At 54.0% G+C, this 60,948-nt stretch overlaps 1 protein-coding gene and 1 long non-coding RNA gene across 4 annotated transcripts; one reads left to right on the top strand and one right to left on the bottom strand.

The window, feature by feature from the left end:
* DUSP22 (dual specificity phosphatase 22) lies at positions 4,420–52,099 on the bottom strand. Of its 3 annotated transcripts, XM_018039024.1 has the most exons (8): positions 51,636–52,099; positions 42,136–42,169; positions 37,408–37,490; positions 20,284–20,333; positions 11,962–12,036; positions 9,660–9,831; positions 8,956–9,028; positions 4,420–7,145 (listed from the first exon to the last, which is right to left on the bottom strand). In XM_018039024.1, the coding sequence occupies exons 1-8, from the start codon at positions 51,654–51,656 to the stop codon at positions 7,099–7,101; spliced, it is 555 nt and encodes a 184-aa protein (XP_017894513.1). In that variant the 5' UTR covers positions 51,657–52,099; the 3' UTR covers positions 4,420–7,098. The 3 variants fall into 3 exon arrangements, with proteins under 3 accessions (XP_017894513.1, XP_017894512.1, XP_017894514.1); XM_018039023.1 differs by lacking the exon at positions 4,420–7,145 and having other exon boundaries at positions 7,881–9,028; XM_018039025.1 differs by lacking the exons at positions 4,420–7,145; positions 37,408–37,490 and adding an exon at positions 46,665–46,710 and having other exon boundaries at positions 7,881–9,028; positions 51,636–52,078.
* LOC102180551 lies at positions 52,123–60,576 on the top strand. The gene is made up of 3 exons (XR_311035.3): positions 52,123–52,689; positions 59,307–59,395; positions 60,400–60,576. It is a non-coding gene; the product is annotated as an uncharacterized LOC102180551 (long non-coding RNA).

Below are 60,948 nucleotides of genomic sequence, written 5' to 3'. Positions count from 1 at the left end.
CTGGAGGAAGATATGGCAACCCACTCTAGTATTCTTGCCTGGAGAATCCTATGGGCAACGGAGCCTGGTGGGCTACAGTCCAAAAGGTCACAAAGAGTCGGACACTACTGAACGCAGCAGCTACTGTGCTTCTTTGGGACCAATTCTGGTGGCTTTCAAATGCCTCCTGGTCCCAATGTCGTTTAGGTAGGTAACTGTACAGAGGGGCTGCCCTTGATTATTTCAAACCTACTCTGCATGTTAGGGACCAAATTCCCCCCACGGGGCTCAGATCCCAAGTCTTTCTGAACGCGAAGTGTTAATGGCTCCGTCCTGTCCGACTCTCTGCGACCCCGTGGACTGCAGCTCACCAGGCTCCTCTGTCCATGGGACTCTGCAGGCAAGAACACTGGAGTGGGCTGCCATGCCCTCCTCCAGGGGATCTTCCCCACCCAGGAATCGAACGCAGGTCTCCCACATTGCAGGCAGATTCTTTAGTGTCTGAGCCATTTTCTGAATTTACTGAAGAAGAAAAGGACAAAACTAAGACTAGCTTATTCTCTCTCTGCCGGTGCTGTCTGTTAGTCGGAAATTCTCCATGTTCACGTCCATGTAGAAGACACTGTTAATTAAAGGATATGCATTTAAAACGACCATGTCTGAGGTTGCCATTATATTATTAGAACTATGGCACACACAGTGGTTACTGAGACTTAGACCACCCACAGAAACTGGGGAGGAGGAGTCTCAGCGCTTGCGTGGCTCCGGATTGCTGGCTCTCGGTGGTAACAGATGAACCGCGGCTGTTCGTGACTACGAGGCACGCGTCATCCGTGCTCTGTAGCCGGTGTGTCTCCCCCTCCAGCAGGAGTGGCGGGGTTGCGGCCGGGGCGCAAGGACCCCAGCTCCCGAGCCCCGGTGCTGGGGGCGGGGCGGGCACGCAGGTCGCCAGGGGCATCCGGTGACCACGCAGCCCGGAAGCGCCAGGACTGGAGCCTGGAGTTCGGGTGAGGAGTCCTGGCAGCCCCTGATGGGGACTCCGTGCAGAAGTTCCTCTGAGGGTCACACCTCGGCGCCAGGTGCCCCAGGGTGCCCATGCTCTCTCCTGGGCTCTCCCACCTGAACCTCTGCGGCCCAACAGCCCTCTGTCCGCAGGGGCTGCCCTGCCAGTCACTTCTGGCATCTGACGCTTTCTGCTCTGGGGAAGCCAAACCGGCACTGCCTGCCGCCACGCCAAGGTGCCGGGGACTGACCTGCGCCCACCACCTTGCCTGGTGGATTGGTTTTTGGGAAGGGCCTCTGGGCATCCCATGGGACATCCACCCCCACAACAGCTCTAGTCCCTGCCTCCAGCCCACCCTGCCCGTGAGTCACAGCCTCCACACGTCTGCCTCCAGGTGGCCCAGCCATGCCCGAGCCCCTGTCCCCCCCACCCCCACCCCGCATGCTCGTCACTGCCCCTCCCCCGGCTTCCATCCGCAGCCAGCAGGCCCTGCACCGGGGACCCTCTTGGCCTGCACTTGTGCTTCTAAGCGTGTTTGTTCACAGAACATTCTGGAGTGACTGCCTCCTGTCTCCAGATCAACCGAAAAGCCTCTGAAAGCAGGACTGCCAAGCTGCGCTCCTCCCCTCCCCCAGGCAGTCCCGGGCACCTGCGCAGGTGGGCACCGGGGCCTGACCGAGGCCTGACCGAGGTCCTGCCCCACCTTCATGGGGCAGGGCATGGTTCCCAGCAGACATCAGATGACTCCTGACCCCGCTGGCCTTCCCTCGGAGGGGGTCATTCGTCCAGGTGAGCCACGGGAAAGTACAGGTCGGGGCCCCACCAGGAGGCATGGACGCTTCAGGGACAGTTTCTAAAGACGAGGGCAGTGAGTCACAGGCCGGTTCCCGACACCACACTGCTGGGGCAGAGCGTGCAGGCGACCGGGCTCCTCTCTCTGGAACCCACTTTCAGCACCAGCTGCCCACACTTACACTTCTTAGAAGCCGGGGGCACGTCCTCCGTCTTGTCGCGGGGTTGCCGGCCCTCCCCTGTGGAGGGCCTGGCCAGGGGGACGGAGTCTGGCCCACAGCGAGCAGGACGCCTGCCAGGCGGCTGCGCTCCGGGTTTGGGAGTCAGGACGGGAGGCAGCCCTCCGAACTTCTTGATACCACAGGTCTCACCAGGTGCTGGCCGCTCCCCACACGGCCTCCTAAGAGCGCGCCAGCAGGGATGCCCGCGCCTCCAGGGACGCTGGTGTTCAGAAGGGAGACGACCTTGGGGCGGCTGGTCAGGCTCCAGGGCTCCAGGCTCACATGGCCACTTTCTGACCTGAGACTGGGCAACACTCAAGTTCTCTAGAATCTGGCCTCTTCATCCAAAAACTGGGGATAACAGTAAAATCCCTGTGACGAGACTGCTGAGAGGGGTGACTTCAGGGAAGCACCACACACAAGGTGCTCAGTGGCCGCTGGCCCTCCAGAGGCTGGCCACGCTGGCCTCCAGATGGGAGGCGGGGTGCACAAGGGGGTCCCTAGGGCAGCAGGGCGCCGGCCAGCCCCACCCCAGCTCTCCTGGGGCCTTCCTTCACGCCAGTCTCCCCATGGAGAGGCTCTCCACGGGAGGGAGCTGCCTCCTCGGGGCTTCCCCAGGTGTTCCAGAGACTCCAGGACCCCGCCGGCCGCTTGGTTTCCAGCCCATGCCGCACTCTCCCTGCCCTGCACCACCGCCACCCCAACTACACATCAGGACCCGCAGCTCCGAGCTCCCGGCGGTGGACGAGGCAGGAGGGGACGCTGTGCCGTGGGAAGCCAGACGCCCCCTGCGCCCCCAAGACGGAGTTGGCCTCACGCCTTCCTGCCTGCCGCCCTGTCACGGCCGCTGCGTGCTGCACACACACCGGGGGAACAGAACATCCCACAGGAGGGGCCTCTCTGGACGCCCTTCTGAGGAAGCTGGGTGCCTGCGGCCTCTTGCCGTGAAGGGCGCACCCTTTGCAAAGCAGAAGGTGGCATTTCTCTGGGGCACACGTGGAGGCCTCTTGATTCTTCTGTTCTACACAGGCTGCCATCAGTGCCCCGGGGAAACCCAGAGTGACTGGCGGAGGATGGAGCAGGCCCGCTCGCCAGGGAGCGTGGTTCCTCTTTGTGCTGGTCTTGCCGCGTCGGGGGGCGAGTGGACTCTGAGGGAAGTGCACAGCTGTGTGCACAGAGGGCCTGAGCTGGGCGCCTGCCTGGGTCCAGCTCACCAACCGCACCTGGTGTGACCCGCACTGTCTCCAGAAACCATCCTGCCACCCCGAGAGGGGCTGCTCCCCCGATTCAGCCCCCCGCTGTGCCCAGGTCTCCTAAACAGGCCTGGTACGAAGGACACCGTAAGGCTGTCCACGCATGGGCGTTCTGGCTCCCTCGCTGGTCGACAACGCCCCTCACATCCTCTCAAACTGAACCATAGGCTTTAGGAAAGGGAACCGCAGAAGGCTATCTCCTCGTAATCGACCTCACCTGGAGCCAAAATACCCCAGACCTGCAGGTGTTCAGCCGTGGATGGCGAGCCCAGCCCAGCCCTGCAGCCCTTGTCGAGGTGGGGGCCTCGGGGGTGGGAGAGAATGCTAACCCCGCTCCTGGCCGAAATGTCACAGCCCGTCACTGCAGCTGGGAGGAAATGAGAGGGCAAACGTGCCCCTGAAATGCAGCCGCACCCCTGAATTCAAGCCCCTGACAGCCCAAGGAGACCCCAGTGCATCCTCAGAAGGGACAGTGAACGTCCTCAAGCCTCAGGGACAAGTCAGAGGCTGCTGTTCTTTTTTCTCCCTTCCTTTGGGCAATGAAAAAGAAAGGGAAGAGGAACTTCCCTCCGAGGTCTCGGTGATTTCTTGTTAAGCACATCTATAAATACAGGCATGTTGAAAGCACATTCTTGATAAAATTATTAATAACTCAGTGTCGGCAGGGAGGGGTCGCCTAACATGGGATCACAGGATTTTGTGTCTGAGTGTTTCCCTGTTTTCAAGACTAGATGCTGGTGTGCAGGGCGGCAGGTCATGAACAGCTCTGATCTCCCCTTGCTGCCCAAGCCACCTGGGCTTGACACGCCCCTTGGCTTTGCACACGTGACGCCCCTGAAGGCTGAGGAGTCCTCTAAGACACAGCAGTGCACACACACAGGGGTTCACAGGCTGTCTCTAAGCAGCAGCAACAGGAGCAGCCCCACAAGTTGGAAGTGGGGGTCCCTGCTGGGACAGACCTGGGGAGCCAGCACGCCATAAATAATAAAGCCCTGCGGGGACCGTTGCCAGGAAGAAGCCTGCTTAACAAAGGTTAGAAAGGCACCCTGAGAGAGCCAGTGTGGGCAGAGGAGCATGCACCAGGGCGGCTGCCGGGGGCCAGACAGAGACCTCTGCGGCTGGAGGCTGCACAGGTGCTCCCGGGCGCTACGGCAACAGCATCTGTCAGGACCACATCAGGAGGGCAGGGTGATGTCTCAGGACCAGTTCACAAGACGCTTTACTCTTTTTCTCAGCTTTATTGAGATATATTTAACTTAGAGCATCGTGTCTGTTAAGGTGTAGAGCACACTGGCTCCCAAAAATCCGGTAATGAAAGACAACCTAGTTAGGGGGTAAAATTAGTCTTTATTAACCCAGTATTTTCTCTTTCACAATAAATTAATAAATTGGATATCTAAATTGGATGTTAATCATCACAAGTCTAGCTCCTGGGAGTCAGTTCCAGGTTCATGGACAGACTTGAGCACCTCGTCTGCAAAGCTGGGTCGCAGCGGGGGCAGCCCCGCCGACCCCTCAGGCTGGCAGCCCCATTCAGTCTGCCCTCAACGAGGTAGAGGCCACTGCGGAAGAGGCCGACCCAGAGGGCTGACCCAGAGGCCCAGCCCCGGAGCAGCTGCCCACCCTCAGCCTCCCTAAGCCCCCTGGCTCCCTTGGGCCTGTTCATCTCCACCCACAGCCCCGCCCTGGGCTGTGACGATCACCTGGACAGCCGTGATAGCGGCCCCCTGAGCAGTCCCCACCGTGGCCTGTCCACCCTCCCCCACACCCATCACAGTGCCTGCTTGCCCAGAACGCCTGGCAAGCCCCCCGCAGCGTCCACAGGACGGCGTCCACAGGCTCACAAGGCTCCATGTTGGGACCGGACCTGCAGCTCCAGGGCTCATTGAGTCGCTATATGGCAGCACCATGCAGACGGAGAGCCTGGGCCTGCGTCTGCCCCGTCACCACCGCGCATGCCACACAGTGGCTGAGCCTTCTCTCCTGCGTATGTGCTGGCCCCGCCAGACTCCCCTCCCCCGTGCAGCCACTCCCGCACCTGGGCTCCAGCCTCCGTTTCTGGGACGCCTTCCCAGGACACGACCCTCACCCTGCGCCGGGATGGCCTGTTTCCTCCCAAACGGAGCGCCAGGAGCACCTACACTAGTGCTCATGGCGGGCTTCCCAACTGTCAGCACCACCAGCCTTTGTTTCTGAGACTCAGGGAGGGTCTGTGCATCCTGCCTACCGGGATGGACAAGCATTTCTCAAGCGAACCAGCAAGAGACTGAACAAAGAGAAGCAGCCACAGTTCCGAGACCAGGCTGGACATACCTGCGTTTGGAGGAAATCACAGAAAAGAGAGCCTAAGGAAGCTGCCAGGGCCACGACCTGCTCCGCCTTGAGGCAGGTTGGGTCACCTTCCCCTTCCATGTAAACTAAATACCTGTCTGGGCTTCAATGGAGAAGGGCCTCTACCTCTAACATTTAAGTGTGGTCAACACCATCCCAGTGGAAATGTCTATGAGGTTTGGTGAGGACAGGAATTGCCTACCACCTACCACGCCCCAAACCACCCCCCTTAGAGGCTGGGGGAGCAGGCAGGAAGCTGTGCTCAGAGTGAACACGGGGCTGCCAGCTCCCCTGGGCCCTGGGCCAGCCTCACAAGCCCCTGAGACTGAGGGTTGGGGCACTGCTCCCTCCTCCCGCTCACCCTGACACTGACTCAGGACAAGAAGACCAGGCTCAGGCAAAGCGCACTAAGATCTGCAGTTTCCGGTGAGTTCCTTGGCCTCTCTGAGCCTCGAGTGAATGAAATATCTGCTCTGTGGTTTACAAGCTTCACGGGGCAGTGTGTGACCTGCAGAGCACCAGTCACTAGGCGGCTGTTGTTGGCGCCACGAGCAGCGGGGTCCCAACAGGAGCCATCCTGCCGCTGTTTCCTCACGCCCTGTGCTCAGCCCGGGTCTTCCGAGGCTCTGCCCCTGCCCTCACCCACAGGTGGGTCCCAAGGGACCCTCAGGCCTCAAGGCCCAGCAGCTACACAGGGACCACCTGTGCGTCCCCCGGGCAGGCCTGCCGAGTCAGAATTAGCATTTTTAACACCCATCATCCCACACCTATCAGGCCTGCTCCGGCACAGGGTGCTCTCTGAGCCCGTGGCAGGAGCGCGTCGGCCTTGGACACTCAGGGCAAGGGCCAAGCCTCCCTCAGCCAACGAGCCCTCAATTGCCTCCATTTAGCCAAACCTCTCCTTTAAGCAAAAATCACATTTCCTTCCACCCAACCCCCGCGCCCCCTACCCCCCGCTAGTTAGATGAGAAAACACTGGGAAACTGTCTTAAACTGCTGTCCACACCAGTTAACATTCTTGGATTGAAGCTGAGCTTGGAATGAGGGGAAGTCCCTGAGGAGCCCGGCGCACCCCCTCTCCAATGTCCCCCTGCTCACAGGGCACCCGCTGCTCAGGGAAGGGAGCCCTCGTCTCCTGGTGCCAGCACACTCCCTTCTGGAGGAGGGCAGTGGCCTTAACACAGCAGAGCAGCCCCCAAACCCGCCTCGTGGTGCCCGTGGCAGGAGCATGTGGGCTCCATACCTGGGCTGAGGATGGGGAGGTGCCTGGGGCCACACAGCCCGAGAGACAGTCCCGAGGAGCAGGGTGCGCCCGGCAGGGCCCTGAGACAGCCTGGGGGCAGCACAGCTTCCAGCAAACAAGGAATTAGGCCAAAATTGTTCTCCTGTCAAAGAGGGTGCGTAGCTCCCAGCGTGGAGCAACGAAGTGCGTGCTCGCACACGGCGTCTGGACACCTAAGCTGGACTCTGGTTGCTCTTCTTCCGGCAGCACCTAAGCTCTGGCAGTGTCTCAGGTGCGCTATGGTCTTCCGAGAAAGGGCCAGGACTTCGGAATGCCTGGGGCAGCTGTGGAGAAAGAACGCCACAGGCGGCAAGCCCTGAGACAGCATTTCAGGGGCAAGAGTGCGTCCGGGCACTCACGCTAAGCAGGCACTGAAGCACTCACGCTGATTCCTGGACACTCCTGTTCACACAGTCACATTCCTTTTTGGCTTAAGGAAAAAATTACTTTAGAGCAAACTGTCTCGGCTATTGGTGGGGAACTCGCAGCCAGGCTTCCCTTCCCCGCGGTCCAGCTGGGGTTTGCACACTTGTGGGGCCCGCAGGGCTCACTGGGCCCATTCTCTGCACACATGTAGGGGCCCAGGGGTTCATCTGGGCCTGCCCTCTGCACACGTGCGGGCCCCCAGGGCTTCATCTGGGCCTGCCCTCTGCACACGTGTGGGGCCCAGGGGTTCATCTGGGCCCACCCTTTGAAGGCAGGGAAAGCTGTTCTTACTCAGGGTTCCTTCCGTGGTGGGGTTCAGAGAAAGCTTTATAGGGAGAGGCTGAGCATGTTTTTTCGCATAGCTCTGAGTGCTTAAACCACGTGGGTCGACACAAAGGGCCACACCCAAGGCCACACTGTGGGTCTCACCCAGCACAGCCCGGCGTCAGAATCACCCACCACCAGGCGCTCCCAAAGCCCGAGTCGGAAGCTTCGAACAGCCCAGAGACGCACTCCTCTCCCTCTGGCTTCCAAAGCAACTGCGACCACACACTTTAGCACAAGGCTGCAGAGACAACTGGAAAGACGAGAAACAGCTTTTCAGAGACCATTTAATGAGGTAGCTGAGATCATCTCACATCCATGGCAGACATAGGTTGCTTAATGAGTTCACAGGCATTTAAACATATTCGTAAATGCAAACTGTGACCGTGCCTGATAACTACTCTTTCTTCCCAAATCCCAAAGGTGCATGCATGCCTTGCGAAGAGGCCCAGGAAGAGGGCGGCAGCAGGCCGGGAGGGAGGAGCTGGACGAGAGCTGAGGGCGGGCGTCTGGGGTGCTCCCCACACCACACCAGTGCAGGTGGACAGAGTCAAGTGGGACTCTGAGAAGGGCAGGGCTGAGCAGGGCTGGCAAGAGGGAGGCTTGCTTACCCCTCCACACCCCAGGACCACCCTCAGGAGGCTGCCCCCGCGGGGTAACCCCCGCAGGGGGTTTCCTCGCTGTCTGCTTGCAGGCCCAGGATGCTCTGGAGAAGAGCTTCTCCACAGTCACCTCCCGATGCCGCCCAGTGGGTCTCAGACGAGGAAAGGCCACGAGATCAGTCTGGGGAGTGTGGCCTTCATGATGATACCCCAACATGCACACCCCCGTGTCACACACATCCATGTATACACCCCCATCCATGTACACACCCCCATGTGTATACACCCCCATGTGCACACACCCCCGTGTCACACACACCTGTGTGCAAATGTGCTGTCACACCCATACCACACCCATGTCTCACACACATATCCCACACCTGTGTACACACACATCACACCCGTGTTACACACACCCTGCACACTTGTGTACACACACCTGTGTCACACACACCCCCGTGTCACACACACCGGGCTCGCCCGTGGGCATGACAGTCAGCAGAGTCTGGCAGCACAGAAGCTGGGGGAGCGGCTGGGGGCTCTCAAGAGGAGCCTGGATCCACTGGACACCCGCGTCCGGTCCTCAGGCCAGGCAGCGACGAGAGGCCGGCGGAAGGCATCAGCGGCGCTCGCTAAGTCTCCGGGGCGTAGCTGCCGTAGGCCAGCGGGGGCGGGCCCAGCAGGCCGGCCCAGCGCCGCGCGCCCGCCGGGGGCTCCGCGCGCCCCTGCTCCTTGTATTTACCCAGAATGCGCCTGGCCTCCTCGGCGTCCCGCAGCGGGCTCTCGCCGTACTCCTCCCTCAGCCACTGGCGGAACTGGGGAGGCGACAGCGGGGCGTCACCCGGCGCGGCCCGGACCCCCGCGCCCTCACAGGCCCGGACCCCCGCGCCCTCACAGGCCCGCCCGCTGCCCTCACCGGCCCGGACCCCCGCGCCCTCACAGGCCCGGACCCCCGCGCCCTCACCGGCCCGGACCCCCGCGCCCTCACAGGCCCGGACCCCCGCGCCCTCACAGGCCCGGACCCCCGCGCCCTCACCGGCCCGGACCCCCGCGCCCTCACAGGCCCGCCCGCTGCCCTCACCGGCCCGGACCCCCCCCCCCCCCCCCCCCCCCCCCCCCCCCCCCCCCCCCCCCCCCCCCCCCCCCGCCCTCACCGGCCCGGACCCCCGCGCCCTCACAGGCCCGCCCGGCGCCCTCACCAGCTGGCGCCCTCACCAGCTGGCGCCCTCACCAGCTGGCGCCCTCACCAGCTGGCGCCCTCACCAGCTGGCGCCCTCACCAGCTGGCGCCCTCACCAGCTGGCGCCCTCACCGGCCTGCCCCGCGCCCTCACTCAGCGGTGGGGGGCCTGCACGTGGCCTCAGTCAGCTCTGGGCGCCAAGGCCGCGAGAGGCTGGAGGGAGACTGTGAGCCATCCGGCCTGGGGGCGAAGGTGGAGTGCAGTTACCTGGTGGACCTGGAGCTCCTCAAACTCCTGCAGCTGCTTCTGGAAGCCCAGGTTGGGGTTGGCACACGACCGGCCTGCGCGCACGGTGTGCAGGGCGTCCTCCCAGCCAAAGTCGGTGACCGTCATGATATAGGCGACCACCAGGGTCACGCTCCTGGAGACGCCCGCCAGGCTGCAAGTTGAGAGCCATACAGTATGGCAAGGGGCAGTCAGCGGACTCATCTGGGAAGCTGCCTGTCCTCGGTTATGAGTGGGCAGCTAGCCAGTGCGTCCTCGGAAATCACTCGGAAGCATACCAGCTCTCTCTGCTTTACCACACTAGGGTCTCGGGCACTCCTCCCCCACGTGGCCTCAGTCTCGGTGGGCTGTCTACTGGCTCCAGACACTTCGTGTTATGATTCTCTTTCTCCTGACCTCCCCTTCAGATAGTCCCCGTTCCCTGGACAGAAAAGTAGCGAGAGGACATCTGGGAACTTGAAGGATCCAGGAACCCAGCAATAAGTCAGTTATAACCACAGCCATTCAGACAGCTTCACACTTTTAAAGTCTGATTTTCTTAGGTACCTCTTCCCTGGTGGCTCAGAGTAAAGAATCTGTCTGCAGTGGAAGAGACCCGGGTTTGATCCCTGGGTTGGGAAGATCCCCTAGAGGAAGAAATGGTAACCCACTCCAATATTCTTGCCTGGAAAATCTCATGGATAGAGGAGCCTTCTGGGCAACAGTTCATGAGATCGCAAAGAGTCGGACATGACTGAGTGACTAACACTTTCTTAGGCACATAGTGGTTATCACTTAAAAAACTCATTAAATACAGACGCCCTTACCCAACATTCTCTGATCTCCTCCACAGACCCAAGCAGAGTACCCGCGTGGCACACTCCACGTGCTCTGGGGGGTGGGGGTGGGGACGCTCTGCAGGTGATAATGGCCAGTTTTCTCCAGCAGGCTGAATAAGGGGGCCAATTTTAAATGTGCATGCAAATTAAGGCGGTCACAGAGAGGTTGTGCTATGTCAGACTTGGAGTGCTCAGCAACGGTTTAAGATGGGGAAGTTCAGCAAATTTCTCATTTTTAGAAAAGCTTATCTTCAGATTGACACAACCAAATGAAACACGAATTCCTAGAATATCAGCCCTGCACTTATTCAAATATAAATAACAATAAAAACCACTCTCAAGTAGTGGTTCTTCCCTTGGGCTGTATATCAGAAATACTGATAAATCTTTTAAAAAACTCACATCCTCTTGGGGTGCAGCTGGGGAGATGTTCACCCCGCAAAACAGCTCTGGCTGCACTGCAGAGTGCTGGAGCAAATGCAAGGGACCCTCACAAACCTGCCCTTTGTGTTGATTACACATCCTGCTCTTCTTAAAAGCAAAATGAAAATCCACAGTTTCAAGCGCATAAGACTGCAGAACAGCACTGTTACAACAGGCAGTCTCCCCAGTGCCCTCTGCCCGACTGGGGGTTCCATGAGGCTCCCCTGGTCCCCCGGCGGGCCCCTCAGCCCTCCGTGGGGCAGCAACACCCCCAGAGGTGGGCTGTGCGACTCTGCAGAGCCTTCCCCGCAACAGCAGCTTCCTTGGGGGAACTCAGATGACTGAGATTCCCTCGTGAACCCAGAATGAACCTCACTCAGGAGCGAGGGGGCCTGTTTGATCTGTGCTTTAATGACAGGAGCGCTGGCAGTGATGCAATGAGGGCCCGCAGGCCTCTGAGCGCTTGGCTGTGCCAGGAGGGGGGCACTGTCCTTGGGGTCTGCGCCCAGCAGCAGCCTTCACCACAGAACGTGTACACAGGTGTATGTGTTTATACCACACACATGGTGTGTGAATGCAGGCAACAGCTGCATAGACCTGCTGAATTTTAAAAGTCTGTTCAGCTCTGCTTAGAGCCAAGTACAAGCTCCAAACACATAAAAGCCCCAATCTGTAAATGGAGGAGAGATGGTTGTTCTGGTGTGACAGTAACACAATGCTAAACACCCACATATACAGCCAAAACTCTCCAGCAAGAAACAGTGCTTTGAATGGCTACTGAGCAGAGCCAAGTTCTGAAAGGATGTTGGGAGAGGCTTGCAAAGGGGCTCCTTTCTTCCAGTAACCTTGACAGTCCCTGCAAAAACCTAACTGAGAAAATGAAAATGCTAAGTGACAAGGAAGGAACAACTGTTTGGCTCTCTTTGCACAAAAGCCAACCATGGCTGACACGCAGCCGGGGTGAGGTGGGTGGGTGCTGGACATTCAGGGAGACCCTGAGCAGGGCAGAGCAGGCCCTCGCTGTCGGGCAGGGACACACGTACCAGTGAACCAGGCAGCCCTCGCCCTGGAGGCGGCACTCATGGATGAATTTAATACTTTCTTTGAAATGTCGCGTCCTGTGGGGAGGAAAAAAGAGAGAAGTGACATCTCTCTACTTTAGTCAACATATGAGGAAAAGAAAAACCCGCTGAGGGTTCTTGAAAAGGTCTTGAGTCCACAGGTCCAGATCCCAGTCACTGTCCAGGGCTTTGAATCTGACCCGCAGTGCTGAGGCTGGGAGGGGACGGCCCATCCACTGGGATTTTTGGAAGTTCTCTGCAAGGAACCCCTGAAACATGCAGGGGCCACATGGACGTTGGGGGCAGGTCCGGCCCAGCCCCACGGTCAGTCTGGGCCCCTGAACACCCAGCAGGGTGGTGATCCCCACAGTGACCTGCTCATCACCCACCAGGTGAGGGAGGTACCCACCCAGTGTGGGCTCTCCAGTTCACGTCTGACCTTTTGGGAGGAAGTCTGGACTGCCCATCCTCCAGGCTGGGGCAGAACTGCAGCCCCCAAGCCCGAGGGGTCTGACTGAACGTGTGGTGTGGAAACGTCACCTGTCTTCCCTCAGCTTTACTGGGAAGTGGGAACTGGGCTTCACAGGCCTGGACAGAGAAACACACAGCAACGGGGCTTCGCAGACTCTGAGGCCCCACGTGACCGTGAGCCTGCGATCTTTTCTCCGGACCCTTAGCTTTTATGGCTTCCCCGGAGGCTCAGACGGTAAAGAGTCCGCCTGCAGTGCAGGAGACCCAGGTTCGATCCCTGGGTTGGGAAGATCCCCTGGAGAAGGAAATGGCAACCCACTCCAGTGTTCTTGCCTGGAGAATCCCGTGGACAGAGGAGCCTGGTGGGCTACAGTCCATAGGGTCGCAAGAGTCGAACATGGCTGAGCCACTTTCACTTTTCAGCAGCCCTCTTCTCCCGCCCCGGTTCACTCCCAGCAGTGTCATCCAGACCGTGCGGTGGGTCGAGGAAAACTCTGAGGGGAACTACAGAGCCTGTGCTTTCCCAAGTCTTCTGCCTTGAAGTGGATTTTGCCCGTGGACTGAAAGCACACCAGCTACTGAGCACTGAGTGTGCAGCAGGGACTCTGCTAAGCCTGGAGAGATTCAGAGAGGAATAGAACGTGGTTCGCAGCCACACACAGGTCCGCGGTTCCATGAAGGCTGACCGGGTGAACGAATCTGAGGAACAGGGGATTCAGGCGGGGCACACAGACACAGCCAGGTGTGGACTGCAGAAGAAACTCAGCAAGCTAAGTGTCCTGGATCTGGGCAGCAGGCACAGAGGACTTCGGTGCAGGCATCTCTCACATGGCCTGAGGCTACCATGTGCGGAGGGGCCAGGGTCCCAGCCACAGACTCCAGACTCTGAGTGGAGACCCAACTAGACCACAAGGCAGGGTGAGGTGAGGGGTGTTTCTGCTGACCTCCCTGTGCACACACGCTCGCAGGGTGAGTGCACATGGCGACCTTGGGCACTAAAGCGCCACCCCTAAACCGACGTGGTGTAAGACAAGCAAGGGAAGACACTGCGGTGACCCCGACATGCAGAGACCTTGGAGCAGGGGCCGGGCAGAGGGCAGGGAGGGGTGCGGTGGCCCCAGGGACCAGGCTGCCCAGTGCTGAGCACAGTGTCCAGGGTGGGGTGCGTCCATCCTGTATCTCAGGTAAAACCCGCCTTGAGCATGAGCTCTTCTGATAGCAAGTGCTGAGGCTGGGGGCGGAGGGGGCAAGGGGGGAGGCTCATCCGTCTGCACCCTCCCAGGCTGTCAGAAGCTCCCATCTTCCAAGCAGTTCCAGCCGTAGAGAAGCAGAGGGGAGGCTGGGACTGGGCTCCAGTAGGGCTCCCTTCCTGACAAAAGGAGGGTCTCTGCCTCAGGCTTCCTGTAGGGTGCTGGGTGGCCAGCTGGTGCCCAAAGCTGTGCCAGCTGCCCTGTGACCACAGGCGACAGGCCTCAGGGTGCAACGGGGGCTCTGGGAGCTACTGCCCAGACCCGGAGCACTTGCCCTGTGCGTCTTGGGCAGGGAGCGAAGTAAATCAATGTCTTTATAACTTAAAAGACTGTCAATCCTGCTATGTACAGCCAAGCACCATCTACCTGACATCAACAAGTGCACAATTTAAGGACACTGAGCCTCTCCTGTGGCCGAGGAGTGGCTCCGCCGACCACGGCCTCCCCTGCAGACAGGCAGCTCTGACTGTAGGTCCACAGCCGGGCCGTGTGCCCAGACCCCAGGCCCATGCCTGCTATAGCTGGCTGCCGAGGGTAGGCGTCTGTCTCTCAGGCCAGCCACGCTGCAGCACCAGGGTTCCCGAGAGGACTCGCCACACTGCAGCCCACGCTCTGTGGTCCTCCGTGGGCGGGACGGGCCTCCTACCAGCAACGGAAGAGGGAGTCAGGAGACGAGACACAGTAGCCTGAGCTTGTGAAGGACATGGGTGGCCTCAGAATACACCGTGAAGGCCACGCCAGGCCAGAGACTTGTCCTGTGGACGTGTCGGCCCTGTGAGGTCACTGACGTCTTGCACAGATGACAGCTGAGCCTCCTTCCTGAACCTCTAGGGAGGGGGTGTGGTCAGCAGACTGACCTGAGCCCAGAGCAAGCATGTGAGGGGCCCCAGACGAGGAAGCGAGAGGAGGGTCCCACTGGCCTTTCTTCCGTCACCTCTGTCTGCATCAGGCGTCAAGTCCAGGAAAAGCCCACATATGGCTCCTGCCCACCACCGTGTCGGAATGAGGGCAGGAGAGTCAGGACACTGACGGAGGGCCTGCTCAGAGCCCCGCCGTGAAACCTGACTCATGGACAGGACTGGGCATGAGGCCGCGCCAGACAAGACATTCCTAGAAGCGCCTCTTCCAAGGAAAGCCAGGAGGCAGGCATTTTCGGGGCCCCCAGGGTGGGTCATTTCCGAGGAAGCTCATGACGGGAGCCAAGGCCTGGTCACTGCAGCCCCTCCCCCATCGCGGGAAATCCCCAGGGCTCAGGCCTCGCATTGCTCAACCCCAGATCAAAGCAGAAGCCCAGATGGAATCACACCCCCACAGGCGGCAGGTTCCCTATTCCTGGTCTCCACGTTGTCCCTTTACTTCTGCACGGAGATGTGGGGTGCGCTCGGTCAGGGGAGAGCCGGCAGGGTGCACCCACAGGAAGCATGCCCACGTGAGTGTGCAGCTCCATCAGCGCAGCAGACCTGTGGGCCTGGCGAGTGCTGTCCTCCGTGGGGCTGGCAAACAGCCCGGCAGTGGCCACCACCCCTGGCTCCTCCTCTGTGGTCAGTGCTGGCCCTCCTCATGGCCAGGGCATCTACCCAGAGGCCAAGAGCAAAGCCAGCAGGGTCTTCCTGACCTTCACGGGGCCGCACAGCCATGCCACGCCATGCCATGCGCATCCTCTGAACCTGAACAGTCACTTCTCACTCCAAGATGGCAGGACCTGTGGGCTGTGGCCCCCACTGAGGGGTCTGTGGCGGGAAGGACTCTGCTTGGGGGAGGTCTGGCTCAGCACCATGTGGGCAGCTGGGCTACCCCAAAGCCAGCAGAGACAGACCAGGCTGCTTCTCCTGACCCTCGTCAGAGTCCAAAAGTGTGTGTGCACAGCATGTGTACATGTGTGCATGTGTGTGTACAAGTATGTACACAAGTGTGTACAGTATGTGTATAGGAAAGCAAAGGAGAAAAAGCCCAGGAAAGGCCAGCATCCTCAGGGGTTTTTCCTCAGAAAAGATGCTGAAAACAAAGCACGTGGGTGGCGTGTTCTCCTGGGCACCGGCTCTGGAGGGTGGGCTCAGGTCAGCGAGCTCTTCTTCCTGTAGAGCCGTCCAGCCCTGGCGCCATCCCCGGGGCCCTGCACTGACCGTGCAGCTCTCACCGCAGCCGAGGTGAGCAGGACAGAGACACTTCCCCACCGGGCAGACCTCGCGGCCTTCAACGTGCTTCTGTCGAGGAGTCCCCGAGCCCTACGTTTCCTGCACCGCCGACACTTGAGCGAAGTCAGGTGAAGCACGCGTGGTGTGCATGTCAGCGTGCCAGATAAGGTCGTTTTAGAAAGAATTAAACAAAAAACCCTCTCTACCACCTACTGTCTCTTCATTTCACAAAGAACAGTTTCACCCCCAAAAAGCAAGAGACAGTCTAAGACTAAAAACTAGGTTTTTAAGTTGAATAGGTGAAATCTTACAAAGAAAGCAACACATAGTTTCTACACATTTCTCCTTTCTGCTACAAAGTCCTCAGGAGTTACGTATGTGCATTTCTGTCTGGAAATAGGACAGTACTCCAGGGCCCACCTACCTCTGATCTTGCAAAACTGCTTTTTAACATTAAAGAAAAATGTAAATGAGAGAAAAAGAGAGCTGGAAGTACAAGAGACACGAGCTAAACTAAAGAAAACACACACAAAAAGACAGGAGGTGGGACAGACAAGGAGGGTCTACTGCTGCTTATTACAAGCTCTCTGCTTCACTGACGCCTCTTCTCCCCACAAAAACCCCAAGAAATTTAGACCCTGCTTGACTCTCAAGCCTCTGTTGTCATCAAGGCTCTGCTGTGAAGATGCAAACCTGCCAGCTCCTCAAAGAAGACAAAATGATAACCCTTCTCTTATGGTGTCTAAATACAGGAACCAATTTGAAAAATATTAAAACAAGAATGAATAAGCAGCGATACTTCCAACCACTCACTCTCAAGACACGTGAACACTCCTTTCCTGAATAAGCGGGAAATGGAAGCTAATTCTTTGGAGACACTTAGGGTCTGTAAGCACTTTTACCACCTCACCTAAAGCTACAGAAATTGTGTGAGATAGACTTTTCACAGAGGAGAGAATGAGGTTACAATGACTCGCCCGAGGAAGCACACAGAGAAAGCAAAAGCAAACACTCCCAGAAGCCTCGGTTCACTCAACCACTGCACGTCGGCCACTGGCAGGAGGTGTGTGTGTCTGAGACAAAGCCTAGATGCCTCTGATTCTGCAAATCAAGCAGAACACACTGGCCTGGGTTGGGGTTGTCGCCACTGTGAGACCTTGAACTTTCATGTTTCCTGACTTTGCGAGGCAGGGTGGTTGGGGGAACCGAGCTAAAATTCTGTGTGTTAACTGTCATCTCAAACCAGGTTTCTGCAATTTAAGTTCCTGGAAGATCAGAGGGGGGTTTGTGAGGAGATGGCCAAGCCAGGAAACTGACCTTTCTGGAGCCTCTGCAGCGACTGAAAGCGGTTATTCTCCAAAGGCCATGGCCTTCTGACTGACGTGGGCAGCAAGAAGGGTTCCTCCAGGGATGCATGGGGAAAGATTTAGGGCACTAACCTTAAATCCTAGCCTAAGTTGGAAACAACTTTTAAAATCTGTTTGAATAAGCAATACAGTTTTCTAGAATGTATTTTGTCCCTGAATGTAAGAACTCTTAGGCACCAAGAAGAAACTGCTCACCTGAAGGGCCCTGGTTCTAGCCAGGTCCCAGAGCCTGAGGAGGCTTTGTGTCCTGACTGTCTACACTGGCTAGGGATATAGAAACTGAAGGCTTATGGTCAGCCTTCACAAGCTCCCCTATCTGGTAAGTAACGAGCTCAGGGAGGAGGCCACACAGTCAAGGGCTCTGCTTGTCAGTGTTCGTAGACTTTCTGCGTCGCGGACTCATGCTCACCGGTAAAGTGCAGGCTGTGCTTTCCAATGAAGCACCTGTAACAGGCAAGGAGAAACTCAAGGTGTTCCATAGGCTGTCTCTTCAGATATGAACTGCACTCGAATTCCAAGCCTCCCTTCACTATCTTCACAGAACTTCACTGAAGCAAGACGCATTTACAGAGCCATGAACACTTGTGCACCCAAAGCCTTGCTTGTGTGTAAGCTCTGCTATTATATGGACCAAAAATAAACATTTCCCCAAAGACTCACCCACATGCCTGCGAGCCTATGAGCATACTGCCGTTTCTGATGAATTATGGTCTGGACCCCCTTTTCCAACTGCAGCACACACCTGTCGACCACCCTCTCATCCAGATACAAGCAAAGAGTTAAAATAAGGCGAATCACACATCTTACAAGACCTCTGTACATGTTCAGGACAGGAGAGAACCAGTTCAAATCTTACGAGCTAGTCCTCTGGGCCCAGGTTGACTGTCGCTGGGCTGGTTTTGCCAGAAGATTTGAGCAGACCCAGGAGATGCCAGAAGTCAGGGGACAGGCTACGGCAGCCTCAGTCCCTGGCCTTCCTGGGGCACATCCTCCCGAGCACCAGAATGGCCCTTCCTGTGACTCTCAGGCCACACCAATGCACTCTGACCAAAAACACACTCTTGTTTTCAAAAGTGCTTGGAGGTCACAGAGAAGACTTCCACACATGGCCTCATCTCCACAAATGCTTAAGGCAGGCCTTTGCAGATGAGAGAACTGGGGCTCAGGGGCCTTAGAACGACCTGCCCAAGGCTGATGGAGCTGGCCTTGAACCTGAGATTTCTAATGTCTGCACAGGGCAGGGTCGGGGTCCTCACCCCTGGACATCAAGCCCAGTGCTGCCCCCTCCAAAGCACCAAAGCTGGAGAGTCCTGGCAGGCAGGGTGGTCCAAGCACAGCGGCCATCTGCCCTGAATACAAATGCCGAGGGGTGCGGCAATCAGACTCCTCCCAACAGTCAGAATGCCAGTCAGGTATTGACAAGTTCAACAGCATGTCAGAATCTCAGTTTGAGATAAGACCAGAGCAACCATTCTAAAAATAGCCACCAAAACATGGGCAGAAGATTGCTGTGGTCTCGAGAGAAAGGCAGTGGCTCACTTCCTTCCGTACACACCATGCCCTCCAACCACTTCTGTTTCTCGACACGACTAGTAACCAAGGAAGTTCTCTGATACTTCTCCTCCTCCCATATCCAGGCTACTACTGTTTTCCTAGTGACCCTCTAAAGTCTTTCCTCTGTCATCTTCAGTCTTAAAGATGGACTTTTCCTATGAAACATGGAAAGTCAGTGTGGGAACACGACCTTGGGTGGGAACGGCTGCCCCTCACCCAGGCTCCTCTGCCCCTTCCTGGTCTGACCTGCACCACCCGCCCTGCCCCAACCCCTGGTCTTCCCCACATCAGCCTATCTGACTATGCTTCCCTCTTCTCCAAACAGGTAGGATCTCACAAAATTCTGGCATAACCTGAGATGTCTCTGCTCTCCAGCAGTGGAAAACCAAGGCTGGCTGATGTTCAGCAGTGGACAACCTTCAGGGGGTACGTTTTTTACGGTCTACATTTCTGTAATATAGGACTTGTAGGCAATAGAGCTTGAGAGCCACGAAAGCTGAATGCTGACAAGCTCTTGGACTCCCCCAACCCTCAAACTACACAGGCTCTTCCTGCTGAAACACAGCTATGTGTCATCTGGAAGGGTCCTTGTGTCTGACTGAAAACAGGCAGCAAAAACGAGTTGGTCGATGGACGTTTGGGACAGCCATGACCTCAGCTCCTGAGCCTCTCAGCTGTCTGGCTCAAATCCAGGCTCAGGAAAAAGTCAACTGGCCCACATTACCTCCAGACACCAAGCAGGGTGGTGTCCCAGCTGTTACCTCGTGGGTCTGTGATCCCTGTCCCCCATCCACCCAAACCCAGCCCCACGGGCCTCACATGACCACGGGGATCTGGAAAGGAGAGCGATTATGACTCTCTCCTTGGATGGAGATGCTTCCAGCTGTGGGAAGGAGAGGGCAGGACCTTCCTAATCAGAAAAGCCTGGTCTCTCAACTCAGACAAGCTTCCCAAGTACTCTGGCCCCTGGGGTAGCCACTGGCCACGTGGGGCTGCTGGACATTTGAGACAGAGCTGGTCCAGATGGAAAGTGCTGTTAGCGTAAACAGCGCCCCAGGTTTTGAAGACTTAGTATGAATAAAATGATGTAAAATGTCTCATCCGTAAAATGCTGAGCACATGTTGCACTGGCTGTACTTTTGGGTATGCTGAGTTGAACACAACGTACTATTCAAATCGTTGTGACCTCTCTCTTTCTCACTTTTTAATGTGGTCCCTAGAAAATTTACAATTACATGTGTAGCTTGCATTTGTGGCTCACGTTCTGCTTCTATCGCACAGAATGCAACAGCCTACAGGGAAAGGTGAGCATGCTAAAGCATGGTCTGAGACACCCTTCACAAAATGAGTCCCTTACACACACACCGCCAGAGCTGCTCAGTGGAAGGGCCAGCCTCCCGGAGCTCAGGCTTGGAGGGCCTCCTGTTCGCAGCAGGGCAGCTGCCAGGCACCAAGGTTCCTCTGCTCTGTGACTGCACGTCCTTTCCCTTTAACATGTCCAAATAATACAGAAAGAAACCAACTTACAGGTTTTGAGATGGTGAATCCGCTGCTGGAATGCACAGGTATTTAACCCCCTGTGGAATGACAAAAAAATATATAAAATAAAAAGATGATACTTAGTGGAGAAACATATTTAAAGGAACTATTTACTCGGGTCAAAATATAAAAAATAAAAAGGAGAAGTTTTTCACTCATCCTTTGTTGCCAAGGAACTGGGGGGAAACTTTAATTAAGGTTCCTGGTTACTTTCCATGACCATATGCACATGAAAAGCGAAATAATCAGAGTACTTCTCAGTAAGTGTCCACTTGCTGAGTTTCAAAACTATCCCCTCCGATGACGTTCATATTCTCCATTTTTAAATGTTTCGCTGGAGACCCTGAATGGCCAGCAAGGAAGCACTGAGAACAGAATCCTCGTCATGGCGACGCGCTGTGTGTCAGTCCCAGGACAGGGAGAGCATAAGTCACTGGAGAAGCGCTTGGACCTTCACACTCTGCAAATGATTTGTTTTGCTTGTAAAAGTTTATATCCCAAATAATTTCTTTACAAGAACGACTCAGTTTGAAAAAAAAATGAACTTCATATTGTTCACTATAAAAATCTATAAAAATGTTTATGCAAATTCATGCTATAAAAATCATGCTGAACTCGAATTTTAATAAGACCTCTTCTTTGAAGGGACTTAAGGTACAGTTCCAAAACTCTACAGTGTCAGGTGAAAGTACAGAGTTCAGAAATCTCAGCAAACTTTTCAAAGCAATATGGCTCCATGAAGACTTATTAATGAATAAACCACTTTTAAACCTTTTTCTCATGATAGCCTAATCAAACAGAATATAGCCACCATGTCATAAAAAATCAATGGGGGGGACATACCAGAAACTCGAAAAGTAGCCAACCTGAGAGTACATGAAGGAGAAATACATGGAGCCGTCGTGCTGACAACCACGAGTCCCTCAGCATTTAAGCCAGACTATCATTTCTAAGTTCTCTGCACTCCTGCAGTTGGCACTGAAACTGCAGCGTCGGCTCACACGCTCAGGGGCTTTCGTGCTGTGCTAGCCAGTGCTGCCTTGTAAGGAGAACGTGGCCCTTGGTGCTGTAGACCCCACCCTCCAACACAGAAGCTACACGGACTGTCTCTCAACCTCTGCTGTTGGGGTGCAGACCTGGGACCTGGTTTCATCGTCTGACACACCTGCTTGAGGCAGATTTGGACACGGGTCACGGGAAGAGTCAGACAGGTGACGAGCACCTGTTCGGCAGGTGCAGGTGGCGGCCTGGGCAGGGAGGAACGGAAGCCCTGTCGTGATGGCGTGCTGTGAGTCAGGCCCTGGGTGGGGAGTGCCGGGTGGGCGTGGCAGCAGGTCACCACGGGCAGTTGTGCCCTGTGGCCTGCATGTTGTCCCTGGAGCTTCAGAAGACAGCCTGTCTGTCCAGCTCTTCTGAGGAGACCACAAGCCTGGACTTTTTCTTAAAAGGCCCCTTTCTGCTGACATGGCTCAGAGTGGAAACTGTTGTCTGCAACTAAGACCAGGGTTCAGTTCAGTTCAGTTCAGTCGCTCAGTCGTGTCCAACTCTTTGCAACCCCATGGGCTGCAGCATGCCAGCCTCCCTGTCCATCACCAGCTCCCGGAATTTACTCAAACTCATGTCCATCGAGTCAGTGATGCCGCTCTACCATCTCTGTCATCCGCTTCTCCTCCCACCTTCAACCTTTCCCAGCATCAGGGTCTTTTCAAATGAGTCACCAGGGTTAGGGGACACAATTCCCCTGCCTGTCTCCAACCATTAGAGAGGCCAGAAACAACATTTTTCCTGCTTATCTCTCTCTCTCACATACACACATTTTAAATTTTGAGTCAATCATTATACCTTCTAACAAAGGCCTTCTGGGTTTTAAAGAAGATGAGTTTTATTGCTACTCATCCACAGAGCCGCACATCACAGGGGGCCAAACGCCCCACAGGCGAAGGGGAAACGCAAGGTCAGCTGCAGGGAAGAACGTGAGCCACAGGCTGCCCGCCTCCCTCCAACGCCCGCTGTCTCCTGCCTCTGTCTGTCCCCTCTCCCTGGGCTCCTCTGTTCCACTGGAAAAAGCGAGGCAACTGCCTGAAGTTCTAACGCACCTCCTGACCACAGACGTCGAGAGCCCCGATTTAAAGAGAAGGAGAAGCGAAAAGGAAACGATACTGTTGGAGGCGTCATTTCACGCCTTCCCTCACCGAGGCCACACAAGCCGTGGCGTAGACGCGCTCGCTGATCAGCTCATAATCCTCCACTGAAACGACCTGCTCACTCTTTCCCTCCTGCTCCCGAGGGAGGGCTGGCTGTGGATCGGGCCCAGAAGCTTGGGAGATGCCCCCTCCCACACGAGTCCCCCGCTCCCTGCCGGCCGGTCCTCCAGGGCCTCCACTTCCCGTGCTCCTGGCGCCGCTGCTCTGAGCGGCTGGCTACCCGGCCACACGCAGAGGGTCCTGGTACCTGGCACCTAGCAACCAAGGCGACAGCTCCCGCTACATGTTCCAACCAACAGCCCCTCGATTCCAGCAGAATCCAGGGCCAGCCCAGCCCATGCATCTGGAGGAGAGAGGGAAATGGAGCAGAGGAAGAGAAGGAGGCGGCTGAACAGCTCTCGGCCCACGCTCGACGCCAGCGTGGTGTGCCGGACGCACTCCGCTTCTTCGAGGTTCCCTGACGGGGTCTCCTTCCCCTTGGTGGTACCTGAGGCACAAAGGGAAAGGGGCCGGCCCCACACAGCAGGAGAAAACCAGGCAACGTGGCCCAGGGCGCCCCCCCTCTGGCCCCACAGAGGCTGAGACTGCTCCTGGCCCCGCGGGGCCCTCAGCCGGGCCAGCTGGGATGGGCGTGTGGCTGCTACGGCATCCCGTCTGTGACGCATCTGCGGAGGCACACGCAGCCCTGGCCACAAATCTGGGGACCCTCTGCTTCAAAGAACGGCACAGAAAATAGGAAAGGTAAGTTCTTGTTCTCTCAAAGACAATGACAACAATAATAGCCTTCCCTGGAACGACGCCTGGCACACTGCAGGTCCTTACTGATGTCTGGTGAATGATGAGAACACGGTGAAGACCTGTTATAAGCAGAGCAGAAGGAAAGAAAGCTATTGTGAAATGCAAGCCTTATTCTGGTGGCCATGAGAACCAGAGCCACACCGTGCAGGGGGCACAGGTGTCAGCCTCCAGCCCGCCCTCCCCAGCCGCGCACCGTGACCTCCAGCACGAAGGGAGCAAACCATGCACATGGAGCGAAGAAAGGGGCCAAAACTGCCCCAAAGGCTCCAGTGCGCACCACCCAGGACGTCTGCTTATCCTGGCTTAGTCATTAACAAAGCACAAAGCATCTCCTTGGAGGCCAGAGTGCAGAGCATGAGGTGCCTGAAAGAAGGCTTGTGATGCCTGCACACGTGTACAGTTCAGTTAGTTACTAATTCAGAAAGCAGCCAGGGTGCCGGCAGCCTGAAGGGCCTCCGCGCTCACAACAAAGCTGGACACACTCGAGATTATCCAGTATTAGAGGACAGGGCTCTGCAAATGTTCCAGGGTGACTGGCTGAAGGGCCTCCGCGCTCACAAGAACGCTGGACACACTCGAGATTATCCAGTATTAGAGGACAGGGCTCTGCAAATGTTCCAGGGTGATTTGGAATAGACTCTTCATCTGCTTGGACCTAAACAAAGGCCCACTCTGTAGTGCTGGAGTTCGCAGAGACAGGAATAAGGGCCATGGTGTGTTTAGCTAAGCTATGGTAAGTTTAGCAAAAGAGAAAGGGCATCTTACTGTAGGGCAAAACTCTACAGCAGTCTGAGAAGCTCGTAATAGAAACAGCACCAATATTTCCATTATTATAGCATTCGTTAGGTGGCATTTCCTCCCTCATATGACCCCTATTATTTTAAAAACCCTAAAATCAATTATGTTTTTTGAAATAAAATTCTTACCAAATAAATAAAAATTCAGTATTTCCAAAAAGTGATTGGTGGAAAGGCAACTAACATTAAGCTTTTTTGGAGCTGATAAATGTCAAGTTACAGACCATCAGTGTAGAGAGCGGCCCTGAAGTGCAAAGACAGGTTTCCCTGGGCTCCATGACACTTTGAATGTCCTCACATGTCCTGAGAATGGCATCAATACTGACAAAATGGGAGCCAGAGGGAAGAAAAGGCAAAAAACGTATGTGCTGAATGTTCACAATGCAAGTGGCATCAGTTAGTGTGGCACAACGTAGGGAAATACAGGGAAGAAGGCAGAGTGAGGCGGGGTTGCCAAGGACAGCGTTTTGGATGAAGCTTCTGTGTTAGGTTTTAAAAGAAGCAGGAATTAGCACTTGAGTGAGAAGAAAGTTCAGAAAGCATTCCAGAGGCTCATCTTGAACAAAAGGTTAGAGCTTTCTAACTATATTCTCAAAAGTTCTAATACTTTTCAGTTTTCTGTTTCAACAAGCACAGTAACCACCAAGAGTAGGGTTTTCGCCTTTCTTGGGGCCTGAAACTAAAGATGATACTTAAAATGATACATAGGCAAGTACTTGAAAAGCAGGGCCAAGGGTCTGATTTCAGGACTAGTAAAGGGATCAAACTCTCGCTTGTTTCAAGTACAATTTCTAAAACTCACTGCCTTTTTCTTTCTGAAACATCATAAGTAAGAGTCTTCTGAAGAACCTTGCTGACGTTTTACTTTTCAAAGGAAAGTCAAGCCCTGCAGAGCTGTCTTCTCTCTCCCAGGAAGGCTAACGGAGACCCCTTAGAAAACACAACTCCTTTGTGCCTACCTACAACCTACGAGGAAACGTCAGTGGGAGGCGAAGGAACTCCTATGGGATGGATATGGGGAAATACAGGCAAAACTACATAATCAGAAGCCTCGCTTTCTCATTTCTCCCAGGCAGTGTCGGCAGCAGAATGGGTGTGCACGGGGTCCCCCGAAAAGACCAGGTTTCCTTCGACCGCTCGCGTGGTGGCTGCACTGCAGAGTCTGAGAAAACACGCTGAGACCCCAGGAGAGCTAGTTTCACCCAGAACGCTGAGTCCAGGGCAGAGGCAGAAAACCAGAAAGAATCCAGCTTGAACTGTCTCACACCTGATCAGAAACAAGCCCCCTAATTTAAAAAAGTCCGTCTCCTTGAGACGCGGTCTCCACTTGTTGTGCGGTATAATCTGCGTGACATAGGATCAACCCTTTTACGCGCACAGCTCACTGGCATTGCGTGTGCTCGCCCACATTCCCACCACCTGTCTCTAGAACATTTTCATCTTCCCGAAAACTTTCCCCACTAAACCCTAACTCCCACCCTGCCTCAGCCCCTCAGACCCTTCTACTTTCCCTATGAATTTGACAGCTTCTGAACTTTTATATAAACCTAAAGGTAGGTAAACCCTGAAAAAATCAGTCTGGGCACACTCTTAAAGGTCATAGGCCCAAAAGATGGCAACTGCTGACCTGAAACTGCTTACGGACAGACGGGCCAGGCTTGACAGCCCCGCAGTCTGTTACTGCTCACCCGCCCCCCTACCCTGGCAGAGTCTCACTGTGGAGAAAGCCCACGTGGATGCCCAGATCATTCATATACGTGGAAGCCAGACCCAAGTCCTGGCACGTTGACTAGTATTTCTCCTCAGTTTAAGAACTGTCCCCAGCTAGCGTTTTAAGGAGAAATAGCACAAATTATATGCGCAGAGACTGCATCTGGATACCAGCATGAAACACTGAGCAGGGGAGGTCCAGAGGGCGGGGTCCCACCACCTCTCTGTTTAGCTGCTGATACCCCAGCAAAAGTCTCGGAGAAACTACTGTAGAAAGCCACGCAGAAGGCAATCCTCCCTTAGCTGCACATACAACGTCTGAAGTCCCGGCTCTAAACTGACGATGCATTTTCTTAACGTCCCCGTTGGCCACTGATTGTTCTGCGCCGGCTAAATTTAGGAAACTCTACCACAAATAACAACTTCCAAGAACTCTGTGGTGCCCGGTGGGTGGGGAGGGGTGGGAAGGTCAGAGTGGAGAGACAAGATTTAGCCTTCAGTTTGATTTTGTGAGAGAAGATGCAAATGAGAGCCCTCCAGCACCTGTTGGCTTCTTTCAGGTTAGTCAAAAGATGACATGCATTTGACTGGCCAGGTCCACAGATGGAGAAGCCAAGTGCTCATTTTTGCTCAAACTCCTTTTGCTAAAGTGGGCACAGTCGGTGTGTCCGAGCTCCTTGGGCCTCACGGGTGGGCAATGGGGAGGCCACGCGAGCCATACCACCCAACCCTCTTCTGGGTTCTTCCTGCTGGGGGGTGTGCCTGACGTGACTCTTGAAAACGGAACAGTTTAGGCAAAATCTCGCCAAACCGAGCAATTCTACAGGGTCACCTAACAGGTGCTGACTCTACATGGCCACGCTGACGGTTGCCGTGATGAAGCTCTCTGTGGGAGTGATCAGTGGACAGTCCACTGTAAAAGATGCAAAGGCGGAGCTTCATCTAGCTGTCCATCTTGGCTGGTCAAACAGCCCGTCAGCAAAGCGAAGAAGACCCTCCCAAGCCCCATCACAACGCCATCCCCCTCCCCCCCACAGCTCGCCTAGCCCACCGCCTGGCTGCCCGTGTCTCAGGCGTCCTGTGCTCCCGAGGTCCTGTGGGTCCTTCTCTCCCTCAGGAGTCTGGGGGGCGGGATGCTTCCTCAGAAAGCCCTCCTTGCCTTGCTTCTCTGCCCCAGGCGGACTCTAGAGACTGCCCTAACTGCCGCTGGGACAGGACAGTGTTGGCGTGAGAGGATCGGGCTCCCCGCCAGGCCATCCCCGTCAAGCTGGGTCCTTGCTCGGTTCTTGCTGCAGCCTAGGTCCTCTCTCTCCAGCCATCATCAATAATGGGTCACTGAAAGAAGGGAGGGGATCCATTTCCGGATCTTAAACTCCTGCGTGCCTTGAGAGCCTGTGTCCAGGGAGCCAGCATCCTTGTGGCCGGCAGGATGCACAGCCCCAGCCAGGCAGCCCGACAGCCTCCATGTGCGTGTCCTGTGTGCTCTGAATGGCTCCACGGGACGCATGGGCCGGACCCACTAACAGCGGAAAAACGTCCCTGCAGTGGAGGCAGGCTGGGTGCTCAGGACTTTTCAGGTGTGCATTGCACTGGGGACGCAGTAGCCCCAAGCTTCAAGCCTGATGCGGGCTCCAGGAACACGCAGGCTCTGTCACTGAGGTGTGCCTGCTGAGAACCCTGCCACCCAGCCATGAGGACCGGAGCTGACACACAGGCCCACGTGCATCGGGACATAGCCTCGCCTGCCATCTGCGTGCCGCCCGTGGCTCCTGTCACGACACAGGTGAGAGGGGAGGCAGAGAGCACCCTGATGCACTCACCACTTGGCCCTTGACGGACATGTGCCGAGCCCTGCTCAGATGGAGACGCTTCCCATAGTCCCGTGACAACCGGGAGCTCGTCTCTCGTGCGGGAGGCATGGGGACACAGCGGGGTCGCCCGACTCCAAACTACCGCTCGTGCTCAGCCCCGCGTCTCACTCCCTAGAAAGAGGAGCCGAGGGGATTCCTTCCGGCACAGGACTCTTTTAAACAAGGAGATAAGATTCAATGTGTGACATGCTGAGTGGCTGGAAGTGCTGGTGAAGGAACAAGGCATGTGTTGTTGCCAGCACAGATCAGGCTGCAGAGAGGCAGCGGGGCCTGGAGGATCATGTGCCAGCCGCCTGGACTACACGAGGCCCACCATTCTCACCTTCTGCAGGAAGGACGGTGCTGGCTCCTGCCTCGGGGAGGAGCAGAGCATTTGGGATGTTGTTTGTGCCCCTTTCACAGGTAACTGAGCCCCTGAGTCCAGACTCCACCCCTCGCGATGGGACGAGACCTTCCTACAGGTTGCCGCACGTCCTCCAGCGCGTTACCGAGCCTCAGAACTTGAGCAGTTTTTCCTAAGCAGCATTCCAGGTCCCTTGGGCATGACGTCGCATCCTCCAAGTGGGATTAGACCCCCAAAAGGGTGAGCAAACACAGACCCAGAGCAGGGTGCTGTCCCCAGCCTGGCAGCTGGCCAGTCCTGTGGGGGCAGGGTCAGATCAGGACACACAAACACGGTGCCGGCCAGTACTTGAGCCCATGACTCCCGCCTCCCCTGGGCATCAGGAAGTGCGTCCTCTCTCTCTGAGGGGGGTATGTGTGGGGGTCAGAGGCCACTGAGCTCCCTGGCGCATGGGTCCCACTGCAGTGTGGGTGCCCAGCCCCCAACAGGACCGGGGGCTTCTTCACTCGGCTCTAAGGCTGATCAGCGTCCCATGCCTTCCTTGAAGGGCAGTCTTCACCAAGCCCTCCCTCCCTCCCCACCAGCTGCCACTGAAAGCAATCTGACGGCTATTTTTACTTTGACAGCTGCATCCTCTCGCAGTGGGCACAGGGGGAGAACAGTGTGGGGAGGCCAGCGGTCCCTGGGGTGGGCAGGACCTAAAGATGCCTGGTGGAAAGCACTGGTCAAGAAGCCCGAGCGAGTGCAGGGGCTGCAGCAGGAGCGTGGGGAGGGGTCAGCTCAGGCGCACGAGTTGGGAGAGCGAGTCAGGGCGTCTGTATGGATGCAGCCTGACTTCAGTCGCTTTGGGTCCATCTGTGGATCTGGGTGTGGCTTCCACCTGGAGGCTGGGGGACTGGTCTGGTTGAACAGGTAAATTCAGGCTGGACCAGGCCCATCATCGCCAGGCCCCGACTACTCTGAGAGCCAGCACATTCTGCAATGACCTTTAAATGTCTTGGCTTAAGGACCATTCCCCAGACCAGAAGGCCGAAGCTGAGGTCCGGGCTCCACTCTGCTGCCCCGGATCCCAGGCAACCACACGGGTCCGGGGAGCATCCGTCCCAGCTAGGCGAGCAACGCTGGACGGCCTCTCCTTTCTTAGGCTCCGCGGTTCCTGTAGCTGGGACAAGGTCCACAGCTGGCGCTCCAGAGGAGGAGGCTCCCACTCAGACCCAGACGCACAGCGTCCACTCTGGCAGCCAGGGCTGCAGCAGCCGCCGCCCCCTCACCACGCACTCACTCGTCTTCCCTCGGACGAGAGGGCAGAGCTGGTGGAGACACCCTGCCCAGTTACGAATGTTGAAACGACATCTGTGCTCCTTGTGGTGACAACTGAAGGGAGAGGAACAGTCTCTCCATCCAGACCTGGGGCCCGACACCAGCCTCTGCCTCGGGGCACAAGCAGGCTCCGAACCATCCCAGGAGTCAGAGCAAGAGAGGGGACGGCAGGACCTCGGCCACAGCGAGGCCAGCCTACCGTCTGGGGCCGCTGCTGCCCACAAGCTTCGGGCCAGGTGGGCCTGCTTCCCTTGCAGGCCGGGCAGACGCAGGGCCCAGGGCCAGCAGCTACCTAAGAATGAGTTAGAGGAGCACCTGCAGGTAGCAGATTTGCTTAAACCAGTCTTCAGTAAACCAGGCTACATTTAAATCAGTATTTTTCCTGTGGCTAAAAACAACAACGGCCCCCATAGAGCCGTTTAACTCTGCTTTGGGTCTTAACCAACTAACCACCTTTAACTGCTCATTCACACTTCTGACTATAGAGTTGAAAGCCCTTCTCCCAAGGAGCCTGTGACACCCCCAACGCCCACGGGCCCACCACCGGCCGCCACAACACGCGGGCTCCCTCCAGTCTGCTGCACTGAGACTGAGGCCCCACGAAGGTAAGTCCCCACGACAGGGAGTCCCCTCGGGCTGTGGCCCTCCTAAGACAAGAGCGTGCGCTCCATCAGCCTCAGGTGTGAGGGCAGCGCGCCCTCCGCCTTGTCGCCGACAGTCCTTCAGCTCTACGGACTCCCACCTCCTGGGAAGGGAGCGTTGAGTGTGTCACCTGACTTTGTTGGTGAACCTTTGCTGACTGCTTCACACAAGATGAAGCTCAGACTCCTCAGCTTGACAAATGAAACTTCCCCTGATCATCCCTGTGCCCCCTCCAGCCTGGCTCCCTGCAGACCTGCTCAGCCGAGCCCTCTGGCGTCCTAGAGCCTGCCTATGGCTGCACACCCGGGCCCCCCACAGGTGCTGCCCGGACCCCAGGTCCTGCCCCTCCCCAGCTGGCCCCCTCATCCTCCAGGGTCGCTCCATGGTGCTGGCCCGTGGCGAGGCCCGCAGGGCCCGGTAGGGAGGTGGCCCCAGCCCCTCAGCTCTGCAGTGAAGGCACGAGCCTGCATGGTTTTAGGGTCTCCAAGCCCGTCTCCTGGTGCTGGGCCGCACCTTACTTCTCACTGTGTTTTATACCCAATCCCTGCTACGAGGTATGCACTTAACCAGCATTTGCTCAAAGCGAGGAATAACGCCCAATTTAGCCAAAAAGAGAACTGAAGATGGCACCACCCTAGTCCCACCGTGCTGACCACCCTAGCCACTCGGCACCCAGCCGCCATCCACACGTGTCCTACGGCCCCAGGGCTCATTTCCCCCTTCCTGACCATTCAGGAAGGGCTGGTTCCACTCGAGACACACCTCCCCCTGAGCCGGACACACCAGTCCTGCCAGGCTGCCCCATCACCCCTCTTCACAAAGGCTTCCCAACCTCCAGCCCACGGGATGAGGCTCTTCACGAACAGACCGGCTGGCGCCCCGGCCACCTGCTCCGGCTCTTGCAGGCCGTCCTGTCACAGCGCATCCCAGCTGCCGTTCCAGCTGGAGCAGCAGGCAGAGGGCACGGTCCTCACCTCTCCTGAGCCCTTGGTTTACAAGTCCCGGCAGATCCTACCCGTCATACCCCCCAGAGGACTGGGAGGGGTCTGGCCCAGGCGCACCCCCCACCCCCGCACGAGGAGGCACAAATCTCAGAGATTTGGCACAAATCTCAGGTCTGAGCGCGCAGGGGGCGCAACAGGAGACGCTCATAAAACTGGGCCTTGAGAGGAAAGGCTAGGAAGGAGAGTGCTGTGCAAGTCTTCACTTGCATGGAGAGGCTGACTGGTAAGTGTGCGAAGTCAAGAGACCACTCACAGCTGAAGGGCAGGGGCTGCAGGGGGCCAGGCAGTTAGCACAGCGCACTCACCCAGAGACGAGAAGGCCTCTCTCCTCTCTAGAGCCAACCAACCCCTGATGCCTTCTGCCCCTCTGGCCCACCCAAGCTGGAATTCCAGCTCTAGACCTCCACTTGACACAGAAGGCCAGCAGCCAGGGACCGGCGTGGTGGGGGGCCACCTTCTTTGCACTTGACTGCCCCCACACACGGAACTCAGACACAGCTGGATTTAAGAAAGAGAGATTACTAGACAGTTTTCGATACCTACCATAATCATTTCTATTTGAGTCATTTCTATTTAAGTCTGGGGTTGGCTTCAAACAAATTTACCTCAACACATGAAACCTGCAAGCCTTCGGTGCAGGTCGTGATACTGACACTCAAGGACTCAGTGGAGAGATGGCGACGCTGTCAAGCTGAGAGCTGCCCCAGGCCCGACAGCGAGCAGCTTTCAAGGCCCTGAACCTCAGCAGCAGTGACGAGAGTGCGGCGGGTGGCAATGCCAGTGAGTGACCGAACTCATCCACGCCAGCCACTCCGAACAGGACTTCCTGACCAGGGTCCAACCTGAGTCACCAGGGGATCCGTGAGCTCCAAAAGGGCATCAACTCACTCAGCTGAAGCAGTCGAAGGGAAACACAACTGATGCTGAAAATAAGATGGACGTAGTCAGAAGGTGTGCCACGGGCTGTCCCCCCGAAGATCGGGACGTCTGAAAGAGGCACTCTGTGGGCACTGGCCACAGACGGCGAGCACGCAGCACATCTGAGGTCACACACGTACATGTGAATCCATGGGGGACACTGCTGCCAAACACAGAGCCCGTTCCAGCCACGCCTAGACATCCAAGTGCAGCCTGCCTCTCACTGGTCCAGACTCTGAGAGGTGGCCACCTGCTCATCTCCTTTCGTGATCCCTCCATCCAAAGAGATACTATGAAGACCCTCCCACTGAGGAAAATAAGCAAGAAAAAAGTGACACTCTGTGTTCCCACCCTCTTCTCTTAACTGACTCCCCTCTGTCAATCCTAGGAGTATGACACGGTCCCTGCAAACTCTTATCTGTGCCTTTACACACATATATGGCCGTGTATGCGTGCTAGGTCACTTCAGTCGTGTCCAACTCTTTGCAACCCTAGGGACTGCAGCCCGCCAGGTTCCTCTGTCCATGGGATTCTCCAGGCAAGAATACTGCAGAGGGTTTCCATGCCTTTCTCTAGGGGGTCTTCCCGACCCAGGGATCAAACCCAAGTCTCCTGCGTTGGCAGGCGGGTTCTTAGCCACTAGCACCGCCTGGGAAGCCCCGTATTTGTACATACAGCAGTGCGTTATTAATGTGTGATGTGCATAAATGGGAGCATAGTGTGGGTATTATTCCACAGCTTGCTTCTTCTGCTTAGCAGTTACCTGTGTCCTCTGCATACGTATAAGCCCCCCTCTTTTGAATGGCTGCAGAGCATTTCTTTTCTATAGCGCACCATTGGCCAGGGCCTTTCTGCTGGGTGCGAGGGCCAGCTCCAGCTTCCTGATCACAAGCAGACCCGCAGGGAGCCTCCTGCCCGCACCCGTGTGCCCGGGACGAGGCGTGTGGCATCCAGCAGGCTCACAAGCAGACCCGCAGGGAGCCTCCTGCCCGCACCCGTGTGCCCGGGACGAGGCGTGTGGCGTCCAACAGGCTCTGGCTCGTGGCAATAGTTCCCGTGACGTGAAGGTCATGAAGGACCCGAGGGGGCTCGGGGTCCTAAGAGCCAAGCTGGCAAGGTCACCAGGTTGGGAGGAGGGCAGAGCTGGCTCTGCCTAGGAAGCTTCTGAGGAAGACAAGGGGGCACAGTTCTCCCTGTGAATCGGAACGCAGGCCTGGAGCCCGGGGAGTCCTCTCAGCTTCCCACGGTCTGCCTCCAAGCCCCCGGGGCCTGAGACGAGGTCTCAGAGAACTCTGCCCCCACCTCACCTGCCTTGCTGTGGGAAGTCTTCTTTTAATTAATCACCCACTGTCTGTATATGAGACGGCACTGTCCTTGTAGGACCAGGCTTCTGATGCAGACCCAAGGCAGCCGGAAGACCACTGAGACAGACCCGTCAGAGTTACAGGAGCGTCAGCCGGTGGCGGGAGCTTAGCAACAGGCTCTTCTGGACTGCAGGCCACACCAACTGCGCGTGCCAAGCATCTGCACACCGGGCTTCCTGACAGTGGGGGTGCCCGGGGAGGCAGCCCTGCGCTACCCGACCTCTGACCTCACAGAGCGCTGTGGTGAGACTCCACTCTTCTTCCACACCCTGAAGTCAGTCACAGAACCCCAGAGACATGGCTTCTCACCTGGCGGTGAAGCTGAAAAGCACTCGGCACGGAGTCTGTCAGAAGCACTCTCAGAGCGAGAGCTGGGCTGAGTGCTGGGGAGACCGAGAAACCCAGTGCCCGCAGCGGCCTAGGACCAGCACAGGAGGACAGGGGTCAGACCGCCATTTGACGACCGCAGACGTTACAGGGAAAGGGCAGCAGGCCTGAGGCTGGTGGGTCCTGGAGTGTCCTTCTCAGACTGAGAGCTGGGCCCAGCTCTGCGGGACGGGAGGACTCGTCGGGGTCTGGGGCAAGAGGAGGGAGAGAGAGAGACGTGGCCCCAGAAGCAAGTTTCTTAAACTTCAAGTGCCCCTGCACACCTTGGATGGGCTTGTATACATCTGGGAAGGCAGCAAAGCCTCTGAGGGCGAGAAACGGAAGGGCCACCAGACAGACAGGTGGCAGGGGGCCAGCCCCTCCAGGAGCCCCTCAGGCACTCAGGACCACCGTCCACACAGACCCAGCGGCTCTGGGAGACACACACCTGTATGTACAGACACACAGACGCAGGAAGGATCAGAGCCAGCAGAAGTGGGCAGCTGCAAACAGAGCCAACAAAGTCAAACTCTGAGCCCGGACACCTCGAAAAAATGGTTTTTGTGTTAAAGAAGATATAAAACAGAATCACCAGGAATAAATGCTGGCCTATGAAAACATCCTAATCTTGAAAACAAAAACAAATGCATAAACGGTTCAAAATACAAGTCACAACTCAAAATGGGAAGAATATCCAAGCTGAACTCAAGCTCAAAATACCTATCCGGCATGCACACATGCCCTGTTGTGAATATACGTATGCAAACTATTTTTTTCTATTTAATCTGAAAATAGAAATCACTTTAAAATTGAATTCTTTGTGTCATTAGCCCAGTGAAGGAATGAGAATACTTTAAAAGTATTTTTGTTAAAAGTGGAAAATAGTTGCTTCCTGCAGGTGCTCTGGTTAAATACCAACACGAAAAATGAAACAAACTCTGAAATTCTTACATTAGAAAGACAGGCCTCTGGTTCTTTTCTCAGGGGAAGGGAGAAACCTTTCATTGCTCAATATTACTTCCTCAGCACCTACAAACAACATGGGGTTTCTGATTTGAAACAGCGCTGTCTTTGTGACAGCAGTTTTCACCACCCCCTCAAATCTGGAGCAGCCAGAAGGCGCTGAAGACACATCTCACAAAAAAGGGAAATGTTTTCAGCAGAAGCAGCTCCCCTGCCCGGCCCTCAACGTGGAGTCAGAGGAAGGGATGTTCCTCCTTCAACGTTATAGTTACGGTTTGGGCTTAATTCCTATTTGAAATTAAGCTACAAGGCAATGGCCCCTCCCCAGCTCTGCCACTTGCTGGAGGTGACGTGCTAGGCCCCGGGTCCGGTTACACCACAGCAGCCAGGACGCTGCCATTGTGCGGGCTGGGCTCCCGGGCCCTGGTGATGAGCAGGTGGTCCCGTGGAGGCAGGGCCCCGCCAGGAGGTGTGACTTGGCACTCCCCCAGCCAGAGTCTCCAGATACCTAGAGCTTCCACTAGGATGTGTCAGGACCAAAACCTCTCAGTGTTAGACAGTAACTGCCTCCCTACATCTGGCCCGCCCCAGCCCGGGTCTGCCCAGAGGAAGCTGGGGTACATCCCATAAACACTCTGGGCCTTGAAGACCCCAGACAGGGAAGGAGGTAGCGGCCCTGTCATCTCCTGTGCCCTGTCCCACCTGCCCTCGCCAGGCTGCCTCTCAGCACGGCACACGCTCTTCCCTTTGACCCCATCCCGGTCCTGCTCTCCTCCAAGGGTCAGGAAGAGCACAACGTGGAGACAGCTTCCCAGACTCGTCTCAGCCTAGAAAGACTAGGGCTTCTGGAACTGAGTCTGGAATTTAAGAGAGACGACTACATTTACGCATCAGGTAAAGGGCTCAGGGAAGGTCGAGAGTTCTCGGGACCCTGGCAGACTCCCTCTGTCCACTCCCTGAAGGCGAGCAGGCTCACCCTCATCACTGCAGTGCCCGTTTCTCCCACTTGTGCCATCAGAGAATCTATTGCTTTAATGTTTAAAATAGGGACATACTCATGAATCACTCGTGAAGTTAAAAACGAATAAAATGAGAAGGACAGTGATAAACTATGTTATGCTATAAAACAGAGGTCTAACTTGAAGCAAACACGGGATCACAGGAAAGTACTTACTGGGTGAGATAATGCCAGCACCCGAGGCCTGAAACAGGACATCTCCGGATGAAAGAGGCAGTCTCGTGGGGAAAAGGCACAGCGCCCCTTGCTTCTCACAGAGAGTAAAGAGGACACGCAGTCATGGCTGGGAAGGGGCACAGCCTGCCCAGGGCACTGACACTCTTACATCAGCAGCGTTCCGCTTACACCAGGGTGCAGTCGCACGGGCTCCCCTCGCCAGCCCTCCAGCCCTTGCTCCTGTGTGTAAAGTGGGGGGTGGGACAAGCGAGGGTGGGGCTCTTTCCTCCGAGACTTGAAGGCCAGCTCTGTGGGCAGAAGTGGCGGTAGCACAGACTCCTGGCTGGTTCCCTAGTGATGGCGGCTGTGGGCAGCGGGGTACAGCGCCACGAGGCAGCCTGGAGGGTCAGGGTAGGCAGGACGTTGATGCAGTCTATTAAAATAAAGGAAACCTAAGCCTCATCTTGTGATTGAAGAGGAAGTCAGTCACGACCAGCTTACATTTAACTTATCACCTAGGCCATCGCTTGGCCATGTGTTTAACAAACTATTGTTGATACATGGAAAATGGATACCTATTTTCAAAGGAGATGTCAGCCTCCGAAACAATGATGCTTTGTTGCTGTGGTTTCCAATAAAACCATGCTGCAGCACAAATTATAGCACCTTAACAAAACCGTGAGTCAAAGCAGCAGAGGGAACTGCGAGCTCGTATCCACAGCAAGAGCCTGTTCGGCTCCCACGGTCCTCTTACGGTGATGCCAGCTGAACTGCTTATTACTCCAAGTTCTCATCTTTTTGGACACTGACTGAAATCCGGCAGCTCTAATGGCCAGGTAAAACTGATAACTTTGAAATAAGAATATATTACCTACTCTTGTATAATATGAATTTTAGTGAAAACTGCTTGAATGATGAGCCACACGAATGTGGCTCTTCCAGAATGAGCCACACCTCCCTTCCAATACCCCACCCTGAAATAGAAACACACACACACACACATTGCACAACCATATTCACACTATTTTCTGAAAAGAGGTAGCTTGGGCTTTGTCAAGGCTAATAAACAGTGAGAGACTGTGCTCCCAGCCAACAGCTCAAACCATCCATTAGGGTAAAATTGAAGATGTTTTTGGAATCAGTGTACAGGCAGACACATCCTATTTACTTTAAAACCTGAAACACAACAACAGCTTCTTCACTGACCGTCTGCAGAGAGAAGCACTAGAAAATCTCTAGGGACAATCTGTCCTCCGAGGCGCAAATGATAGTTGAGCGCAAATGGAAAAAGAAAGCAGGAAACGAGCAGCACGAAATCTTTGGGATTCTACAACAGGAGGTAATTTTGAAAGGAATGAAAATAGGTTTTAAATGTCCTTAAAATCTAGAGGGAAACACTGCATCAGCCTGTTCTTCGGTGTTCAGCCGAGAAAGTCAAGGTAGTGACATGACAGGAGGGTGGTGAGAACAAGAAGCACCCCCTGCCGGCCCAGCCCAGCCCGAGGCCCAGGCCCAGGCGCGGCCAAGCAAGGCTCAGCGCAGCCAGGTCACGGAGCTGTCGCTGCCGAGCACACGCTGCCTGGCCAGCTCCCCCGCCCAGGGGCACCGCACGGACAGGTGCATGACCAGCGCCCTCACCTCCAGCATCGGCCTGGCGCTGTCGTGCACAGACAGGATGTGCGTCACCTTGTTCTTGCTCAATTGCTCTGCATCTCTGGCATCTGCCACAGAAGAAAGGGGGGACATTTTAGTATTTTCTACAAGTGAATTACTCCTTAAGGAAAAAACACAAAATTACTTGCATGTTTCTTTCTTAAAAATTGGTAATTGAATTGTGGTGCTTGAGGTGCTCGAGAGTCCCTTGGACTGCAAGAAGATCAACTCAATCAATCCTAAAGGAAATCAACCCTGAATGTTCACTGGAAGGACTGATGCTGAAGCTGAAGCTCCAACACTTTGGTCACCTAACACGAAGAGCCGACTCACTGGAAAAGACTCGGATACTGGGAAGGATTGAGGGCAGGAGGGGGAGAGGACAACCGAGATGACTGGATGGCGTCACTGTCTCAATGGACATAAGTTTGAGCAAACTCCAGGAGACAGTGAAGGACAGGGAAGCCTGGCTGCTGCAGTCCATGCGGTTGCAAAAGTTGGATACAACGTAGCGACTGAACAACAAAGGGAATCTAGAGTTACTGCTTTTAGGCATTCTGAAGATAACTCGGTTTATTTCTGACTGACAAGTCTTTTGATACAAAGTGGTCATACAGAACTTGGAAAGTATGTAGACTGATAAATATTATAATGATGATTATTGCTGTTTAAAGGGAATGAACCACTAAGTCATGCTGTAGCTGATGCTTATTAAGTTGCATACCCTCACCGTAGCTATTCACACGAAACATGGAAAAAGAAAGATTTTTCAAATATTTTTAATTACCTCTTAATGATTAGTAATCTAGGGTAAAATTAAATACAAAACAATCTTCTGTCTAAGATACAGGAAGCTGCCAGAGACTACCCGACTGAAATGTCCAGCAGCAGGGAACGGGCCTAGATGCAGGCGTGACGTGGTTTACAACAACTGTATCCACTTAGGCCAAACTAAAAATGGATACTTTCTGGAAAGTCCAAACAAAGTAATTCATAAGTCATCTGGCTACTAAATTATCTGCATATGAAACTAAGAAGATACCAAATTATATTCCCTTCCTATGAACCTATCCAGAGAAGAAAGCCACGCGAATCCCCTCAAGCTGGAACTCCTGCTAATCTACAGAGCAGGGTGCCACGGGAGACAAGGAGGCCCACGCCCTGGGACACGTCTTCTAAAGTGACACAGGGTGAGATGACTGAGGACCGGATGTCTGATCATTCTGTTTCTGGAGAATGTTAGCGCTGTGAGAAAGCACTCAGGATGTAGCATGAAACAGGGGAGAGGGGAGCAGGCGCCAAACTACAAGCCCGATATGGGCTCGACTTGTGAACGCAGAGAGACAGCAAGCACGGGGGCGGCTGCTGCAGGGAAGAGGCAGCGGCCATCAGAAGAGACAGAGATGCATGTTGTTTCTTCTTTATCGTTTGCGTGTGTGTGTGTTCAAAACAGATGGCGGTAAAAGCTCAACATGCCTAAGAACCTCCCGGATTTTTTAAAAAAGGCAGATTCCTGGGCTCCAACTTAGTTCAAGGTCTATAGCAAGGCCACATTCCGAGTAAGCCTTAGTGAGTAACAGTGGAAACAAAGAAGCACCGTTCTAAAAGATTCTTCAATAAGCACAGACCACTTCTAAAGTCAGGAAAATAGTCTTTAAAAGTAATATTAAAATGTTGGCTTTATTTTGACTCTCTTAATTGCTCCAACCACCTCAAACAGCCTCTCAATCCATTACATGGGGACTCATCCAGCCACCCAGCCCCCAACTACACCAAGTTGTGATCTAGGTGAGCTTTGAACTTGGCAGGAACTGCACTTATTTAGGGTCCAGAGACAGGCATCCCCCACATTTTAACTCAAATGTGATTTTCCAATCCCCACCAGCCTGTATATTTTGGACAAGTAGTGAAACGGTCAAGCTGGAGCATTAGGCTCCCAGACAAGGTGAGGCAGCCAGCAGGAGAGGCGTTCAGAGCTGCTGGGGTGGCAGGGTCTTGGGGAGGGTCTGCACTGTGGGCCAGGATCTTCCAGATTCTGACTCCACCCAGGAACGAAGTTGGAAAATCAATAATTGTTTTGTTATTGTTCAGTTGCTAAGTCATGTCCGACTCTTTGTGACCCCATGAACTACAGCACACCAGGCTTCTCTGTCCATCGCCATCTCCCTGAGTTTGCTCAAACTTATATCCATAGTAATTGTTTATATATATGTTCTTTTTTCCTTTTTTTTAAAAAACAGTATTAGTGAGATAGAACAGCAGTGGATAAACAGACACAGAGAACGGGGCCAAGGACATGAGGGGTGGGGAGGGAGAGATGTACGGAGAGAGTGAGGTGGAAACTTACCGCACCTCATGCAAAACAGATAGCCAACGGGAATCTGCTGTGTGACTCAGGAAACCCGAACAGGGGCTCTGTGACAGTCTAGAGGGGTGCGAGGGAGAGGGAGATGCAAGGGAGGTTCAGGAGGGAGGGGACACTGATGACTGATTCTTGCTGATGTATGGCCGAAAACAACAAAATTCTGTAAAGCAATTATCCTTCAATTTAAAAAATAAAGTGGGAAAAAAAGGTATTACTGAGATAATTCACCCTTTTCAAGTGTACAATTCAATGGTTTTCAGTATATTCAGAATTGTCTAACCATCACCACAACCTAGACTATTTTCATCACCCCATGAATATACACTTGTAACACAGATTAAGGTTAAGGTAAACAACAACAAAAAAAGGTGGTTTGAAGCCAAAATCACTTTGTTTTGAACCTAACCACACTTGGTGCCACAGATCAGAACCCTGCCTGCTGGGCCCCTGAGAGCACAGAAGTGGCCCCGGAGGCGCTGCTGCCCCTTCTGCTGCCCGCACTCCCGGTCCAGTCCCAGCCTTTCTGTTCTGCGGTGGCGCCATCCGCACACACACACCTTGGGAGAGCTCTTCCCAAGAGCATGTGTCTGTCCACACGTGTAAATGCACTGTCCATGACGGCATGCCCCCGGCTGTCTACAGCCACGGGCACTACGGAAAGGAGCACACGTGCAGCTGGGCCGGCCTTGGGGGCTTCAGCCCGCCCACCACATGCGCACAAGCTCTCCGTGAGCAGGGAGTCTTAGGGGAGCTCAGTCCTCTGCTGCTCAGACCAAGGCCTGCCGTCTGCAAGTGTGCTGAGACACCTGGCAGAAGTCCTAAATTTGGCTGGGTTTAATAAAACTGTAATAACAGTTTTTGATTTGTAAAAATATTCACCCAGCAATTCTACATCCAAGAATTTATCCTAAATTCCATATTGTTTCCAAACTCAAAGGCATTCCCCTCTCCCCACGAAACCATTAATAACAACTCATTAAATAACCAAAAGATGTTCATGCATTCCAGCCCAACTCGCCTACCTGCCACAAAGCACTCGCTGCTTTCTCAGAACAAAAGAGCTTACTAATTTAGCAACTCCAGGACTATTTCTAACCCTTCTAGCAGCAATGAGATGCTGTCAGTCCAGTGTGCTCGGGGAAGAGGACGTGAATATCAGGGCAGAGATGTCAGAGGCTGTTCTAAGAGTCCATGTGAACCTGAACTTGCAGATTTACACAACCAGGAAACAGACAGGAGTGTGTTCCAGTGCGTGTGTCCAGAGAGGGAGGCATGGTGAGGAGGGACTCCCCACCAGCACGGCAGGCTGGCTGCTGCCTGTGTCCGGCCCATCCATGACAGCACACCCGCCCTCCCCCCACTCACAGGCGGTGGGGCCCGCCCCTCCCCCGCCCCTCCCCGCACACTTTGCTCTGTGCCTTTCTACTCACCTTTGCAACTACAGAGCATTTTGAGACAAATAAGCTAAAAATGAAAAGTCAATAGCTAATAGCATATCAGTAAATATCAAAGAAGTTGCAGAGAAATGTGTGATAAGAATAATCGGCTAGAGATGAAACTGCCAGTTATTTTCCCCAGGTGACTAAAAAAATAGGTCTCTGAAAATGTATTACTAACTAAAAAATAAAAGTAATAAAGATGATAAACAAGTTATAATACTGCTAAATGTGCCTTTTAGCTCCTCTTTTGATACTAAAACTCCAACATGTTGTACAGTTCAATGAAGGTCAGAGGTCAAGGTGGACCCTGCAGGGCTCTCTACACCACTCTCTGAGCCATGGGCCAAGATGCTGGGGTACAAGGATAAGGCTACCGGTGGTGGTCCTGTCCAGACCAGACTGCACACACTGAGTCCACACCTCGACTCCGTCACGCATGAGAGCCTAAAGCTGAGCTTTAAAACAGCAAGCTCACCATTGGCAAAAGACACCCGTGTCTATCCACAGGTGAAGGGCAGACACAGTGTGGCTCATCCGCACACTGCTTTTCAGTCTTAACAAGGAAGGAAATCATGACGCAAGCTACTGCAACGGGAGAGCGGCGTCAAGCTCCGTGAAGTAAGCCCGTCACAGGAGGACCACACGAGCCGGCTCACGCGAGGCCCCGGAGCAGTCAGACTCAGAGACAAGCAGCGGGAGGGTGGTTTCCAAGGGCTGGCATGCAGGCCAGGAAGTAGTGTCTAGTGAGGACAGAGACTCGGCTGGAAGCGAAAGCGGCTGGGGACGGGTGACGGCTGCACAGTAGTGAGGATGTACTTACTGCCGCTGAGCTGCCGCTTAAAAAAGGTTGCAACGGCTTATTTAGTAGTTTCTTGCATGTTCTACCACAATAATGCAGCGAGAACTCACCTTTGAAGTTGCCAATATACAGGCCAGGCAGGATCTATGGGGAGACACAGACCAGACAGGAGTGTTACAGGTTTCAGGCTGATGGCATTCGACACAGAGGCTGGGCCCTCCCGAGGCCTGTGCCCACCACACCTACCTCCCAGCAGCTTCTCAGACAGACCCAAAGGTCTCCTTGTCTCCAGGCCTCACAGTGTTCACCACATTCTGAGTCCAGCCCCAAACCAGAGTCTCCATGGCCTCTCCTCCCGTCCTGCCTCCTGTTCCCCAGCCCCTCTGCTCCGGCTCCAGCACCAGGCCGCCGCCGTCTGAGGACTCGCACCTGCTGTCCCTCCCCTCCTGCTCCCCATCCTTTGGGCCTCAGCTCCAACTCACAACCTGCGGAGGCCTGACTTGAGCCCCACCCACATGTCTGGGGGGCTCCTGCTTCAGCGCCCCCATCCTCTGTGCTCCCTTCACGTGATGCTGTTGTGGGCCTCACCAGGTGGAGGGCAGTCCCCTCTGCTGGGCTGCAGACCCAGCGCCCAGCCCAGGGCTTAGCCCATGACGACCATTCAGTAGAGAGTTGCTAAATGAGTGCGCTGTCTAAACGTGCAAGTTAAGAAGAACACACATTTACTCCAAAACGTCTACTTGTTCTAAGGTTCTCAAGCCAGAATCAGATTTCTGGAAAGCCCTAGGCTCGACACAGAGATTCAGCAGATCTGAGGTGAGAATGGGTGACTGCAGGTCACAGGTACCCTCCACTTTGCAGAATACAAAGCCAACTCTGCCCTGCAATACTCTGTATGGAAACTCTGAAATTCAAATACAGACACCTCCCGGGAAGCTACACCGCCGATGTGATTTCCAAGTGCACACAGCATACTAGCCGTGGTGACACTCCACCGCAAGCCCCGTGCCCTGGCGACACCCCCATCAGTCACCCGGCTTCGCACTCCCTCCTCCCTCCGCTCCTGGTAAGAAAGCTGAGAGCAGGGGCAGTAACGTTCATCAGCTGTGTGGATTCTTTCGAGCACCTTCCTGACATCCAGCTGCTGCCAAAAAGTGACAGCGGGGACCTACTAGGACACAGGCTCAGCATCTGTGCTGGGAACCGCGGGACTAATTGGCCAAGACGGGACACTCATGAGAGTGAAAAGAGGTTCTGTTAATAATCACTCCAGACAAGAGGCAAGACCCAGAAGGGACGTGGGCACTGGGCCCTGTGGTCAGTCTGGCTGACTCAACACACTGGGAGCCAAAACTGGCTTGGAAAGCACCCCAGGGGACTCAGGGCGTCTGCTGCCGCCTGAAGTCACAGACTGAGGCAGGCAGGATTCTCCCTGGAACCAGGAAATACAGAGCTGTGTCTCAGAGGAAACCCCGGCATCCACTGCCAAGGAGATAAAGCGCTCAGCAGGTCTCTCCTGAAACAGTCTGCGGGATTCTCCTGGGAGCAAGGGTGGAACAGACAGTTCACAATTCCTGTTCTAAAATGGAAGAACAGTGCATGCTCATCCAGGAGACGGCTCAAACTGCATTCCCTGGCAGCTCTTGCCTGTGCGGGGCTTTGTCATTACCATCTCCCATCCCCCAGGGCGTGTCCTGTCTTTATGAGACATTCGAGGGCAAAACCAGCACAGTTCTTTTCACTGATGGGGACAAAGACAGCCTCCCGGACCAAGCGTTGCTCAGGCTCCTCTGAGTCTCCTCTGCAGGCCTGGTCCTTGGCCACACTTAGCAAAGAATCCTGCTGTCAAGCATCCACCCGCTCTTAGTATCAGCCAAGCTCCTCTTCCTCCACCCTTGGCATCTAACCAAGTTCCGTCAGTGATCTTCCATCCACTCACCTGCCCCTGTTGTACTGGGGGCAGAACCCCACCTTTCACTTGTAATGTCTTAAATAAAATCTTCATTGTCATTTGTAATGTGCTGAAATTATTTTTCTTTCATAACACTGACCATGAACAGCTGCCAGTTACAACAGATCACACCATAGTCGCAGAGCAGGTCTGCCTCCCCAGAGCAGCTGAATGGGCTCCCGTGGACGGACGGTTTACTGAGCTCCAGCCACACATGGACACCCTCTGGGCACTGGGGACGCAGTCTGACCAAGACAGGCTTGGCCTGCCAACGTCCCACTTTCCTTGTTGAGCCCCTCGCCCAGGGAGGAGGGGGCACCGTGGCCCCTCTAGGGTCCCCAAGGACCTTTGTGGGGCCCTGATGTCCCAGAGGAGTGGGCTGGGAGAGAGGAGGATGGGCAGCGGAACGGTGGAGATGGCCAGCCCTGCGAGAGGTGGGTCTCTCCTGGGAGCGGGCGTGGAGGAGGTGACATGGAGGGTGCAGAGACGGGCAGCCCTGCAGGTGTCCAGGGCTCTAGGTCAAATGCCACCGAGATGCTGGGTGTGCAGGGCGGTTAGAAGGAAGTATTTGTATTTACTGTATCTCAGAAACATCAAAATGAGTATGGAGGAATGCCTTCCTTGGTGCTCACCCCGATGGGGTGCTGGGGTCTGGAGGCCAGGAAGGACACGTTTCCATATAGTGCACACACACTACTCCAATTAGTTTCTTCAGAAATTCAAGGGGCCTAATTGGGGAAAAGATTTTATGACCCATTTTTCCTTCTCTTCTTTGTACTTCTACTATCTTATCTACTAAACAAAAGCAAATACGTTTCGTATTACCTTTAAACAGAAGAAACAGGGGTGTGTGATATCTCACCTCTGGGCTCTGCTACCCTCGAACCACGACTCTACGGGTGCTGAACGAACCCCATGGAGCTCTCCTCTCGATCCTCAGCACCCTGCACTCCACTACCCCCAGCCCCATCGCAGCCCTTGGCCCTTGGCTATGCGGCCAAGGACCCCAGTCTGGAACCTCATAGGCTGCAGAAGTAGCCACTGAACTTATCTATTTCATCAAATCAACCTTTGAAAGTCACATTCTTGTTGGGTCCTCTTCTAGATCAAAATGTTCGATGGCAAACCCTTTCCAAAGAAAACGGAGGCCAAACGGAAACCTTCACCGTGGCCTCCTGCCCCTGAAGGACCCCACTTCTCTTCAGTCCCCACCAAGCCAGACAGCCCAGGCTCCCCGAGCAGCTCCACCCTGGAAAGTCGCCTGCTCTGCTCCCAGCATTCTCTCTAGAGAAGGCAGAGACCCTCACTGCTTGGGGCCCTTCATCCCATAGGTCTGCTTGAGAGTTACAAACCCTGCAACCGACAGCTGTGTACTGGTTTCCGAGACTTGGAAGACCCCACTTTGGAGCCTGGTAGGCAGCACCAGCCTTCACCCCACTGGCTCTCTGCTTCAGTGGCAGCAGGCCTCCGTGGCTGCTCCGGGCTGGAGCAGAGACAGCGCAGCACCCACCAGCACCCTGCCTGGTAGTGGGGGTGCAGGGCTGGCAGAACCCACAGAGCCCGCTGGTAGTGGCAGCAGCGGCAGCACCTTGGGGCAGCTGCAGAGATGCTCTCCCCAGACCAGTCCTAGGATCTGCTCCTGGCAGAGTTGCCTGAATCTGGTTCTCCAGCCCTCCCGGCCTTCTGCCCTGTTTCACCTCAAGCAGACTCATTTGGATTCTGTTGCTTACAACTAGGCATCTGGTAGGCCTTTCAACCCAGAAAAATGCACAAATGTAAATAAACTGCACAAATCTTCAAGCAAGTCACAGGGCAGCAAAGCCCCACCCAGCTGGGAGAGCAGCCCCACCGGCACCGCAGGGACGAGCGGGAGAGTCCGCCCTCCTCTGGGCGTCCCTCCCACCTCGGTCAGCACCGGCTTCCACACCTCCCTGGAATCCCAACCAGTCTGCTCCTCTGGAAACCGTGGTGCAGGCCTTTGTCCAGCTCCCATCTGATCTACTGACATAGCTTCTTAGAGATCCCCCTACCTTTGGCTTTGTCCCCCAAAGGGTTCCTGAACCTGCCTTCAAGGTGCCAAGTTGACCGTGTGACTCCAGATTAAACTCTTCCCAGGGCTCCAAATAGCTCTGGGAAATTAGATACCTCAACAAGGGCTGTCCTTCAGGGATGGAGGTTTTGACGCCTTTAGCCTCCGCCCCACACCCCGAGGTGATGAGGCAGAGACACAAGTCAGGCTCCCCAGCTCCAGCATCTAGGTCTCATGGCAAACATCTCCATCTTCAAACACTGTCAACTGTATATTTTTGAAACCCTCAAATGTTGGGGTAAATGACTATGACCCTGTATGCTGTCTGCGTCGTATCTGTGAATACGTTTTCTCTAACCCTGAGTGGCTGCTCCATGATCAGCCGATCACTACTTAGGGAAATGTCTCTTCAGTGAATGGATGAGCAACATGAGCCAGGTGGGAGGGGCCAGGCAAAGAAGAGAGAGACAGAAAACCACTGTGGGTGAGGCCTGAGACATCCCGCTTTGCCCCTCTCTGCTCTGGGAAGGTCGAGGCTGACAACACTGTGCCAGCTGCGCCGGCTGGGGGCGTGGGACGGTTGAAGGAGATCAGCGCCCAGGGCAGAGCGCCGGCAAGGACAGAGGTCTGCCCTCACCAATATCAGGGAGGCAACTCACCTGAAACCATGCGAGCTGCTCATTTATATGCACTCAAATATTTTGACTGTAAAGAGAGGACAGAGTTGAGTGAGTAAACTTTCAACTCCATTTTCCAGACTGGGAGAGTAAATTACAGTTTCAAGCGCTGGAAATAGAAAGCAAATTGCATGCTAAGTTGCTCAGTTGTGTCTGGCTCTTTGCGACCCCACGGACTTAGCCTGCCGGGCTCCTCTGTCCATGGGGTTCTCCAGGCAAGAACATTGGAGTCGGTTGCCATGCCCTCCTCCAGGGGATCTTCCCAACCCATGGATCAAACCCAGGTCTCCTGCATTGCAGGCAGATTCTTTACCATCTGAGCCAACTGCTCAATCCCAACTTCTGTAGTTTCTTCCATACAGAGCTACAAAACACGATCCAGGAAAGCTGGAGAACTGGGCACTGACAGGGAGAGAAGCCACATTTTTGTTTTCAAGGAGAATAAAAAGCCCATAAATTTTAAATGTCTACATCAGTCAGCCTCAACTCAAACTTAAAACTCTAAATATTTGACCAGTAGATCTCCCCAATATAATTGCTGCTGGTAATCCCTAAGGACAAAGAAAGAGAAAATTAAATGAAACAATGTTCCAGCAGGCTCAGGCTCCTCCTGGCTCATGGAGGGCGAAGTGGCTGATCAGTGACATCACCGAGTTGGGACTCAAGCCAGAATTGAGCACACAGTGGGAGTGAAGTCATCACCCCATGGCGAGAAGTGAGGACAGATCGAGGAAGGTCTGTGCGTGCCATGTGAGGGTGTCCTAGGCTCTAAGGGAGCAAGTCCTTTCCCTCTGATGAGGGCGTTGGTGCCCCGTCGTCTACCTGATGGCTGCTTGTCACTCAGATCTCATTTGAGATGACTGCTCCAGGAAATGGCAACCCATGCCAGTATTCTTGCCTGGGAAATCCCACGGACAGAGGAACCTGGTGGGCTACAGTCCTGGGGTCACAGAGAGCAGGACATGACTTAGCGACTAAACAACAACAGTAATCTGTACTTCGCAGTTTGCAGAAACTGTCTTCTTGTACATTCTCATCTGTTTCTCCAAGAATCTGGGTAGTAATTGGGGGAGGCAACATTGTACTCATTTTAAAACAAATAAGGAGACTAGCTAAGCAAACCACCATCCCTACTAATCGAGGGCAATAAAGAAACTGCTGCTTAGGAACACTGAGTGACTCCTTCAAGAACACACCCACGGAACGGCAGGGTGGTGGACACCCCACATCAGGCTTTCTGACAGCTGTGCCCCCTTCTTTCACAACAGTGTACTTCTCATAGCAAGGCAATGCACTCAGGGAAGGCTCGACCTCCCACTGCCAAGAGCAAGTCTCCCATGAAAGGCTAGGGTGGCATCACTTCTACCAGGTAGGCTGCTTTCAGGGAAGACAGGGCACTGAGGAGGAAAGAGGTCCCTGAACAGGACTGATGAACTGAGCCAAACCTGGTGCTCACAAGCTTCCCCAGGAGGGCAATGCTCCAGACCACTGTTAGGTCATCGGTTCTGGCTGACAAGATAAAAGCGTGCATGCTTCTCTAGTATGATGCTTAGCCAGAGAGGTCTGATTGTTGTTCTTAATCAGTTATCATTGTACTTAAGACTAATAAGATGAGAATGAGGACTTTTCTTTACCCCAAAAGATGTTGTGGTCAGATCCTGGAGAGAGCTTGGACTCAACTAGGAATTTTCAAAGACTCCACAGAAACACATTTGCTTGCAGCAGCCTGTTGAGTTTAACCTGATCCTACTTGAGGCACTTGCCAGACTGGCCTTTAGCAGCACAGCTAGGCAGTCGGTATGAAGAAAAGAGCCAGGCTACCGGGCCTTGAGTCCAGGCTCTGCCACTCACCCAGTGGGTGACTCTGGCCTGGGCACCTGTAAATGGCTAGGGATGGAATGGCGGTCTGGGGGTTCGATGAGTTACCCTACGTGGTGAAGTTCAAAGCAGGCCTTGGCACACACCTTGGCCAGTCTTGGTTGCCTAGCCTTCCCATCTCCTCTTTATCCATATCAAACATGAAGGAAGACAGGAGATGGCTTTTTCCTATTTTACAACTAATTTGGGACTCTGGGGAGCTCTTTTCAGGTTATTTTCCAGCGTCTTTAGAAATCACTTGGATTAAACTGGCATTCTAGTTTAAAGTAAAGACTTCTACTATCATCAAAATCAGTGGCAGCTGAGTTCAAAACCCGTTCCGCCACTTCCTAGCTTTAGGACCTTAGTCATGCCACTTAATCTGAGTGACCATTTCCCAATCTGCACAGTCAGATAAGGCCTACTGACATCCTAGGGCTGCAGGCACATAATATGAGACTCAAAAAAAAGTCAACAACTGCTGCACTCTTTTCTCTGTCTGCTCATCATCTTTAACTGCACAGAATGCAAACGCCTCTTCCCCTGCCCTCCTCGAGCTGCGCAGAATGCCACGTGCACCTAGCTGGCATGGGCACAAGTTCTGCCACACAGCAGACTGGCACGCGCCGATGAGAAGCCCCTCCACAGGGACACGGGTCAGAAATAAAACCTGCTGTGTTCCAAACAGTGAGAACAGAATCTGCACTGTTTGGCTCATAAGCTCTCCTTGGCCAAGGATGACCGATTTTTGTGAAATGGGAAATAAATCTTGTGCCAGGCACCTCAGGACCCACACACACTTTGCAAATCAAGTTTTCAGTTCCAAGGGCTTGTGTTTCTAGGCTCTGAATGTTCTCAGAAAGGCATCTCTACGGCTAGCGCCTTACACCACCTCCACTGGGTCTGCAGACCAACCACTCCTTTTCTTACAGAGGAAACGAAGCCTAGTTCCAAGTTACACAATAATACACGAACACGTTCTAGTTAAGGCTTTTAACTTCTGGCTTCCAGCAGCCTACTTTGCCACTGAACAATCTTGCAGCTTTGAGCAGTTCTTCAGATCTCAGCTTAAACATCTTTACTCCACATGACCCTTGGCCTGCACTGAACACTGCTTCCAGGCTGTGCTCATCACATCTATTTCTGACTCTCTATCTTCTGGGGCCTCCACTCCTCCGGACCATGTGTTTGTTCTCTCTCTCAAATCACACACACGTGCACATGCACACACACACAGGCTCTCATGCAATACAGCAGCCATTACCCACAGTGACTCTGAGCACTTAGGACGCGGCTGATCCCAAATGAGATGTCATTTAAGCATCAAATATACACCAGACTTGAAGACTTAGTACAAAAAATATATACACAAAACAGTGATTTTATCTATTAGTTAAATGTTGAAATGACAATATTCACAATATATTTCAGTTAAATAAAATATATCATTTAACTATTTTTACTTTTTTAATGTAGCTATTGGAAAATTCTAAATTACACACATAGCTCACATTATATTTCTGTTGGGCAACTGCTGGTCTCTACTGAAGGTTTCATGAAAGACCTGTCTGTGTCATTCACCACGGCACCCTCCCTCTGCCCCCACAACTAGCACCTGGCTAACAGTGAGCACACAATAAAAACTCACTGATGTAAAGGCGTTTCTAAATCTTCACCCACGTTTCCCCTTCTCTACCTTGGAGATACTGGTTCTACTTACAATACAAGATGATTATGTTAATAACATTAATAAGAAACATACTGCTTTCTTTGAAAGGTAACAATCATGTATGAAAAAGACAGCTTTGGCTAAAAACCTGAAAATAATTTTGAACACTTAGGCAATGATCTGTATCCCTAAGTATGTTCTTTCAGTTTTAATAGAAAAATACTACAAATTAAATGCTGAAAAAGGTGGGGAGAGAACACCTCAAGTGGAGAAAACTAGGAAAAACACCAAAATAAACCTGAGGCGTAATCACAACTAATGGGAAAGCAAACAGACCCCACAGCCTCGCAGAGGACCCTTCGAGGTTCTGCTTTCACTAAAAAAAAAAAAAAAAAAAAAAATTCACGGTGCCGATGGCTTCCAGTGCTAATGGAGACATAATGCAAGTATTTATCCAAGAAAGAAACAGTCTCTTTCCAAACTTGATTACTGTCACCCGCCTTCCCCCCCAAAAGCCCTGGCAAGGTATGACCCTGGTTAACAAAATCCTCCAGTATGCGGGCCTAGCCCTTTTGTAAACTGAGTCTCAATGACACGGTGAACGTGGCAGGTAAGCAGTTAGGCAGGTACACAGGGTGCTCCCTGCGGCACCTTCCCTGCCTGCCTCGGCCGCGGACACCGAAGGAACCCGGGGCCCACGAGTCGGCCGTGGACGCCCCCGGCAGGACCCTGGGTGAGTGGGGTCCGCGGGGAGGAGAAGAGCACAGAGTCCACCCTTTGGTCCAGGCCCGCTTCAAACACCCGAGAACAGACAGCTTTCGATGAGGGCTTTTTTTAAAAAAGTTCTGTGTTCTTTTCTTAAGCCGGCAGTCGCCGTGTTTGCCCCAGGCCGCTGGGGTCCGGCCCCCCCCCCCCGCACGAGAGGCACCGGGAGGGGTCTGGGCAGGGAGGGCTGGAGGGCCGGCCGAGCAGAGGCGGGGAGCAGCCGCACGACCGCGGTAAGGCAGCTTCGAATCTGTGCCCCGCACCGGGGCAGCTACAGGCACCCCAGGATTTAGGCCTCTGTCAACTTTTCTGTCGGTAAAAAGTTATCCGCAGACGGTAAAAAACCTGGGAAGAAGGCATTACGGAAGAGGAGACGCTTATCCCCTCCTGTTTGGCAACGGCGTGGGCGGCGATGCTTCAGGAGCTGAGTTGGGGGTGCAGCGGAGGGAGAGGGGCGGGGGGGAAGCAGGCAGAAACCACAGCCCTCCCCGCTCGGCCCGGCGCGCAGGTCGAGCGCCGCCCGCCCGGAAGCGCGGCCCGGCCTCGCGGCGCTGGCACGCGGCCCCCGCCCTCTGGGCCCGGGCGCGCAGGGCGCCCCTCGCAGCGAAAGCCGCGCGCAGGGAGGCCGGGGTGGCGGCCCCGGGAGGCGCGGGGCCCGTTACCTTGTTCATCCCATTCCCCATGGCGGCCGCGCGGTCTGGCGCCCGGGGCGCGGCGGCAGGCGCAGTCCGGGCATGTGCGGCGGGCGGGGAGGAGCGCGCTCCCGCGCACCGCGGGCTGGGCTCGCGGCCGCCCGGCCGGTCCGACCGCTGCGCTGCTGCCTGCCCTCCGCCCCCGGACTCCCCGGCCGCCAGGCAGAGGCGCCAGCGCCCCTGGGGGAAGGGGTTCGCGACGTCCCCCCACCGCCCCCCAGTGAGCTGGGCGCCTGTCGCGCCGGGCCCCCGGACTTGTGGACACGACTCCTGGAGGCTGGGCCAGGGCAAAGGGAGTTGCGTCCCGGGGACGGTGGTGGGCGGGGACGGGGACAAGGCTCCTGGGTCGGAGCCCTCCGGAAGGACGGCGCCTCGGCGGCCGGGCCTGGGGCCGGGGGCCGGGGGCTCCGCGGAGGCCGGGCCAGGGCGCACGCGCGCCGCAGCCGCCGCCGCCGCCGTGCGCGTTCTGAGTCTGGGCGGGGCCGGGGGTCGCGCAGGCGCGGCCCTACCCGGCGGGGAGTGTCACGGAGGCTCCCCTGGGATCCCGGTCACCAAAACTCCCGCAGGCCTTTCCCCGGGGAGACTGGGGGCCTGTTACCAGCAGTCGCCGCCCAGCCTTGACTGCCTGGGTGAATCAGGTGCTAATCAGAGCTTTGGGCTTGGCAGCTCCCCTGTCTGGGTTTTCTGAGTGCGCCCGATTTAGGCCGGGTGGGGGGATTCCTACGGCCCTGCCCCACCCACGAAGACCGAGAAGGCTCACCCGGTGGCGAAAGGTGGGCTCGGTGACTCATCTCTGGGATGACCTCACCTCCCGACCCCAGCGGAGCAGATGTCCGGATTTGAGACCTCATACCGTGACTTTGGACGGCTAGTGCGTTCCCTTCTTCAGATTATAAACTGGCTCGAGTAGGTGCATGGGTGTGTTGATTCAAGTGCTTCTGGAAAGCCCCTTCCCTTGCTAAGCACCACGATCATGTCCACATCGTGTTTCTGCCTGGAGTGGAATACTCTCTAACACAACTGTGTAAGTATTCTGCACGCCTGCTGAACTCCTGACTTCTTCCCTGCAGACAGAACCCTCGAACCAGGGGTTCCATCTTTCCTTTTTATATCCTCAGCAATGCCCTGCACCTAGTGGATGCTTGATAATTGTTAAATGGACAGATGCAGCCCTCTGGTATGGCTGAGCTCACCCCAATGACCTCATTTCATCTGCTCCTCCTCCCTCCCAGAGTCACAGCCACAGGGACTCTCTGTGTTTCCTTGAACCTGCCACCCTTGGTTTCATGATCACTTGACCTTGTCCTTGAGCCTTCGCATGGGCTGTGCTCTCTAACCCGCTGTCTCACCTGTCACTGGCTCTTCTCTTCGAGGGCTCAGCTCAAATGCCGTCTCCTTAAAGAGGTTTTCCTAACCACCCAGTCCAAAGGAGATCCTCCAGTCCCTCTCATATTACCCTGTGCAGTTTTCTTCATAGCACTTAACATGATCAGACATTCTCATATTTATTTGCTCATTTTCCTATATCTCACTAGAAGACCCTCCAGAGGAAAAGGGCCTGTCTTTTAAGGGTCTGTTTTATTCATATGGCCAGGAACAGTGCCTGGCACAAAACAGGTGCTCAGTAAATGCTTGTTGAATAAGGTCACACGTTCCAGAGGGCAGTTGTGTCATTCTGAGGAGTGCTGACACTTTGAAAAGAGCCTGCAGACCCCATCGTAGTCATCTCCCTCCTTGTCGATGTCTTCTGGGCCACAGCAGGCGCCAGAGCCCCATGTGCAGGAAGCGCCCCCTCCGCGTGCTGCGACCATGGCCCCCGTGGGCAGGATGGCATCCAGACCAGACAGCACCCTCCCTGCCCTTTGCTTCTGGAGTGCTCCTTCCCTCCTGCCTTGACACCCTCTTTTCCCTCTGACCTCCCAATCACCTGGGCAGCTCCTCCTCTACTCTGCACCGTTCTTGTGTAGACAGCACAGCATGGTTACTGGACTGCCTGGGGAATCCCAAGACCAACCTCTGATCCTAAATCTCAGAGTGCTGTTGGGCAAGATGATAACTTTTCTGAACTGTTATTTTTTTTTCCCCCTCCTGAAAATTTACAAAGCTCCTACCCCGAAATCAATGAGTGACGTTTATTTTCCTTCTCTGCTGTGCTGTTGTCGCTTCTAGTAGTCAGATGAACGTGTGAAATCACAATTCGTAAGTCAGTGTTTTGCCCATAAATGACAGGTCCACACCCACTTTTTCTTCTGCCGTTCACTTGGAACAGTTTCTTTCTCTTATTTCTCATAAATTTATTTTTCTAGCTCAGATCAGCTGCTTAACAATCTCTCTTAAGCTCAGAACCAGCTCTGGCTGCCTCCTAATCGTCAGAAGTGGCACTCTGGCCTACATCCAGTATGGCCTACAAGACTCATATGCCCAGAGCGCATTTCAAACTCTGATTTTTGGTTAAGTAAAAGAAAGGGTGAAAGCATTAGCATCAGAAGTCAGAAGAGTCAGACAGTGTGTGTGAGTGTGTGTGTGTATGTGTGAGTGAGAGTGTGTGTGAGTGAGAGTGTGTGAGTGTGTGTGTGTGTGTGTGCATGAGTGTGTGAGTGTGAGTGTGTGTATGTGTGAGTGTGCATGTGAGTGTGTGTGTGAGAGTGTGTGTGTATGAGTGTGTGTGTGAGTGAGTGAGTGTATGAGTGTGTGTGAGTGTGTGTGAGTGTATGAGTGTGTGTATGTGTGAGTGTGTGTGTGTTAGTGTGTGAGTGCATGAATGTGTGTGTGAGTGTGTGTGTGTGTGTATGTGAGTGTGAGTGTGTGTGTGTGAATGTGTGTGTGAGTGTGTGTGTGTCAGTGTATGTGTGTGAGTGTATGTGTGTGTGTGTGAGTGTGTGTGAGTGTGTGTGTGTATGAGTGTGTGTGTATGAGTGTGTGTGAGTGTATGTGAGTGTGTGTGTGTGTATGTGAGTGTGTGTGAGTGCATGAGTGTGTGAGTGTGTGTGTGTGAGTGTATGAGTGTGTATGTGAGTGAGTGTGTGTGTGTGAGAGTGTGTGTGTGAGAGTGTGAGTGTATGTGTGTGAGTGTGTGTGTATGTGTGAGTGTATGAGTGTGAGTGTGTGTGTGTGAGTGCATGAGTGTGTGTGAGTGTGAGTGTATGTGAGTGTGTGTATGTGTGTGTATGAGTGTGAGTGAGTGTGAGTGCATGAGTGTGAGTGAGTGTGAGTGCATGAGTGTGTGTGAGTGTGTGTGTGTATGTGAGTGAGTGTGAGTGTGTGAGTGAGTGTGTTGTGAGTGCGAGTGTGTGTGTGCGCATGTGTGTGTGAGTGTGAGTGCATGTGTGTGTCTGAGTGCATGAGTGAGTGTGTGTGTGTGAGTGTGTGTATGTGTGTGAGAGTGTGTGAGTGTGTGTGAGTGCATGAGTGTGTGAGTGTGAGTGTGTGAGTGTGTGTGTGAGTGCATGAGTGTGTGAGTGAGTGTGTGTGTGTGTGAGTGTGTGTGTGTTGGGGAAGGTTTTCCATAAGAGAGTCTTCCCGTACTGCATCCACCTTCTCCTTGAACCTGACCCCACCTAGTAATCGCCATTGTCTTGCAGTTCAAGTTAAAGAAAAGGAAAAGAGAAAGTCTGGCTCATTCTGACAGGTCCTGGTTCTCTCTTTTCATTTTCGTAGACCAGAGATTTTCAGGTTCAGCTCTCATGCTGAGCTGGTGTCATGCAGTTTCCAGGCTCCTTCCTGTCTTCCTCCTCATTCCTTATAGCCCCTGATAATGGAAAGAAGGGAGAGACAAAGACGCCTAGAAGAAGCTGGCTTTTGCACATTTAAGGTAGAATTTGTTCCTTTGTGTTCTCTAATAAATTGTTGAGGCATCATAAGCCTAGTGGAATTTCATGCCACACAAGATTTTTGCTTTTACTGATCTTCCTGCTATTTCCGTGTCTCTCAGCACAGCCAGCATCACAGATTTTGGCAGCAACTCCCCAACAAAGGTTTCATGTGTGCGTAATGTGGAACGGTTACTAGTCATGTGGGCCAACCAGAACCATGCACATGTGGTTAAGGATAACCAGTTAGTGGTGAGTTCAGTGAGCAATAACTTTGAACTTTAAGGTGGGAGTGGGTAAAAGACCACAAGCAGAAGTTCAGCCATTAGAGGCAGCCGAGCCCTTTGGGGTGTTACTGACAGTTCAGAGAATTGAGATAAACCTTGGCGCAAGCGGGAAGTAGTTAAGTAATGTTCCCTGGCTTTTTTTAATGTACTGTGGTCCAGAGTGTCTCAGCCTCGGCACTGCTGACATTTGGGGCTGCATCTTTTTTTTCTTGTGGGGTTGCCCTGTGTGCAGTGCGATGCTCAGCAGTGCCCCTGGCCTCTACTCCTGTGTGCCAGGGGCCCCCTCCCCCAGAGGATTGTTGGAAGAGCCTCCAGCCCCAGAGAGCAGGTGCACCTCCTGCCACTACCCTCTGTGCAGTGGGGTTACAGGGATATCTTTTAGGGATGAAATGTCTTTATCGGTGTCTCTTTCCATCTGTCTCTCCCACTGATAACCACTTAAATACACACTAATAGATGATGTCAGCCCTCTGCAGAAGCCTCAGGCCACATTGTCAGATTAGAGCAAATTAAGAAGAAGTTAAAATGAAAAGCTAATTAGCCAAATATGACTGAGAGTTTTTTATTTAAAAGCCAGAACCTAATGAATTGTGGACAGAAGTAAAAGGAAATGGAGTCTATAACTACTGAAGCAAAAACACAAAACATTTTCTCTGCTTCTCCAACTGTCTAGAAAGAGAGTGGGCATCCAGTTGACTGCTTGACCATGAGGATGGGCCCTTCAATGACCTCAGCCTTTAAAAGGCCACTGATTTCCAGCCCTCCACACACTCTCCTGAATATGAGCTTGGTTTCCTCCTTCCACTTAAGAAGTTTGGAGACCTCAGATCTCAGAGCACTGACTTCTGAAGAGGGTGGTGTCAGGGGAAGACAGCAAGAGGAATGAACACCCAGGCAGGTGAGCAGGGCAGAGAGATGTGAGAGAGAGCCTGGGAGAGGTAAATGGGGGGCCCCTGGCATGCATGCAGTTGGGAGCCTGTTGACACATGGAGTCCCCAACAGAATTGGCAGAGGACGGCCAGCTGTTCGGCAGATTACAGAGCAGAGCATTGGGCAAGGGGGAGTAAGACAGAGCCCAGGTCCCTAACGCTGGAGGAAGGTGATGGTGGTGTCAGCCTGTGGTCATAGCACATGTGTCTGTGTATAGGTAGTACTAGGTTTCCAAAATTGCACGCTTCACGGGAGCAGGGACAAGCTGTCCTCAGTCTCAGTGTCCAACTCTGAAATAAGCCCTGCTGTGTGGGGAAGCTTTTAGATGTTTGTTGACTAAAGAGAGAAAATGCGACTGAGAGGCTGTTGCAGTCACCCAGCCATGAGGCTCACAAGTAACTCATCCCTTGACTCGCCAGCCCCTCTACCAATGCTGAGTCTGCCTGGCGCGGCTTCCCTACAGCAGCGGGTTTCCAAGTGGGATGGCTGTGATCTGGGAGTGACTGAAGTCCTCTTGAAATCGATGCTGTGTCTACTGGAGAGAAAGAGACAGCAGTGGGAAGGCGAAGGAGGAGATGACTGGAGGGGGAGGCATTCCCCGCAGTGTCTGAAGGGCTCTGGTCTTCCTCCCGATCTGCAGCCATAGCTGTGGTCGGCAGAGCCCAGTGCAGTCTGCAGCTCTGCCCTTGACGTCCTTTGTTCTCTGAGCGTTGGTTAGGGAGCGTTCCTGGTCTATGAGCATCATCTCGCCGGTTGGCTGTGGTTCTCTTTTTTTGCCTGGGATGGTTTGCATTCCCTTCTATCTGGATGGCCTACCTGAGACAACAAACAGGTCCTTCAAAACTTTGCATGGTGGAAAAACCAAAAAAGTCTTCACAGTTGATGGTCCCAGCCCAAAGTATCTGACAAAATCTGAACAACGAGTGTCTTTTTAGATTAGTCGAATAATTGTCTTTTTCACCCATGTTTGACAGCTTGGGCCTTGCTTCTCACGCTAGCTCATCTGGGCACACAGACAGTTGCACTCTCTGCAGCTCTATTTTCCTGATCTCCGAACCCTCATGAAATCCTATTCAGAGTGGCCACATGACTGCGATCCAGTGGAGAGGGATATTCCCTGAGTGTCCCGAGTCAGGGGGCCCCGTTGGTCTGCATTCACCACACCTACGCATCCGCTGCCCTCTCGGAGGCACACTTCTGCTTCTCCAAATGCCTCCGGGGGCCGGGGCAGCCCAAAGCGGCAGAGCAGGGAAGCGCTGCCCCCTTCAGAGAAACTGCCCCCATCTGCTAAGCGTTGCTTTGCAGCTCTTTCCTACTGGAGGGCTCGTGTTGGTCAGTTCTGTTTGTTTGTTTTCTTCCCCTTTTATGTGAAACAGAAATTGAAGGGATCTGAAGACGTTCGAAGGTGTCTGGGTAGGGGGCTGGAGGGAGAAGGGGGTTTCCTCAGAGGATGGAATGTCCCAAGAGAAATTTCACTTATTGTGAGGGGGAAGTCCATTTCATATTACATAATGGTGTCACTGTTCAACACTCCGTTGACAGTTTGTTAATATTTGTCAGTATTTTGATTAGTCATTCATCGTTAAAGCCCTGTGCGTTACGGAAAGACCGTTGTACGTAAAGCGCTCCTCGGGTTAGATGGCAGACCTGGATCGTTTTCTTACCCACAACAAGGCACTGGTGACTTCTCACTGACCACCTCTTGGTCTGCAGGAGGCTGCCTGCCTCCACCCACACAGGACGGGTCAGCGCGGCGTGCTGCCGTTCAAAGCCGCCTCCCAGTGCTGTCTCCTGCACTCTGCCAGCCCTGCCAGGCCCGCGCGCCCTCTCCGCGCAGCGCGTCCACTCCGGATGGCAGGCACAGCCGCTAGCACAGGAGCAGCTGCTGCAGGGAGGGTAGGGTTACTGCAGAACGGGACGTGCTCAGTTAACAGGAAGTGAGGCTGTATTTCTCTCACATCCAGCAACCCCTGAACGAGGGCAGGGGGCCTGTGGCCACGCACGCCCTGGTTCACCAACACACAGCTTGCACACTGCACAGGCTGGAGCAGCTCTCCATCTGAAAGCACCTGCGCTTGACTTTGCACTGACGTCCGCTTCTCTCCCATTCTGCTCCGAACTGCAGGGGGTGCTTATTTTACCACCTTTGTAAGTAAAGCGTCCACGATGGTGCCCTAACCCTGTCAAAGGCACAGTTTTGAAGGGGATATGAGATCTCTGTCTCTAAACAGAGAAAACTTTGTGACTTTTAAATGGCAGTCCCCTCCTGCTTGTCACAGTCTGTGGGGCAGACCGAGGACAAGTGCGCGGTCTGTTAGAGACACAGATAACTGACCCTAAGACAGTATGATCTGTGGACATCTTTCCTCAATGCAGTACTTTCAGAAACATGTCCAGTTTTCTGAAGTATAGAATTTACAACATTGTTTTGGTTTCAGGTGTACAACAAAGTGATTCAGTTTTTTATATATATATATATATATATATATATATATATACACACACACAAATTCAGATTATGTTTCATTACAGGCTATTGCAAACTGTTGAACATCATGAAAATGCACAATATAAGGTGAACTTTTGCTTTTAAAGTCTCACTGTTTTCGTTGCAGTCAGAACAGCCAAGCCAGTGGAGCAGGAAGGCCTCTGCTCTGTGGTTGTTTTATTCAAGCCGCGCATGAAGGTTCTTTCTGTTATAAAGGTACGTGTGTGGTTTTTTCCTTGAGTAATAGCAGCTCTAGGACTTCAGAGTCAGTACAAGTGTTGTTCTGATCACCAGTCGCACAGCTGACTGTGACGGGCTCAGAGGTGAGGTGCCTCCTCCGTGGTGGGCAGACTGTGCTTAGTTATTGCACAGTTTCGCAGAGTGGAGGTGATAATCCCTTAGCCCTCTTTACCTAGTTTCTGAAGAAATACTTGGTTTTAGTTTGTATCAGTCATTTTCTGTTCGTGTTAGTTTTAAACATTTTCTTATTTATAAAATGTTTAGTTGTCAGATAAAGAAGAGAAGTTTGGTCCTTGTACTCAGTATAGAGTGTCTTTCATGAGTGGACCCTTTTGTCCAGTTTGCCCAGGGTCCCCTTCTTTCTGGAATAGAATGTCCTGCATCCTGGGAACCCTTTACTCCTTGGCCGCAGGACAGCTGGTGACCCTTGATCTGTGGTATGTTTGGGAAAATATACATTGGCTTTAAATGAGAGACAGTACTTAATTGTTGTTTAAGCAATTGGTTTAAATTGTTTACAAGTGGCTCCAGGTGTGCCACATTGGAAAGGAGCCCTGCTTCCCCCACTACAGGGTGGGTCTGGCGGCTTCCAGCAGGCACTGGTCTCTCCTCTGCCCTCGTCATTGGCAGCTGGCACTTGCCAGAAGGGAAGTATTGGTTAAAGAAAAGTCGATGGTGGTATTTCTCCCTGAAGAAAAATACATATTGATCTTTCCCGAAACAAATCAATAGTTGTGTTAGGTTCAATTTGAGTATTTTCCACAGAAACTGTCTCGGAGCAACCCTGAAAGCCTAATAGATTTTCCTTAAAACATTAAATCGAAGAGATCGCAATGCTTGAATGAGCATTTATTTCAAGGGAAACAGACTCCTAAAAGTGGCTAGATTTTCATAAAGCAGGAGGTTTGGGTACAGAAGTGTTTGAATGCATAATCTTCTTTCTCCTCTCAGCCCCCTCACTGCTCGCTCTCTGTCCTCAGCCCAGTCACTGCTCTGCAGGGAGCACAGTCTTACGTGTCCTCTGCGGCCCAGTTTCCAAGCTCTGAGGTGGCATGTTCATTCATTCGACTAACATTTGTTGAAAGCCTACTGTGTTCTACGTATTGTGCCAGAAGCTGAGGATACAGAAATAAAAACAAAACTGTTCCCATCCTTAATTCACATTCATTCATAAGTTATTTGGAAATAGGGACTTAATACATAAATGATTTCCATGTAACGTGATATACTCTGAGCTTGTAAAGCTTGCTTTTAGGAGATTAGAGGAGGTGCTCAGAACTGCCTCAGCTGACTCTTCTTTTCTGTGAAAGTATGTGTCCTTCCATTTCCCATTTCTCGTGTGTGCGTTCTCGTCAAGCGTGTACACTCGTGTGCGCGTTCTCTTCAAGCGTGTCAAGCATGTGCACTCGTGTGTGCGTTCTCGTCAAGCGTGTACACTCGTGTGCGCATTCCCTTCAAACACATACATTCATTTACAAGTTCTCATCAAACACATACACCGTGTGCGTTTCAAGCTCAGAGGTTCTGGT

Source organism: Capra hircus, chromosome 23 (genome assembly GCF_001704415.2).
Source record: "Capra hircus breed San Clemente chromosome 23, ASM170441v1, whole genome shotgun sequence".
NCBI classification, from domain to species: Eukaryota; Metazoa; Chordata; class Mammalia; order Artiodactyla; family Bovidae; genus Capra; species Capra hircus.
This window is presented reverse-complemented; position numbering and strand designations above follow the sequence as displayed.

What these genes read in the sequence shown, in the direction of transcription:
- DUSP22 (XM_018039023.1), bottom strand. Translation starts at nt 51,656, where the DNA reads ATGGGGAATGGGATGAACAAG. An exon ending in TGGGGAATGGGATGAACAAG is followed by an intron (nt 42,170 to 51,635) that starts GTAACGGGCCCC and finishes GTCTCCCCATAG; the next exon opens with ATCCTGCCTGGCCTGTATAT. An exon ending in GCGCCAGGCCGATGCTGGAG is followed by an intron (nt 20,334 to 37,407) that starts GTGAGGGCGCTG and finishes GTCATTCCACAG; the next exon opens with GGGGTTAAATACCTGTGCAT.